This window comes from Monodelphis domestica, chromosome 6, assembly GCF_027887165.1.
Source record: "Monodelphis domestica isolate mMonDom1 chromosome 6, mMonDom1.pri, whole genome shotgun sequence".
NCBI lineage: Eukaryota > Metazoa > Chordata > Mammalia > Didelphimorphia > Didelphidae > Monodelphis > Monodelphis domestica.
This window is the reverse complement of record NC_077232.1, coordinates 31833848-31897202: the sequence shown is the minus strand read 5'-3', so window position 1 is coordinate 31897202 and position 63355 is coordinate 31833848. Positions and strand designations below refer to the sequence as shown.

The window sequence follows — 63355 nt, the reverse complement described above, 5'->3', positions numbered from 1 at the left end:
CCAGGATTGTCATTCCCTTGAGCATCTCCCACTCAAATCTGAAACTACCAGCCTGGGATTCCCTTCAGGGAAGATTCCCACAGGAAAAGGGAACAAGTACAAGTTGGGGTCTCCAACCTATAAGCTAGTCCTGAAACTTGGGGTTCATCAGAGCTCACTAGGTCACAAGTTTGGGATTCCTAAATTCCGTGTTGACAGAAGCAATGAACCCTTTTTATTTCTGTTTCAGGTTAATTTTTTTTCAAATTAGTTTACATCTTATAGTAATAAGTGTGTACTACTTTATAGACATACTTATTTTCAGAATCAGGCATTCTGTCTCCTGTCCTAGTGATTTTGCCCAAGCTATGCTCTCTGCCTGGAATTCAACTCCCTGACTTAAAATTCCCAGCTTCTTTCAAGATTGATTTCATTATTCCTGACTCTCCCTCTCTTCTCAATCCATCAGGAATTTGCTTATCCTAACAATAATAGTAGCTAAGTGTTTATATAGCACTTTAAAGTTTTCAGAGTGCTTTACATATTTTATTTCCTTTGTTCCTCAAAATAGCCCTGTAAGTAAGGTTGGTTCCATGATTATCTCCATTTTACAGATCTAAAAGACAAGTTAACTTTCCCAGGGCTCCACAGTTAAATGTCTAAAATGATCTGTTAAGCTCCAAATTTAAGGTAAGCTGGGGGCAGCTGGGTGGCTCAGTGTATTGACAGCCAGGCCTAGAGACTGGAGGTCCTAGGTTCAAATCTGGCTTCAGCCACTTCCTAGCTGTGTGATCCTGGGCAAGTCACTTGACCCCCATTGCCTAGCCCTTACCATCATTGACTCCAAGACGGAAGGTAAGTGTTTACAAAAAACAAAAAACTAAGGTAAACCTGCATAGTGATCTGAGCATGATCAATTTATTAGTCTGTTGGTAATCAGTAAACTGACTCAGTAGCCTCTTTCCATAACCAAAAACCTAGAGCAAAGGTGGACAGGGTCTTTTATACCTAGGTCTGTCTTCTGATCGGTCTTGTTTGGGGATTTGGGACTGCTTTTACCATTGACTCACTATGTGCCTTTGGTTACGTTACTAAAATCAACAAGTGTTTTTTAAATATATGTTTGTTTATTTAAATATTTCCTGATAACATTTTACACTTTTTTATATTCATCTTAAAAAATGCTGAGTTCCAAATTCCCTCTTTCCCTCCTGCCCCTCTCTTACTCCCTTGAGAAGGTCAGCATTACAATACCATGTATAAATGTTGTTAACTTGGAAATAACACAGAACTAGTCAGAAAAACCCAGGACTTTAATCAGGAAAGGGATAGGTCCAAATATTTCAGCCAAAACCCAGCACCAAAAAACTTTACAGGGTCTACACACCCTGGGACTCTGGGACAGTATCCCTGGTAGTGACACCATGCTAGATGAGAGCTCCGAGGAGCAAAAGAATTTGGGGAACTTCTATAGCTTTGGGGGAAGCAAGGGACAGGGAAATATGATTGCCTGACCTTACCATGACTACAAAGAAATGGGAGTGTTCAAACTATATTGACAGGCTTGGGAAAGGAACCATATTCAGAGGCTAGGGCACCTGCCTTACAATGGATACTGAAAGGAAAAATCCAGATAAGGACTGGGCCACTTGGGAAAGGACTCATACTATAGGAGAAACTTATAGGACAGAAGGATATTTAGCATTTGATTTAGGTCTGCTAATGCCACCTAACTAGGGCCATTAAATATCTTAAGGTCTATTATTCAGTCTGAAATTGCTAAATCTGAAATTTCCCACAAGGCTATAAGGATTAAAATTAATGGTTTGACTAAAATGTATGAAAATTATAAATAATTATGGTGGTCCTGATTCAAAGTATTATTGCTCAAAGTTGAAATGGTTTTAATATCTTTTATTTACAAAAGGAGTAAAAGAGAAACACAAAAGGGTAGAGAAGACTATCTATGAAACCTATCTAACTAAATATTGCTCTGGTGCTCAACTCAGCCAGGACTTGTTGACCTTCAACCAGAATTAAACTCTTTCCAGAAAACAGGAAGAGAAAGCCAGCTATCCACTCACCCAAGTGAGCTAAAGGTGACTCCCTTCGGAGGCTGACTTTCTTCCTTAAACCAACTTTCTTCTTGAAGTTGACTCTCTAGTCCCAGAAATTCAGGGCCTTTTATAGTTGCTTTTTGTCCCTTCCCCTTTTCACGAGGGCCAATCATAGCTTCCAAATTGCCTAGCACCGCCCAGGGGGCAGTATTTGTGACAAGGATTTCTCACTTTCTGAAGAGGTGAATATACATCCTGGATGATTGAATTTCTGACGGTGTGAATTCTCTAAGTGGTCTGTGAGCTCCTCCACCTAGTTCAAACTTGTGTTGATTCAATCAAAAGGAGAATTAATTCTATTTTCACAATCTAGTGAGGTACTCAGTAGGGGTACTTAAGTTATAGTTAAGTTAACTCCAACTAGACAAAGAGAACAAAGGTTCCCTTTTCATAGGGTAAACTTGGGGTCTCCAGCTTTCAAGCTGATTAAACTTGGTGGGGAGGGGGTCTTTAGATCTCATTGCTTCTGTTAACTGGGAAAAAACCAACAACTATTAAATAGGAAAAAAAATACTCTTTAATCAAGGAAAGGGATTCGGTGCTAAATTAAACCTCCACAAAGAGACCTGAAACTTGAGGCTCTGCTCACTGACTCCTGGGAGAGCCAACTGAGCTAGAATGACAATTCTGAGGAACAAAAGAATTTGGGGACCTATATACCATTTGGGGGATCCAGGGGCAGGGGAAAATGATTGACATTAGTATAGCTACAAGGAAATGGGAGTGTTCAAACTATACTGACTGGGATACAGTCAAGCTCGGTAAAGGAATCATAGCCAGAGGCTAGGGTATAAGGGAAGGGGCTACTAACAATGGATACTAAAAGGATGGTCCTGGCCCAGGTGTGGGTCTTCCTGGGAGAGGGTCTCTGATACAATGGGGAAGACTACCCAAGACAAAACCTAACATTTGATTAGGTCTGCTAGTTCCACCCAAGAAGGGCCATTAAGCACCTTAAAGTCTATTATTCACTCTGAACTGGCTAAGTCTGAGATCTCCCTCTAGGTGAATTCTCTGAGGAACCCGGACAAACTTGGGGTCTCCAGATTTCAAATTGACACTACTGAAAAATAGCACTCATTTTTGTAATGCTGGAAGAGCTTGTTCTACCTGTTATCTGTGTGGTCCAAGTATTCTAAATTTTACAGATGAAAGATTTGAATTTCCTTGTTATTTCCTCAAATGCTTTCACCCTTGTGAACTTCACTTTCCTCATCCATAAAAGGAGGGATGCTGGGACCAGGTGACCTGGCAGGCCCTCCAGCTCAAGGTCTATGGCCCTATGGGGTTCACAGAAATTAACCAGGTCACCAAGATAGGAAGGGGCCAGACAAATTTCTGAAGATGGAATTTCTTGGGGGCAGCTCAGTGTATAGAGCCAGGCCTGGCAAAGAGAAGCCCCAGGTCTAGATACCCCCTACCCCTCCACTCCTCCTCTTGTCCTCCCCCACCTTCAGTCCTCCCTTCCTCTTCTTCGTTTTCCACTCTAGCTCTTTTTCTCTTCTCCCTTTTCCTAGATTTCTTCTCTTCCTCTCCTTCCTGTAATCCCTTCTCTTCCCTTTCAGTCTTCCTTCTTCCTTCCAATTCCTCCATCCCTCCCTTCCTCTTTCCTCTCTCTCTCCCTCTTCCCCTGGTTCTCTCCCCATCTCTGCCACCTTCTCCCTCTCTCCCCACCTTCTGCTTTTCCTCTACCATCTTCCACTTTCCCCCTCCCCTTTCACCTATTCCCTCTCCCATTGTCGTCTACTCGGTCTCTTTCCCACCCACTCCCCTCCCCTTGTCCTATTTTTCTCTCGATTGCTCCTCCCTCTCAGGCGGTCCTTCTAGACCTAAAGAACCGGTTGCAGCCCGGACGCTTGCAGTGGAGCACCAGCACCGGAAGCAGCCGGCGGGGTCGGCCGGAAGTCTTCGCAGACCCGGCCGGTGGGTGTAGGCTGGACTCGCCGGGGCGGAGGGTCGAGCTGCCGTGATGGGGGTGAGAGCGAGCCCCGGGCCTGAGCATCTCCCCCACTCCATTAGCGGAGCCGCAGGCGGTTGGTTCCCGCGGGGCTCTTCCGTCCTGCGGCTCCCTGGAGTAGAGGGAGGAGGGACGGCCCCGCAGACTCAGTGTTCTCATCCGGGAAATGGGAAATCTCCTGGCTAGACCGTAAGCTCCCAAGGGAGACCGGGGACTTTTCTGCCAGTAGGCGCTAAATCATTGCTTGTGGACGTGACCCCGATGTCCCTTCTAGATACGAATCTGTGCCTCGACTCACCGAGCCTCTATTTCACCTACCGTGAAATGGGTACATTAATAAATAGTGCCCACCCTGAGGCCAGGTACTGGGCCCAAGTGAGAAGAATGGAAAGAAGCTCTGCAATCCATGGCAGTGTAGGGGAGGGGTCTCGACTTGTGACTTCATCCAGGATGATGGACTGCACAAATGCACTGGGGGTGTGTGGGAGAGCTGGAAGGGACTTTGGTGTCAGGCACGTGTCCTGCAGGAACCGAGTTCTCGAGGTGGCAAGGGGCTGGAACCCAAGACCAGTACGCCTTCCCCTGTACTATGTTACTTACAGTCTTGGGGCCCCAAGGCATTTTGGGACTTGTCCTGGGTAACACCGTGGATATAGGAATTAGCGATTGAACCCAGAGCTTTTGGATTCCTAGGCTGCCCCCCTTCCTGCCCTATGCCACATTGCCTGCCTCTTCATTCTTTTGGCCTTTTTTTTTTAAACAGTGTCAGTCCCAAAGCAGAAGAGTTGTAAAAGCTTGGCAATTGGGGTTAAGTGACCTGCCCAAGGTCCCACAGCTAGGAAGTGTTGTAAACCAGATTTGAACCCAGGTTCAAATTTTTTCCATTAAGACCGCCTAGCTGCCCCCACATTGCCTTCATATTATTAGTAATGTGAACGTTAATGATGCTGATGATAATAGACGAATAAAACACAGTGCTATTATGGGGCCCAGAGTATTAGTGTCTCTTGATCTCTGGGAACTTAATGACATTTTATAGATACCAAGATTTCTTTTCACACTTTTCATACCTTTTTCCTTCTAATTTTTCTTTGCAGTTTGTCTGCTTTGTATATTCCAGAGGAAAATGTGTATTGCCAAAAGCCTCCAGCCAGTTTACATGATCTCATCTGCTTTCTAGAGTGTTAGTAAGTTACTCTTATGATATGGATTTACACCTCATATAAAGCTGGGAGTTTGTAAAATTTGAATTCAAATCTGCCTCTCCTTAACAGGTGTTTTGGTATGTTGGGTATTGAATCTTCCTAAAAAGCAAAGGCCTAGATCCAAACCTCTGACCCATACTAGCAGTGGTGCCTTGGACAAGTCACTTAACCATATCCATTTTCTTGGACAGTTTGTTGGGACTCTTAAGTTGCAGAGCAGATGTTAGTCTCCTTTTGGTAGTTCCCTCCACCGGTGGGAACTCTGGACCACCCCATCAAATATGTCCAAATAATTATTGATTTGCCATTAGAAAATTACATGATCTGTTTCTTTTCCTGTACGCACAAACAAAAAAGGAGCTCATATTTGAAGCTTGGGGGCTGCTGAGGATTAGGTCTGTTACCATAATTATAGCGGGCACCAAGTTTAGAGTTTGTCTCTTACTGGCATATAGGACTGCATGGGAGTTATGACTGGTGAGGATGAAGGCAGCTGTGTTTGGAATTGGAACAACCAGTATCATTTCAAGATAAAATGGCCACAAGTATATAGTGAAATTCAAGCAATATATTCCCAGAAGCATATAACATTGTAACTTTATTCGGGGACATCTGCCTAAACAGCCCTTTGTCTTCCTCTTTATCTTTGTTCATTCGGAGGCAGCATCATTCCTGCGCTGATGCTCTGTGACCTTGGGCAGGCTCATAGCCTCCCTATTTGCTCTAAAATGAAAGGATTGGACTAAGTGGCCTCTGAGGTCTCCAGCTGCTATCATCTTCTGGGAACATATTTTATTCCTGGCCCAACACCATTATCATACTGAAATCCCTTGGAGGCTTTGTCCAGGTCTTATATTTTCCATGAAGGTCTCCCCCTGTAAAAAAAAAAAAACGATCTCAGATTTATCCAAGCTCTTACCTCAGAATTCTCCTTGTTTGTCACCAGCTGCTTTGGGTCATTGTTATTTTTATATGTCTTCTTCCTGCCTTCTTCATCAGTATGCATGAAAGCCCACTCTTTGCTGGATCCTAGGAGATCAGATGCTGATGAATTGAGTTGTTCTTACTAAAAGATTCTGTTCCTTTTGCTTCAGGGAGAAAACACCCAGAAGAGCAGAAAGCCCTTTGGGGAGCATGGATGACAAGAGACGAAGAGTCAGAGTGCAGGGTGGCTGGGCTGGTCCTGCCAAGAGTCAGGCTCCTGGGCAGCCAGGCAAGGCTATGGGGCTGGGCCTTAGCACATCCTAGAATGCCTCCTGAGTAATTGGGTGATGGAAGACTTGGGGGGAGGTCACCAGCCTTCCCTTCTCCTTACTGCCCTGAAACCTCTCAGGACACATACCCTTAAGTCCTTTGTCTACCCCAACCACCCAAAGGCATTGTATGGAGAGGCCCAACACCAGTGAGGAAGATTTCAGGCTTGCTTAGTGAGTGCAGGGCAGCCAGCTTGCCCCTGTGCTCAGCTGTTTGGTGTTATCCTTAATCTGAAACGGTTCTTTCCTTTACTTCAGCATTCAGGGCCAAAAGCCATCCCCACCAAGGCCTTGGACAGACCTGGATGAAAAAGGAGTTGCCTCTGCCAGAAAAACAATTTGTATATGAAGAACCAAAAGAAGAGGTGAGTATCCCTTCAGGCTCTGCTGAAGAATCAGAGAGATTTAAAATGCATTTACTACTAAGGAAAAGGGCTAGCTAGCAGTTAACCCTAATAGCTAAAGGGTACCAGATAGTCCTGTCCTAGACTCCGGGGATTCAGAGGCAAACGGGAAACTGTCCATGCCTCCAAGGAGCTTCCATTTGGGGGGGGGGTGTGAGAAAACATGTGGGGTCAGACTTCATTAATATATAGAAATTGGGTACGAAGTGATTTCTAGCAGGGGCTGGGGAGGTGAGAAGCGGAGCCAACAGCAAGGAAGGTCAGGAAGGATTTTCTGTAGAAGTTGGTGTTTGTGCTAAGTTTTTTTTTTTTTCTTATCCTCACCTTCCATCTTGGAATCAATACCGGGTATTGGTTCTAAGGCAGAAGAATGGTAAGGGCTAGGCAATGGGGGTCAAGTGACTTGCCCAGTTTCATATAGTTGGGAAGTGTCTGCGGCCAGATTTGAACCCAGGACCTCCCATCTCTAGGTCTGGCTCTCAATCCACTGAGATACCCAGCCACCCCCTGAGACCACATTTGAACCCAGGTCTTCCCCACTCCCGTCCTGGTACTCTATTCATTGAGACTGTAGCTGCCCCATTTTTGTTAAGTTTTAAATAAGACTCTGGATTCTGAGAGGAGGTAGTACATTGAAGAGCTGGGGGATATGTATCCAGAGGCACAGAGGCAGGAAATGGGGTGCTTTGTGTGAGGGACAATAAGGAAAGGAGAGTGATGAAATTGTAAGGATTCAAAGAGGAAGTAACGTGAGATATGAGAAGGCTGGAAAGGGAGTTAGCTTGTGTAATAAGAAGCCACTGGACTTTACTGAGTTGGAGAGAGATTTGTTCAAACCTGAGCTTTAGGAAAATCTCTTTTGCCCCTGTGTGGAGTTTGGATTGGAGTGGCATGGAGAGAGACTTGAGGCAGGGAGGCCAAGTAGGAGGCTATTGAAATAATCCAGGCCAGGGATAGCTGGGTGGCTAAATCATAGAGAGCCAGACCTGGAGGTGGGAGGTCCTGGATTCAAATTTAGTCTCAGATACGTCTTAGTTGGGTGACCCTGGACAAGTCACTTAACCTGTGTTGTCTAACCCTTACTGCTCTTCTGCCTTCAAACCAATACTTGATATTGATTCTAAGATAGAAGGTAAGAGTTTAAAAGAAAAGAAATTGTCCAGGCCAGAGGTGACAGGATTGTGACCTTAATTAAGGTGCTGACTGTGGTTGGAGAGAAGTGGGTTAGGTGGAAGTGAGCAGTTCAGCAGGTGATATGCTATGTAAATGTGTAAGAATGAGGTAGTAAAAACTAGCCCTGGGCACTTCAGGGCATTTGATAAGAAACCTGCAACAGGCACACCTGGCTCCTATCATACCCATTAGATAACTAAGCCTGGAAAAGAAAGACGTACAAGTCAGATAGGCCCTGGCTTTGCTCGCGAGAGCGCACTGATGTGTGGAGGTTCCAGTGCATCTCGCCATCCATCCTTAGGTTATTAACATTCTGGCAGTGGCCCTGGTCAGCTTTTGATGGATTTCATGAATTCCTTCCATTTTGCTCAAATTTCATTTTTCGGATGCGTTTCTTCCCCTTGGCCTCCTTCCTCGTTGCCAGGGCTGACTCTTACTTTTTCCCATCTATCTCCTGTGAAAGTTTTTTTAGAAATGGCAGAAACTGGGGCAGGTTTAAAGGCAGATAGGAAGGAAATAGTAGATAGAAGTTCTTGAAGATTAGGAGAGGCGAGGAATGATGTTGAAGTTGGGAGCTGTTGGGCTCACAGCTACAGGAGAGGGATCACCTCAGCAGAATTTGGAGTCCAGGAGGAGAGGGAGATCTGGGAGAGGAAGAGAGGTGAAGAGGGATTGCTTCCGTTTTCTCCAGAAAGTAAGGAAAGAAGTCTTCAGCTGAGATGATGGGAAGACGCTTAGGGAGAGAGAAGCAGCCTCAGCCTTCACTTTGCCAAGGAACCTTAAGCTAGAGATGTGACCAGGCCATTTCCCTGGTTACAAATCTCCCATGGCTCCCCATTTCCTGTAGGATGAGTCCGCAGACTTCCTCCCTTGTACTGCTCTCTTACATGTACTCTGCCATGCTGCTCTGGGGGGCCCTTTCTTCTTCTACCTTGGTGCTTTTGCAGAGAGGAGGCAATACCTAAGCTGGGCCTGGAAGAATAGGTAGAACTAAAATACTACAGCAGGGAAGGAGTCTTGAGAGTCTGATCAGGTGTGTTGGCATTGGGCTTGGGCAGCTGCAGGAAAGGGGTCAGAGGACATAGCTGGCTTCAGATCCTGCCTCTGCTGCTTATTGCTCTTCTGGCTGGGCCAGTCACCTAACGGCTGGGCTTTTGCTTTATCTTTTAAAATGGTTGACCTTGAGGGTTTGGACTCATGACCACCATATGACCATTTCAGAGGGCCTTTCTTTTTTGCCATTTGGTGATCTGTGCTCCCTGCCAGTAATGGAAAGAGGCCCTTGACATCTCCAGCTAGAGACATCTTTTTTCCAACAAGGCCGTGCTCATTTGCCACCCTCTTCCTGAAACCCCTCTGCTCTCCCTCAGCTAGAAGTTGCCCCCTTTTCCCCAATCTCTCCTAATCTAACACACTGTTATTTGGCTCCTGCTTTATTTCCCTCCTGAATTAGAATCTCCTTCAGGATAGGCAGGCTCTTTTTCTTCTTTGTTTCCTAGCATCTGGCCCAGAGCTTTGCACATAATGGGCTTATTAATAAGTGTTTGTTGACTTTATTGTTCAGTGTTTTACCCACTGAGCAGAGTTTAAGTTCAGAGCAGCAATTGGCAGTTCCCCATTGTAGTAAAAAAATGAAATCCCCAAGTAATGGAAAAGCTTCAATTTGGAATAGTTGTTGGTGTCAACCTCCTCCCCAGAGCCATTTATTAGAGCTGTTTGCTAACTGGCAAGTTGTATTGATTGAAGGTGTTACTGCCTTTTCCTCAGCCTCCCCCATCCTCCCTTTTCACAAATATACCTGCCAAGAAAGCTTTCTGCATATGTCAAGTAGGGTAAGAAGAATAGGCCCAAGGGGACTCTGCAAAAATGAGAATTCAAATCAAAAGGCCTCATTTTAATTTTTGCTCATTTTTTGGATTAGTTTTTTTTTTTACCCAATTAACAAGCATTTACTTTCTCCCTCCTCCTTACTCCCAGGGTTTACAAAAGCAAAACAAGCCTTTGTAAATCAAGCAGAATAAATTCCCATAATCCTGTCAAAAAATGCACCTCCCCACATTTGGTTCTTCTTTACCTTGGTCAAGCGTTGGGTCACATTCTTTGTCATTGGTTCTCTGGAATCGTGGTTTTGTCCATCAGAATTCTAAAGCTTCTCAATGTTTTCCTTTTTCGAAGTGTTCTTAGGGTATAAATTGGTTTTCTGATTTTGTTCCCATCACTCTACATTAGTTCATGGCCAGTTTGCTCTGAAATTCTCCTTTTATCATTTCTTGTGACTCCGTAATAGTCCATTCTGTTCCTCTACCATCATTTGTTTGTGCATTCCCTGATTGGTGGGTACCTCCTTAGTTTCCAGGTTATTAATGCTGCCATGAATATTTTTATACATACAAATCCTTTGCCTCTGCCTTTGATCTCTTTGGGGTATAGGCCTAGTAATGCTATTGTTAGGTCAAAAAGGTATGCACAAGGGCAGCCAGGTGGCTCAGTGGATAGAGAGACCTAGAGTCAAGAGGGCCTGGCTTCAAATGTGGTCTCAAGACACTTCCTAGCTGTATGACCCTGGGCAAGTCATTTGACTCTCATTGCTTATCCATTACTGCTCTTCTACTTTGGAACCAATGCATAATATTCTTAGACATAAGGTAAAGGTTTAAAAATTAAAAGTATATACAGTTAAGTGACTTTTGGGGCATGATTCCAAGTTGCTTTCCAGAATAGCTATAACAATTTACAATTCCTCCAACAGTGTCTATTTTCCTTCTTCTCTGTCATTTGTCATTTTTCTCTTCTGTCATCTTTTGTCAAACCTCATAGTTGCTTTATTTGCATTTCTTTAATTATTGGTATTTTGGTACATTTTTTCACATGACTATCATCAGTAGCTTAGATTTCTACCCTGTGGAACTGTTTGTTCATGTCTTTTGGCCATTTATCAGTTGGGGAATGGACCTCATATTCTTGTGATTTTGAATCTCTTCCTTATATGTTGTAGAAATGAGACCCAATTCAGAGAAACTTATTGCCAAATTTTTTTTCCCATGTATCTATTTTCTTTCTAATCTTAACATGCATTGGATTTATTTAGGCAAAATTTTTTTTTAATTTTGTGATCCTTTCTATCCCTCTCCATAGATCTGAAAGGTACATTCTTTCTTGCTCTTCTAACTTATGATGTGATTTTTTTATATCCAGATCATTTGGAACTTATCTTGATTTGTGGAGTGAGGTGCTGCTATAAATTTTCTTTCTGCTAGACTGCTCTATTTTTTCCAGCAGTTTTTGTCAAATACTCAGTTTATCAAACATGAAATTGTAGGATTTTTTTGCTTCTGTAGGTGGAGGATTTTATCTCTCCTTTCATTCAACCTCTTAAATCTTTTCACCAGGAACACATTTTTTGGTGATGATTATTTTGTAGTATAGTTTAGGAGTTGGTCCTCCCAAGAAGGCTTGGTTTTAAACTAAGAACATTTCAGGAGGAATGAATATAGTAAACAGAATAAATAGTGAGTCAACTGGTGTCACTGCTGAGCACTGGACCTGGAGTCAGGAAAACTTGAAATCCAGTCTTAGACATACTAGCAAGTCACTTAGATTCTGGCTGCCTCAGTTTCCTCAACTGTAAAATGAAGATTGTAACAACACCTACTTCACAGAATTCTGAGGATCCAATGAGATAATACTTTTAAAGAGTACTTAGCCCAGTACCTGACATACAATAAGAAGAGTGATTATAGCTAACATTTGTATAGCACATGCTGTATGCCAGGCATTGTGCTAATTTTTTTACAAATATTATCTCATTGGATTGGCACAGTAATCTTGCGAGGTGGGTGCTGTTATTATCCCCATTTTACAGTTGAGAAAATTGAGGCAGACAGGTTAGGTGACTTTGCCTAGCATCATATAGTTAATAAGAGCCTGAGGCTGGATTTAAATTCAGGGCTTCTTGACCACAGACCAGATGCTCTACTAGGCTCAAAATAAATGCTAACTCCTTTTTCCCTTTTACCATGCAGAATAGGAACACTGCTGTGAATTCAGGATACTAGAATGGTTTTCTAGTTCTTCAATCTGCCATGCTTGTTTTTTGCAGGTTGTACGTCGGATCCCAGAGCCACAAATGATCGAGTGAGTACTGTGCTGCTTGATCTTGACCTTACTGTAATGAGCAGATAATGAGATCCTGTAAATACTGTCCCCATTTGGACATTTGTTTTCTCTTTACTGTTGATGAATCACAGAATCTTGGAGTAGGAAAGGCTCTTAGAGGTCTAGTGATGTAGCTTGAATCCCCCAAGCAGTTCAGGAAGCCTTGAGGAGTGTCACCTATCTACACAAACTATATGAGCACAACTACAAAACACTTTCCTTACAATTAAAACTAGATCTAAACAACTGGAAAAACATCAATTGCTCATGGGTAGGACGAGCTAACATAACAAAAATGACAATCCTACCCAAATTAATTTACTTATTTAGTGCCATACCCATTGAACTACCAAAAAACTTTTTTACTGAATTAGAAAAAAACTATAATAAATTTCATTTGGAAGAACAAAAGATCAAGGATATCCAGGGAAATAATGGGAAAAAATGCAAAGGAAGGTGGCCTTGCAGTACCAGATCTCAAACTATAAAGCAGCAGTCTTCAAAACAATATGGTACTGGCTAAGAGACAGAAAGGAGGATCAGTGGAATAGACTTGGGGTAAGTGACCTCAGCAAGGCAGTCTATGATAAACCCAAATATCCCAGCTTTTGGGACCAAAACCCACTATTTGATAAAAAACTGCTGGGAAAATTGGAAGACAGTATGTGAGAGATTAGGTTTGGATCAACACTTCACCCCCTATGCCAAGATAAACTCAGAATGGGTGAATGACCTGAATATAAAGAAGGAAACTATAAGTAAATTAGGTGAACACAGAATAGTATACACGTCAGACCTTTGGGAAGGGAAAGATTTTAAAACCAAGTAAGACTTAGAGTCACAAAATGTGAAATCAATAATTTTGATTATATCAAATTAAAAAGGTTTTGTTCAAACAAAACCAATGGAACCAAAATTAGAAGGGAAACAACAAATTGGGAAACAATTTTCATAATAAAAACCTCTGACAAAGGTCTAATTACTCAAATTTATAAGGAGTTAAATGAATTGTACAAAAAAATCAAGCTGTTCCCCAATTAATAAACAGACAAGGGACATGAACAGGCAGTTCTCAGCCAAAGAAATCAAAACTATTAATAAGCACATGAAAAAGTGCTCTAAATCTCTTATAATCAGAGAGGTGCAAATCAAAACAACTCTGAGGTATCACCTAGCAGATTGGCTAACATGACAGCAAAGGAAAGTAGTGAATGCTGGAGGAGATGTGGCAAAGTAGGGACATTAATTCATTGCTGGTGGAGTTGTGAACTGATCCAACCATTCTGGAGGGCAATTTGGAACTATGCCCAAAGGGCGACAAAAGACTATCTGCACTTTGATCCAGCCTTAGCACTGCTGGGTTTGTACCCCAAAGAGATAATAAGGAAAAAGACTTGTACAAGAATATTCATAGCTGCGCTCTTTATGGTGGCCAAAAATTGGAAAATGAGGGGATGCCCTTCATTTGGGGAATGGCTGAACAACTAATGGCTGGAATACTATTGTGCTCAAAGGAATAACAAACTGCAGGAATTCCATGTGAACTGGAACAACCTCCAGGTATTGATGCAGAGTGAGAGGAGCAGAACCAGGAAAACATATACAGAGACTGATACACTGTGGTACAATCTGATGTAATGGACTTCTCCATTAGTGGCAATGCAGTGATCCTGAACAATTTGGAGGGATCTACGAGAAAAACCATTATCCACATTCAGAGGAAAAACTGCAGGTGTAGAAATATAGAAGAAAAACAACTGTTTGATTACATGGGTCGAGGAGATATGATTGGGGATGTAGGCTCTAAATGATCATCTTAGTGCAAACATCAAGGACATGGAAATAGGTTTTGATCAAGGACACATGTAAAACCCAGTGGAATTTCGTGTCAGCTACAGGAAGGGGTAATGGGAGGGGAGGGAAAGAATATGATTCTTGTAACGAATGAAAAATTTTCTAAATTAATTAATTAAATAAAAAATTTCAGAATATAAATAAAAAGATTAGTTATCACAAGAAAAAAAATTGCAAGTAAGGGAGCAGCTAGGTAGCTCAGTAGATTGAGAACCAGGCCTAAAGACTTGGAGGATCCTGGGTTCATATTTAGCCTTGTGCACTTCTTAGCTGTGTGACCCTGGACAAGTCACTAGCTCTTACTGTTTTTCTGCCTTGCAACCAATACATAGTATCCATTCCAATACAGAAAGTAAGGGTATTAAAAAAAAAAAAGCTATGAGGAAACTGGGGGAGCTTTCTGTTCATTTATCAAAACTACCTTATTCTTCCATAGCAATCACCTCCTTAGTTCATTGGTATTCAAAACATGTGAAGTCCAGATCTGGGCAAGTCATTTAAATGTATTTTCCTGCGTCTCACAGAGTCTGAGCTTAGCAGTCTAAAGTCTTGTGTGCTCCTGATCAAGGCCCTTCCTCTTTCTGAGGCTTCTTTCCTCCTCTGTAAGATGGTGAGCATGGATTAGGTGACCTTTGAAGGTCTCTTTTGGCCCTCCTGTTCTGGATGTCTGCGAATAGGATCAGAAACACTTCTTTTCATTCTATATGCCAGTCTGGTTCTTGCTCTTGCCTTGATGCTATAGTGTCTGTTTTTTTGCCTTGATGACCCACCTGAAATCTTGAAAGATCTCTAATGATGCTTGACTGAGCAGGCCATCTCCATTCCTTGGGCCTCTCTCAGTAACTTCATCAGCTTTCATGGGTTTAAATATCATTTCATTTATTAAACACATAGAATGTATTTAATAAATACTGTGGGTTAACTCATTCCTCTCTTAGGATAGGTATATGCTGGCTCCAAATGCAAGTTCATGGTTTGGAAAGATTAAATCATTAAGACAAAATTTTTAAAAAATTTATTTAATTATTTTAGAATATTTTCCCATAGTTAACATGATTCATGTTCTTTCCCTCTCCCCTCCCAGAGCTGGTGAGCAATTCCACTGGGTTTTACGTGTGTCATTGATCAAGACCTATTTCGATATTATTGATACTTGCACCAGGGTGATCGTTTAGAGTCTACATCCCCAATCATATCCCCATTGAACCATGTGATCAATCTCATTTTTTTCTTCCCTGTTTCTAATCCCACAGTTGTTGCTAGTAGAGAAGTCCATTACATTCGATTATACCACAGTGTGTTTGTCTCTGTGTACAATGTTCTCCTGGTTCTGCTCCTCTCGCTCTGCATCACCTCCTGGAGGTTGTTCCAGTCTCCATGGAATTCCTCCACTTTATTATTCCTTTGAGCACAATAGTATTCCATCACCAACAGATACCACAATTTGTTCAGCCATTCCCCAATGGAAGGGCATCCCCTCATTTTCCCGTTTTTTTACTGCCACAATGAACGTAGCTGTGAATATTTTTGCTCAAGTATTTTTCTTCATTATCTCTTTGGAGTACAAACACTGCAGTGGTAAAGCTGGATCAAAAGGCCATTAAGACAAATTAAAAAGCAAAGAAACACTCAGCAAAGATTTTGGTTGACAAGTGTACTTCTCTTAGTCCTAGGCTACAGGTTGGTAACCCAGCCTACATAGGAATAAATATGAAGAGTTTTAGTCTCTTCTTAATACCATTTACATAGTTTATTTATTAGTGGACCTTAGTGTCCACTTGTGCTTGTGCTTGCCTGGTTCTGTGTACTTTATATCAGTTCATCTAAGTTTTCCCAGATTTTGCTAAAACTTCCTTCATTTCTTAAGAGCACAATATTCCTTCATGTGTCTGTACCATAACTGAGACTGAGACCACTAGGGGAGGGAGAAAAGTCCATATACTGAGTGAACTTGAGGCCTTTCTGAATGCTCCTGCCATATATATCAAAGTTAGCCATGAAATATGTACTGTATCGTAGGGAAGAGTAATGTTCATTGGTCAGGGCGGCTAGGTGGCACAGTGTATATTGAGAGCCAGGCATATAGAGAGTCAAGAAACTTATCTTTCTAAGTTCAAATCTGACCTAAGATATTTCCTAGCTGTATGATCCTGGGCCAGTCACTTATCCCTGTTAGCCTCAATTTCCTCATCTGTAAAATGAGCTGGGGAAGAAAATGACAAACCTTTCTAGTATCTCTGCCAAGAAAACTCCAAATGGGGTCATGAAGAGTCAGATACAACTGAAAAACATCTGAAAATATAGGATTTAAATTAATATCTGATACTCTTAAGTATTATAATATAGAAAGTTTATCAATAATCACTAGAAGTAAAGGAATAAAAGGGTAATTAACAAATAGAACCACGTGACTAGACTCTCTTGCCTGTTTAAAAAGACTGCTGACCGCCACTGCTATTACAGGAAGGAGAGAGAGAGAGAGGTGGAAATACAAAGAATTTGTATCCTGCCTACATCAGCTCATTACAACAGGAGCCTGGGGTGCTGGGAATTGTAGTTTTTAGGGAAACAGATTCTAATTACACAAATAGCAACCACAATGCGTTTATTGGCCAGCTCACGTTCATGTTTGTCATGTCCTTGTGAATGGACTGCCAGGGACTTCACTACCACCTTTACCTTTTTCTCTTTACCCTTCAAGCTTTCATACTCATGGGAAGTTCACAGAGAGATGATCCATTTTATATATTTAGAAAATTCACATTTATGAAGCTTTTAAGGTTTACAGAGCCAAAATGGGGCAATTAGTATTTACATGTTATCTTCCATTTTACAAATAAATAAATGAGTTCACAAAAGTTAGTTGAGTTGCCAGTAGTCTCTGGACTGGACCTGGGTCTCCTGACTATTAAGTCTATCTCTTTCCTCTACCCAACATGGCTTTTAGTTGAGTGTATTCTAGCAGTCTCAGCTCTTGATTAGTCCTAATCAGTTTCCTACTAACTTATATGTATATCATTAAAAATTTTTAATTGTTATCTTTGGTTTTTAACATTACCTTCATTTCCAAATATATGTTCCCCCTCCCCAGCAAGTCTTCTTATACCAAAGAATGAAAGAAAAAGTGTTTTGGTTTTTTTTGTTTGTTTATTTGTTTTTTAACCCTTACCCTCTGTCTTGGAATCAATAGAATCAATACTATATATTGGTTCTAAGGCAGAAGAGCGGTAAGGGCTAGGCAATGGGGATTAAGAGGCTTGCCCAGGATCACAGAGCTAGGAAGTGTCTGAGGCCAGATTTAAACCAAGGACCTCCTATCTCTGGACTTGGCTCCTAATACCCTGATCCACCCAGCTCCCCCGTTTTTTGCTTTTTTTAATGGCTCTGTGTGTGTGTGTGTGTGAGAGAGAGAGAGAACAAACATTTGGCCACTTTCTCAGCAATTTCCCTATCACTTAATTAACACACAGAGAATGTGCTGCTGTGCCTACCTTCCCTTAACCCTGTAAAGATTAAAATTTAGGGGAAGCTGAGGCAGGTAGAAATTAGTTTCTCTCTACAAGGATTATTATGAGGTTTATTGAAGATTAAGGATTAAAGAAAATACAGGATGAGAAAGCATGTGTCTAGGCCCAGGGGCCTAGACAACCTCACCTGCATTATGAAAAGAGCCGCGTCTGCTTGCAAGTGGAAACAGGAAAGATCCCCAAAAGCCTTTCCAATCAGGTTAAATACCCCTTCTTGATCTCGGCCCAGGTGAGAATTCAGTGAGATTAGAGGGCATTCTGGGGAAGTGGAGCAAGGGTTTCTGGGGATTGAAGTCCTGGATTCAAGTCCATTTTTACAACCCCTCCAGCATTGACCATTTTCATTTTTTGATTCCTAGTCTGATTTTTTTTAAAACCCTTACTTTCTATTCTAGCAACAACAGTAAGACAGAGAGACTAGGCAAACTGTGACTTGCCCATGGACTCCCAGCTGGGAAGTGTCAGAGGTCAGATTTCTAGTGTATGAATCTTGATGTGACCCCAGATAATGTAGTCACAGTAGCAATTGCTTCTGTTTCTCTAGAGCTTTAAGGAAGCATTTCCCCCTGACAGCTCTAGGAAATGTGGGCCTGGAAATTATAATGCTTGTCAATCTAGAAATCTAGTAAGTATCAGAGCCATCATTTGTACCCAGGTATCCAGATCCCATTCTCTCTCAAAGTCTATGACTTTGCTAACTTCTAGGTTCTTGTCCATCACTGATTTGTTCTGTGAAACAGAGCAATTGTCTAACCCCTTGTCTTGGTTATAAAAGAGTTTATGTCTCCCTCACTGCTTTGTTATGTGGTTAGATTTGGCAAGGTCTTTGAGATCTCAAAAAAAACCAAAACTTCAGCCCTAGAGAAGTGCCAAGTTTGATTTTTCCTGTAAGGCATGTTGACCTCAAGGTTTTAGTTTTCCATTTCTGTGTCTCATTTCAAAGATCCTATGTCTAGCTTACTTCCCCCTGCCTTTCTGTCTAGCCATAGTGATTTTGAAAGCAAACAGCCCTTTTGCTTCATAAGATAGTCAACTTTTTGGCTTTTGAATTGCCAGTCCTAGGAAAGATTAAAGGCAAATGATTAGATTTGCCTTTTAATTCTTCTAGAAACTAAAAGAAAAGGCATCATTATCTTCTACATCAGACCCTTCAAAATTATACTGGTTTCTTGGCTAAAGATGCCATTTTGAAGTTGTGAGGATAAGGGACATACTTCACAGTCTCTACAGAAGCCAGCTTGGAGCCAGAGAGCCATTTTAGAGGTACCAGTAGACCAAAAAATCTGTAACTTTATATGTGGTAGGAGAAAGAGCTACTGAGGTGATTTGGTGCCCAGTGTGAATGCACAGGCTGGCTAGTGAGTTGATATCAACCTGGATGAAGGATATGAGGAGAATATGGGTAGATAATTGAGGATTGATCCCCTGTTGTTTTCCCTAATAACTTTATATCCATAACTTTCCTATTTAAAAGACTGTAGATATTGTCCATTGTTGACATCTAGCCTTCAGTAAGAAGAGGGAGCACTTGGTAGGACAATTGGTCCTACCTTTCAACTCTTCTTTGGTTATCTGGAACCTTTTTTTTTTAACCCTTTCCTTCCATAATAGAATCAGAATACTGTGTATTGGTTCTAAGGCAGAAGAGCAGTAAGGGCTAGGCAATGGGTTAAGTGACTGCCCAGGGTCACACAGCTGGGAAGTGTCTGAGGTCAGATTTTAAATGAGGACCTCCCCTCTTTAGGCCTGCTCTCAATCCACTGAGCCACCCAGCTGCCCCTCTCCGGGAACTTTTGAGCAAATATTTGTATATAAAACCACCTCTTACACTAAGAATTTTTTGTTTTCTTTCCTTAGCAAAGAAGGTGTCTATGAAATCAGCTTATCACCCACAGGCATCTCTCGGTAAGTAAGTGAATTCTTTCAGTAAAGGAACCAGTTCTCTTTAAGACACTGCCATTTCAAAGTACTCAGATGAGTACTTTACTCCAAAGGCATGCTCATATTCGAAACTTTTGATTTTGGATTCCTAAATCATATTTGGCAGCTTGGGTTAGAAGATGGTAAGACTGTTTCCTCACCTGTAAAACAAGGTGTTGAACAGAATGATCCCTAAGATTCCTTATTGCTGTATAATTCTGGTGGACTTTGCATTTGTTTAGACTTTCAAAACTTTAAAAAGTACTTTTACATTTCTTATTTTATCTACATAACATTCCTGTGGAGCTTGAATAGCAAGAATTTTTTTCCAAAAATTCCTCGATTGAAAAATCTTATTTTCATGGATGTTTTTGTTTTTTACATTATATTTGCTTTTTTAAACACTTACCGTCTATCTTAGAGCTGACACAAGTATCGATTCTAAGCCAGGAGATCAGTAAAGGCTAGGTGATCAGGGTTAAGTTACTTGCCCAGGGTCATACAGCTAGGAAGTGTCTGGGACCAGATTTGAATCAGATCCTCCCAACTCTAGGCCTAGCACTGTGCTCCTTAGCTGCTATATTTCTGACTATATCTTTTCTCCTTTATCCCTTGAAACAAAGATTTAAAAGGAAAGTTTCTCCTAACTTTAACAGATGAAGAAGGGCTATTCTGTGACTTTTCCACATTTCTACAGCAAGCTGTTGGGAGAATCAGTGCCAGGATAGATGTTTCTGGACTATAACTAGCTTTTTCCACCATCAGGCTATTTCACTATTATCCAAGAAAATGAAACTACCTTCTTTTAGCTTTTATGTTCATAGAAAATGTGAGGTGTGAAGAAAAAAGAAACTTAAAAAACCAAGCAAACCAAACCTTAGTCTATTGGAATGAATGTTTTCTTTGAAAGTTGTCACTAGACTTATTTCATAAGAGCTTGGATTTAGAACTGGTGGGGCATTAGAGGCCATCTTGTTTGATGTCCTCATTTTACAGATGAGTAACTGAAGCGGAGAGACTTAGTCACTCCATGCCCAGGTCATGCAGCCCGTGTCAGAGGGGGAATTTGAATCGATATCATCCTGCTTCCTCAAGTCCATTGTGCTCTTCATGGTACCATTCAGTTATGCTTCCATTTGTTAGACTCGTTTATGCAGTTCCTCTGGGATTTGCCTTCAGAACCCATTTGTAAGGTACCAGAGAGGAACAATCTTACTGTTTTGTGGAAGGGCCTCATTTTGACACAGACTTCCATGACACAATTTTCAACAGACTTGGCTTCAAATTACCCATATTTTCCCCAAATCCAGTCTCTCACCCCCACCCCTTTCAGGAAAGAAGACTTGCCACAAATGAGGACATTCAAAGGCTATTCTTCTGAAGACAGTTCCCAGTGTTGGAATGGGAAAGAAACCCCCCACTGTGACCATTTTGAAGGATCCAATCCTCATTTGGTTGGATAAATTCTAGTATGTTTGTCTTTGTAAGTAATCGCTCTTATTACAAATGAGCTTTGAAAGCTCTGCCTGGCAAGCATGGACCCTGGCAAGTTTCACTGAGCTTCGAGCGCGGGGCTGGCGACAGACTTTGGCTGCTATCCGAGGGCTGGCCTGGCTGAATGCAGAATTGCCCTCTGCGTGATGAAAGTCCAGGACCTCGACCTGTAGGTGATGAGATGTGGGCCATAGTGACCTGTTGTCTATAATACGCACCTCCAGAGCATCTCCTGGAATTGGCAAAGGGCTCTCAAGGGAAATTGTTCTTGATTCAGGAGACAGTAAATCTCAACACTATTACTTTTCTTAACACGAGTAATTTTTCTATGAAAACATCATGGATCCCAGTGTTGTTAGACTGCCCCAGACTTATCTTTCTCTGTGACAGAGATTGCCCATTGAATGTACGTTAACAATGTAGTAGGTCTTATGGGAATTGTATAGTTCCTAAAGTAGACATAGCTTTTGCATTTCAACAGTTTATCCTTGGGGCAGCCAGGTCGCTCAGTGGATAGAGAGCCAGGCCTGGAGTTGGGAGGACCTGGGCTCAAATTTGACCTCAGATACTTTATAGCTGTGTGACCCTGGGCAAGTCACTTAGCCCTATTGCCTCACCCATGCCACCCTTCTGCTTTGGAACCAATATTCATATTGATTCTAAACAGAAAGTAAGGGTTGTCATTTTTTAAAGTTTATTCTCAAGTGACAAAATTGAAGACATATTAACTTACATTTATGCAGCACTTTAAGTATTTCAGAGTACTTTCCTCATAGTTGTCCAGTGAGGCAGGGTTGCAAGGCTTCTTCTCCCATTTTATAGATTAAAAACAGGCACATAAAGGTGGAGCATCATGCCTAAAGTCACATATTAGAGGGTCTGTCCCCTGCATCTTCCCGTCTCCAGAACAAGGGCTCTCCCAGGATAGGAAGAACCCTGGAGGGATGTTTGTTGGGGAGCTCTTGGGAGCAGGAAGATTCCTACAAGAGCAGAGAGTGGGAGTGATCCTTTGGGGAGTTTCATTTACATCCCGAAGACCTGAACTGTAGCTTGTTGGCTTTAGGATGTGGGAGTCTTGAGAGGCCATATAGTAACGCCCCTCATGACTAGATGCTGCCTCTCCCTTTGCACGTATGTGTGAGTGTGTCTGTCTCATGAGTCGGAGAGAGAGACAGAGAGAGAGGGAGAGAGAGAGACAGAGAGAGGGAGGGAGGGAGGAAAGGGGGGAGAGAGAGAGAAAGAGAGAGACAGAGAGAGAGAGAGAGAGAGAGAGAGAGAGAGGGAGGGAGGGATAGACAGAGACAGAGAGAGGGAGGGAGAGAGGAAAGGGGGGGGGAGAGAGAGAGAATGAATGAATGGAGGAATGGAGGAGTAGCAGATAGGGAGATGTGGGAAGGGGTACATAGAAGGAGGGATAGATGGGGACTGATGGAGGGTGGGGATGACACGGCATAGGTTTGATCCTAAGATACATAGACATGTAGCTGTCAGCTTGGTGGGAATGACTGTTTATTACCTTAGATCCTGTGCTTTCAGATAAGCCAGGGTCAGAGGTGACATCCAAGTAGTTAATATTCTTTTTCTCAAACATAACACAGAGTCATTACATCACAAATTGGCATGCTCTGTGTGCCAGTCCCATGGCTGAGATGCGTAAGCATCCTTTGATCATGCTTCTCTCTATGCTGTTCAAGTTTCTTATCTCTGCATTAATTTTTCTTTCTCTTCTTGCCTGGCTTTGTGAAACATTCTTCCTTCCCTCACAAGGGACCTTATTGTTTTCGTTTCTTACTATCAGTTCATTTGATTGTATGGCATCTTACAAGCTTTTAGAACACTTTCTCCGTTTTCTACTCAAGCAGAATAGTTGTTTGGAAAATTATTTTAAAGCAGTCTTGAATGTTTTTGGAGAGAACTTACTGGGCAGTCTGTGGACTGCATTTTCTGCTCTGTTAGATCCCCTAAATAGAGCAGGCTTGCATGTTATTGCTGGGCTTAGACCTCTTTAGTAGTTTTAAAAATCCCAAGTAGTGTACTCATTTAAGATTTCTAGCTGATGCAATCTCTTTGCATGCTTTTATGGCCTGGTCCCTTATAGTTTCCAGGGCAGAGTACTGTCTAGTCACACACAGTGTCACTTGGTTACTCACCACTTTGTTGTGTTTTGGTTTTCCCAAGTGCCTCTTGATGAATATGAGCTTGAGATGCCTCAACAACTTTCCCATTTGCTTTAACATCTGAAGTTAAGTATTAAGTTCTCTTTACCTGGGTTCTCTTTCATCTGTTATGGTCCTCTTCCCTTCATCAGGATACGTTTGTTTCCCAATTTCATTGAATCAGAAGAAGCAGACTGGATATTTGAACAGCTGTGCCAAGATATTCCTTGGAAGCAGAGGACTGGTATCCGTGAGGGTGAGTTCAGGGACACGCGTTACCTTTCTTAGTGTGAATATTTGTCATGAACTTAAAGAATGAGGACATTTGTTATTTGGGGGAGTTCTGTCCAATTTTTACATGTGGCTACTTGTCTACAGATTATATAGCCTTGTTCCGAGTTCACATAAACGATAAGCTCAGGTTCTTAACCCTAAGCACTCAGTTTTTCAGTCTCCTCTCCTCCATCAGCTACTCCTCCAGTCCCTCTCCACTTCAGTTATGTGCAAAGACAGTCATACCCTGGATCTTGCCGTCACCCACAAATACACCGTCTCTCTGTTCAAAATTCCAAAATCTCCTTATCTGACCGTGAGCTATGGGGCTTTCACTATTCCGTCTGCCTTCCCTTCAGTAACCTTACTCTTCATCCACACTGACCTCCAGCCCTTTGACCCTTTGGGTTTCTTCTAGCCATCTCCCCTGTTCTAAGTACTCTGTCTTGACCCCTTGGTGAACCAGCTCAACTTTACCCTGTTTCCTCTTGAATCTCTAGCCTCTTCCTCATATTGCCAGTGATACCTAGCCAAGTCTCAGCCTTCACTCACCATTTGACATCTTCACACCTACATGTGATGCTGAACAAATCTGGAAAAAAATCACACAATTAAACTGATTGAGTCTGCTACAAATTTATGTTACATAACTGCAACTGGGCCCCCTCTGCCATTGGGCAATCCTGTAAAAATTAATCACCAGAAGTAACAAAATAAAACCACGTGCCCATGGCTAATACCTTCTTAAACAGCTTGCTCCACCAATGTCCCGACCCAGGAAGGAAAAAGAGCTAGCCACAGAAGACCACCCTATTTATCCCCTGTCTATGTCAGCATGTAACAACAGGAAGCCGGTGGACTCCTAGGAAATGTAGTTCAAAGGCACAAGATTTCCAATTACACAATCCTACAACACAATCCTGAGCCTTATCAGCTCACTCTCCCATTCTCCATATTGGCTCTTTCAAACCTTTTCATCACTCCTCAAACTTCCCATGGCTCCCTCTCCCTTCACTCTCAGCTGAGAACCTTACCTCATATTTTTACAGAAAAAAAATAAGGCCATTTGCTGAGCGCTTCTTCTTTTCCCTTCCTCCTCATAAGATAACAGGTGACTTCAGCCATTCTTTCCTCCTTCACCCTGTCTCAGTGAGTGGTGGCCTCACTCCCTACTGGGGGTTTTACCTGCACTCAAAATCCCATTCCATCCTGTTTTCTCCAGCAGATTGGTCCCTTTGTGCTCCCCTGTCTTTTGCTTATTTTTAATATCGCCCTCTCTATGGCCTCAGAGTATGCTCACGTCTCTCCTACTCTGAAAATGCCCTCGCTTGATCTTCCATCCCTGCTATCTCCCATTTCTTTTGTGCCTTTGTGGCTAAATTCCTCAAAAAGGCTATGTACCGGAGCTGTCCCCATTTCCCCTCCTCATGTTCTCTTCTTAACCCTTAAAGTCTGGCTTCCAACCTTTGTTCTCCCCCAGGTTACTAATGTTCTCTGTGATGCTGAATCCAGTGGCCTTTTCTCCCATCTCCTTGTCCTTGTCTTCTCTGCAGCCTGGATCACTGGTGGGCATTCTGTCCTCCTTGATAATCTTTCTAGGTTTGGGGACCCTGCTCTCTGGTCCTCTTCCTACCTAGCCAACTGCTCCTTTTTTGTCTCCTTTGCTGGATCCTCCTCCAGATCAAGCCCTCTGATTATAGGTGTCTCCCAGGCTTCTGTCTTGGGCCCTCTCTCTGTCTATCCTTAGCTCCCCTGGATTTAATGACCATCTCTGTGGGGATGGTTCTCTAATCTGCCTTTTTTGCCCCAGTCTCTTGGATAATGTCCAATTGCAGATCTCCAACTGCTTTTCAGGCATCTCAAGCTCAGTGCTTGGTAGATGTCTTCTGCTCAGGGTGTGCAAAACTGAACTCGTTATCTGTTCCCCTAAACCTTCTCTCCCAGAGTCTTCTATTCCCTTAGATGGCAACACCATCCTTAGGCTTGTGACCCACGAGTCATCCTCACCCCCACACTGCCTTTCCCCCAATGTCCACCCTATTGCTTATCATCCTCATTGCAGCACCTCTTGAATTCGCCCTTCTCTTCTGAAGCTCTTCATCATCTCCTGCCCTCCTTGTCTTCTTACACCTTTCATATCCAGTGAGCCTGGAATGCTCTCCCTCTGCTGCTCTGAATCCCCACCTCCCTGGCTTCCTTTAAGGCTCCTAAAAAATCCCACCTTCTCCAGGAAGCCCTCCTTAACCCTCTTTACTTGGTGCTTTCCCCCTGCCTCCTATATCCTGCATTTAGCTTATTTTGTCTGTATTTGTTTGCATGGTGTTTTCCCATCAGATTGTGAGCTCCTTGAGGGCAGGATCTGCTTTTTGCCTCTTTTTAAAAAAAACAAAACCCTTTATTTTCTGATTCCCAGTTGAGATGAGTTATCTATGCTAAGGCAGAGGAGACGTAAGGGGTGACTTGCCCATCCCACCAAGTCTGAGGCCAGAGCTGAACCCAGGACCTCCTGTTTCCTGGCCTGGCTCTCTCACTGCCCCTCCTTTTGTGTCCCTCATGCTTAACACAATGCTTGGCACACAGCAAGTGTTTAATAAGTGTTTACTGGATTTATTGAATTCTGTTCTGGTAGGGAATCTCCCTCCACCTACATATAGCACTTTCTACCCTTAGAGAGCTGCCTGGGCCATCCCTATTTGTCAGAGGCAGACTTTGAACCCGATCCTCTCACACAACCTCCCTTTTCAAGGCTCCAGAGTCCATCTTATTTGAGGCCATCCACAGACCCAGGCAGTTATACTGAGTGGCCGACACGCCCTGGGAAGAGCCCAGCCTGGGAGTCGGGAGGCCTCAAGCCCCTCACTTCTCCCTCACTCCTTTGGCGGGTGTCTGAGATTCCTCCAGTCTGGGCGAGGAGCTCCCGGAGAACCTGCTCTCCCAGTCCGCCTTTGGATCTCTTGCCAGCTCTGAAATCTGTAAAAGCTCTTCCGCAGGTGACTTGGTTTTCCCTTTCCCCCTCCCTCTTCCCCCTCTTGTTGGCGCTCCAGCACCCGCACTCGCACCTCCCACAGCCTGCCGCCAAGGCCTTTGTCAGTGCCTTCTGAGGGCCTGAAAAACACAGGTTTGCCTTTTCTCCTGGCAGGGACCCGTTCCCTGGTGCTTCGGCCTTTTGCTTTCTCTTTCCTGCACTTCTAATTTCATGCTGCAGAGAATTATACGCAGAACCTGTGCCAGATTTAACACCCAGAGACAGCCGGGGTGTGAAGCCATCCGAAGCGTCTGCTGTGCCCTGTGTCGGCACTGGGGGGCGCCTAGGCCACAGTCTTTCCTTGGCCTCCTGGCGGCTCCACTAAGCACCCCTCCCTGAGATCAGTGACATAAAGAAGGGGAGGCCTCTGGGACGTGGCGGAGGTGGGGTGGGGTGATGGGCACAGAGCCTGGAGTCACGTGGCCAAAGGCGGCGGGCTCTTCACTGCTTTTTGGCTTCATAACGTGGCTCTGGGCGCGTGGTAGAGGCAGCAGGATCCTTTCCCTGCCTTTGCAGCAGGCTGGACCGTTCTCGCTTTTCCCATCCTTAGCTCAGCGAGCTCTACCAGGAACTCTTGGCTCCTCTCAGACACATGACTTTCCCCTTCACTCCTCAGGTGTGTTCGATCTCTGAGCCTTTCTGTGTAGTTTCCCCGGACGCCCCGTCCTCCCAAGGCCCACCTCAGGGCTCACCTCCAGGGCTGCTGTGCGTTGTCTTGCAGCCCTCCGGCCCGGCTCCGTGAGGTGCGTCCTGGAGGCAGGAGGCCTCTTCTAAAGTGCACGTTTCTCTCGCCTTTCCTGTCGCAGCCACGGCATTGCTGGATGCTCAGCAGACTCCCCCATGCTCTGCTGGCCCCGGAGGAACGGGGCCTCGGAGCAAAGCCTCTGGCAGCAGAGAGTGCCCACGGAGGAAATAACTGGTCGGAGCCCACACCTGCGCTTATGCAGGCCGATTCTGTAAGGGACATCATGGCGGGGAGAGAGCCAGTGTAGGGATGAAACTAAAGCTTTGTCTTTCTCTTCTCTAGATACAAGTTATCTGCAGCCAAGACTGACCGCGTGGTATGGAGAACTCCCTTACACTTATTCCAGAATTACAATGGAGCCCAATCCTCAAGTATGTTCAGATCTTATAATGATATATTGTGATGCACTAAATATTAAGAATCTATGGTACAGCTGGGTAGCTCAGTGGATTGAGAGCCAGAGACCTAGAGACGGGAGGTCCTGGGTTCAAATGTGGCCTCAGACACGTCCCAGCTGTGTGACTCTGGGCAAGTCACTTCACCCCCCTTGCCTAGCCCTTACCACTCTTTCTGTCTTGGAACTAATACACAGTGATGATTCCAAGATGAAAGGTAAGGGTTTAAAAAAAAAAGAATCTATGGTACAGCCCTGAAAAAGAATAATCCCTACTGGATAGGGTCCATGGAGGCCCAAGTCCTTCAGCCCTCAGTGACCATGATTCTTTTTTTCAACCCTTACCTTTTATCTTAGAATGGGTACTGAGTAGATATTCCAGGGTAGAAAAGCAGGAGGGACTAGCCAGTAGGATTAAGTGACTAGCCCAGGATCATACATCTAAGAAGTGTCTGAATTCAGATTTGAACCCAGGACCTCTGGTCTCTAGGCCTGACTCTCCATCCACTGAGGTACCTAGTGGCCCTTAGTGTGACTATCATTCTTTATTCTTTTTGTGACTTAATGAAATAATTAAGAACAGGTTCAAACTAGAACCAGTGCTAAACATTTCAAGAAAATGAAGTTATTTTTATTATCCATCTTCCTTTCTACACATACATCAGCCTGTTCATACTAAAATATTAACCTTCAGTTTGCTCTATGAAATTGGAGCATCCTTTTCCCTCTCCTAGACTATTTTGGCATTTCTGAAGAATCTGGAGCTTTTTGTGTTGATTTTTATGCTCCTATTAAGACTGGAACTTTGAGACTTCCAATTTGACATCTTCTTGGATGTTTCTCCCTCCCTTTAAAAAAAAAACAACAAAAAACTCCAAACCTTTTCCTTCTGTCTTAGTATCATTTCTAAGGCAGAAGAGTGGTACGGCAATCAAGGTTAAGTGACTTATTCAAGATCACTTAGCTTAGGAAGTGTCTGAGGCCAGATTTGAACCCCAGTCTTCCTGTCAGCCTGGCGTGCTCTCTATTGAGCCACCTAGATGCCTTCTGCTTTGTTTGGAATGTCCACTAAGGTAGACAGTTATATCCTAGTATATAAATTAAAATTTTCAGGAGGATAGAGTTGGTACACCAGAAAGGGCCTCCTATTGTGTTCCTAGGATCCATGACACTGGCAAGGGATGTTATGTGTTAAATAATAAACATGAAAAAGAAGGAGATGATGTAAATAAACAGGAGCGTGCGACATTTCATAGCGTGTAGTTAATCTGTGTCAGATACTGGTTAATGTGTCATGGAACGCTTACACCTGCAGACGGCGTGAGAGGCTAAAGACGTGGAACAGATTGTCTTGGTTTTTTACTCAAGAAGCTCCAGGAAAATCACTTATTCTTGGTGTGCCATTTTGTTTGCCGCTCAGATAAATAAAATAAAGAGACCCATGACCATCTGTGCCGCCTTTGGGGTCTCAGTCCAGTACCTCTCTTCCGTGGCCCAAGCAAATCTGCATTAACTGTCTCATTCCAGCGGTTGTTAAACCAGAATGTAGAGCACTGCAGAAAACCTGGAGAAAAGATGCAATGAGTGCAAGCTTGGAGATCCGTCCATCCTGAGGCTGGGGGGTGGGCATGGGGAGGCCGGGAGAGGAACTCTTAAGTGGTTGATCTTTCCAGATTAAGTTAGAGATCCATGGAACCTACCAGAAAGTGATGGTCTAAAGGAGAACTCCACCGAGCATTTCCTTCTTCCTAGCCCCTGTTGGCAGTTTGAAATTCCCTCAAAAAGATTAGAAAGCTTTTGTTTCAGATTGGGTAGTTTATTGGGACTGTAGTTTAGCCTCGAAAGTAGATCTGTGTATCTTCTCAGTGTTGGTATGTGAGTTAAGCCAGCTGGCAAGGTGAGGCTGTCAGCACCCTAGTTTCTAAAATGTTCTTTAAGGTAGACAACCCCCTAGCCAGGGTGGCTTCTTTATTTTGTACCTTTAAATGGCATGTTGCTGTGGTTTTCCTGAAAGGGAAGGTGAGCTGCTGGGCACTTCTCATGACCTTTGCAGTTCGAGGGTCCCCTTATTTCTTTAGCATTTACTGTATTCCCAAGACTTCAGGGTGGAACGCCATCCTTGAGTGTGTCTGATGTAGCCACTCACTTTCCCTTAAAGTCCCTCAGAGACTTCCTAGCTGTGTGACCCAGGGCAAGTCACTCAGCCTCAGCTGCCTAACCCGTACCACTCACTCTAAGATGGAAAGGAAGGGCTTCGGGTGTCGTGCAGTAGTGATAAAGGGGGGCTTTGGCCTTTGACCCATTGTTTCCCTTTCCCCGTCTTTCCATGGACTCCCAAGATAGACTGGAGACCTTTGCACCCCAGAAACATCACTTTGCTACCGTCATATCCTGTGAACTGCAAAATCTAGGCATGCCAGGAAGCTGTTGCGTTGAGTTCCTCAGCCCGTGGGCACGAAGACCACTCTCTCTCGTCACTCGTTTCAGTCCCTTGTCCTCGAGCACTTGTGTCTGTGTAAGGACATGCTGTGCTTTCTGCCTGTTTTCCTTGTGTCCTGGCAGATCTTTGCTCTGCTGATGTCACTAAGTGTAAAGCTGCGGAATCATCCGGGGATGTAGATACTTATGTTGTTTTTGGAGAAAAGGCCTTGGCCTGAGGTCAGATCTTGGCTGTGTTACTATGAACCATCGTAGTAGTTAGTAGTTGTGAGCTCCCAACCCCCCACCCCTACCCCCCACTCTGGCTCTCCCCACTTCTCCCTGCTGTCCCCCAGCCGCCTCCTGACTCACAGGAGGGGGAAAGCCAGAATCTCCAAAGGCCTCCCTTATGTTCTTTCCAGCCAGGAGCCCCGAGTGACCCTGAACACTGACGATCTTTGGCTCGGCATCCTTTCTTCCACCTTCATACACACGGTCGGTCGTGGGTTTTTAAAGTGTCTTTGAAGGACTCTGTAGAGCCCTGGTTTTGGACCTGTCGGGGGAAAGATGCAGAAACTGTAATAACAAAGAAACAATGAAAGGCGTCCCGCTGAAAGGTGCAGAGCGCTTCTGAGGCTGGGGTCAGCGCCGCTTCCTGCCTAGCAGTGAGAAAGCAGGAACTTCCGAAGAGCCAAGCAGCCACCTTTGTTGACCCAGAACCCTGCAGGGCACAGGGGACTCTGAGTTTTCTCAAGCTCTCTGAACATGTTAGAAGAGAGTCCTGGTTCCCATTAAGCGTAGGACAATTGGCTTTTCCCTTTCAGGGTCACTGTTTCCAAAGGAAGCCCTCCAGGAAGCGGCCTGAAAATCTCTGAAGAGCCCGTCCCCTCCAGATCAATCCGGGATCCAGGACATGGGACGGAACTTTCCCTGATCTCTCCGTGGAAATGTCTCTTCCTCTTCTGCCCTCTGCCCTTTGCTGTCCCCTCCCTGAGGCATTTATTGTCTCCCTGGCCTTTATGGACTCCTTGTGGACAGGCAGCAAATCTTCCTTCTCATCAGCTCCCCCGCAGCGCCGGGCCTTAGCTGGGTACCCCGCGTGGAGGAGGTGCTCAGGACATTTAGATGGACTGAATTTTTATTGATCATTTGTTTTTACGTTATTTTTCAACTCCCCAAATAAACACAAACAAAAACAATCCCATCTTTCATAATAAATACAGGACAGACTAAGAGAAGGAGAGCGACGTAGCCGGCTGGTTTTCCTTGCCAGCAAACTTGTTGGTGCCTGTTAGCTCCCTGGAGAGACCCAGACCTGTTCTGAGCCCTCCTGTTCGCCTTGTTTTCCAGACACCCCCGTTCTGTTCAGGGAGTCCAGAAGTGGGTCACGACTGTTCAAGTTGAAAAGGAAAGGGATTGGCCAAGTAGCTTTGGGCTTTCTGTGGCTGTGGTGTAGCCTGAGCCGAGTTGTCGGCCTAAGGAGTTTCCTTCCAGGAGATGCCTAATCTTTGTAGTGGTTTGTCTCCGGGAAGATAGGAAAGGGTTCAGTGGGGTGAACCCGTGCCGGGGTGTGACTCTGCCATCTGGGGAATGGGTGCCCGACGGGCATCGTGGGGTTTCTCATTGCCGCCCGCCAGGTGATGCCCCGTGTCTTGGCCGACCTCCCCTCCCCCGTTCTGTCGACGCCTTTGTCACGCTGCCCTCTCTGCCCACTCTGCAGTGGCATCCTGTGCTGGGCACGCTGAAGAAGCGCATTGAAGAGAACAGCGGCCACACCTTCAACTCGTTACTCTGCAACCTTTATCGGAATGAGAAGGATAGCGTCGACTGGCACAGCGACGACGAGCCGGCCCTGGGGAGATGCCCCGTCATCGCCTCCCTCAGCCTGGGGGCCACACGCACCTTTGAGATGAGGAAGAAGCCCCCGCCGGTGAGTTCTGTCCCCGGGGGCGTCCCCAGGGTGCCGTGGCAGGTGGCACAGTCACCTCGGGGCATGCATGCTCTGAGGGGTTGGGGGGGTGCTGTAGAGGGGTTTCTTGGGGGCCTCTGGCAGGGGGGATCCCCAAAGCAGTCATGGAAAACAGGAGCGTCCTAGGTGATGGGGCAGACAGAGGGAGTGCCCTGAGGATCAGTGATGGGCGTGATTCCTGCCCCAGCGCTGGGAGTGCCACGTCCATGCTGGGAGCCAGGCACGCTGGGGGCTCAGGGCAGCTGATGGGGCCCTGGCCCAGGGGGTTGTGTGGTCGGGCCAGGGGTCTGCTCCTCATCACAAACGTCGCTCTAAGCCCCGGGGACCCTCCCCTTCGTTCAGTGAGTGTTAGAATGGCAGCGCCCCCTGCCCCAGCAGCCTGGCTCCGTCTTGATGGAGGAGTGAAGAGCAACAAGGGCTGGGTGGTGGGAGTTCAGTGACTGGCCCAGGGTCACTCCTCCAGAAAGTGTCTGAGACCAGAATTGAACCCAGGACCTCCTGTCTCCCCCCAGCTGCCCCTTTGAGTCGTGTCAGGAGCAGGGCTACGGGGCTCCTAGTGATGGCCATATGAGGGTCTGTTCTGGAGGCGCCACAGCTGTGTTTTGCATACACACGGCTCCAGGAGCGCGCAGCTTCACTTTGATCGGCCATTTGGGGTCATTTTGATTGAAGTTTATTTGTCTTAATCACCATTTCCACCAGAGTTTTCTGAAGTTACAGGGTCCGGATTGTCTCTCCCTTCCTCCCTCCCTGCTGCCGGAGCCGGCAGGCACTTCCACTGGGTTATCCGTGTCTCGGCACCCAAAGCCCATTTCCACGTTCCACATCCAGGCTCATTTCGATGGGCGCTTCTCATGCCAGGCTGCATCCCAGGCTTGCCCGGGGAGGGGCCTCAGCCTGCTCTGGCCGTGTCCCGGCCCCGAGTGGCTGTGATACAGAAATGTGAGGCCCCCGGCTCGATGCCTTGGCCTGTCAGCCTCCTGTAGGAGCTAACCGGGACGAGAATGGGCGCATTCTTGCTCTGCTCTTGGAGCTCTGAAAGTCTGACTTGTCTTGAGGCGGCTACAGTGGTTAGAGCTCTGGGCTCGGAGCCAAGAAGACCTGAATTAAAATCCAGCCTCAGACGCTTACTAGCCAAGTGTCCCTGGGCAAGTCACTTAACCACTGTTTGCCTTAGCTTCCTCGACAGTAAAATGGGCATAACGGGCTTGTGAGGATCAGATGAAATCCAAAGTGCTGTGTACGTGTCACATACACCTATATATTTTTCTGTGGTGGTTGTTAGCGGTCATTTGTGCAGCCTTTCGTGAGTCACTAGGTGCTTTCTTCACCGCTCCACCCGCAGGGCAGCAGCCCCTTCTGGAAAGAGGGGTGATGGGCCTCTGAAGCACTGGGTGAACCTTGGCAGCTTCTGGGAAGCTCAGAGCCCCAAGGTCCGAGGAAGGGAAGCGATTGGCCCTATGACTTCATAATCACTGGCAAAGCTCCGTCTCCTGCTTCCAAGGCCAGCACTGGTCTGTGGACCAACGATTAAGAGGCTGAATGAAGGCCCCTTTGCTTTTTGTTTAACCCTTCCCTTCTGTCTGAGAATCACTACTGTGTATCCAAGGCAGAAGATCAGGAAGGGCTGGCAATGGGGCTTCAGTGATGTGTGCAGGGTCACACACTGAGGCTGGATTTGAACCCAGGACCTCTCATCTCCAGGCCTGCCTCTCCACCCACTGAGCCTCCTGGCTTCTCTGAAGGCCTCCTTTTTAACACCAAATTTTGTCAAATCCTCCGAAGCTGCACTTTGTTGAGGCTAATTCACAGTCAGAATGGCAATGCCTGTCCTCACAGGGAAATCAAGTCCCCTGCAGTTCTGTGGTCCATAGGTTGGGAGCCACTGATCCCACTAAGCTGCCTCTCCAGGCCTGGCGTGGATACACCGACTCTAATGACATCTGAACAAAGCCCATGAATTCTGGCGTCAGTTTAAAAGGCAAAAGGGCAGGCACGAAAGCTGATGCTGATCTCTGAGCCGGTCCTTAACACATCGATGACTAGAGCTCTAAATAAATACCCTTCCCCAGCCTTGGAACAGCGGCCTTCCATGGAAGTAGCTTTGGATTGCACGCACCGTGAAAATCCTGGCCGGGCTGCTCTGGTTCCTGCTGATATCAGCATCTCAACAAGCTTTCCTGCAACGCCAGAGCTGGAAACGCAGGCCCGATCGTGGCGCCGGCAACCTTGGAGGCGTCCCCACAGGAGACTGCTTCCTCTTGCTTCTCCCCCAGGGTAGAAGGCAGACGAGTGTCTGCACCCAAGTGGGGTGTCGGGTTTCCTCCGGAAAAACTGGACCTTAGAATGTCCCTCCTGCAGCCTCTTCTGGGCTGCGGACCCGACTTCTCCTGGGCCTATTCTGTGGTTCATCTCAAAGAGCTGCTCGGAATAATGGTTGGGGCAGCTAATAGCATCTTCTCTGTCCGCCTGATCCTCAGGCCCTGCGTGAGCAGCAGCTTCCTGCCTGCAGGGCATGGGAAAAATGAGCCTCTTGTCTTCCAGGGGCCTGCCAGGCCGCTCAAGGGCACTTTTGGCTTGGCTCCATTTCAGAATTCTGTGTTCTTGGCTTTCAAAACAATGGAGTTGGGGGCAGCTACATGGCTCAGTGCATTGAGAGCCAGAGATGATAGGTCCTGAGTTCAAATGTGGCCTCAGACCCTTCTGAGCTGGGTGACTCTGGGCAAGTCACTTAACCCCCATTGCCTCACCTTGACCGTTCTTCTGTCTTGGAAGCGGTACTGAATCAAGGTTTAAAAAACCAAATAAATAAAAAGCGGAGCTCACGGCTTTCTCCACTGAGTGAGCCTGTAACACCATGGCCGACTTCTGGAATTAGTCTTCTTCTGCCCATGGCTGGTTCTTGTCCTACTGGCTTGTCATAGCCCTGAGATGGTCTTTTTAGCAGATGTCAGGGCTTCACCTCATGATTCCCCCAGTAAATGGAGGCACTGTCAATGCATGGGGCCCACAGTCTCCCCCACCGATTCTCTGAACATGTCCCGCCTCGTCACAGGCAGCCTCTGGCCTCCAGTGCCCTTCCTTTCCTTGTGGGCCTCACTGGATGTGTTTGACTTTTTTAGGGAAGACTCAGTGATCCTCCGATCATATTCTGCAAACATATCCCAAATGTGTCTACACAAAGAAGGTAGGAATGGGAGGGGATTCATCTTGTCTAAGAAGCTTCTGGGCCTGGGCTGTCGCGGAGGAGGGGATTGACTGCTCCAGCGGCAGCTGCACCCAGATCCTCTGCCCCTGATTCTTGCTCCAGGGGCTTTTCCACTCAACCACTGCCTCTTGGCAGGCCTAGAAACCAGCCTCATTTTCATTTCAGCACTCTGAGGCCAGCAGAGGTTTCAGGCTCCTGTTCCCCAACACTGGTATATCTCCAGATGGCTGTGCTGCAGCATGGAGGCCCTGCTGTAAAGATGAGTTGGGTGCTTTCCCCAGCCAGCTTTAATTCTACATTGCAGTGCAAACTGGAGGGGGACGACAAAAGCCCTTTGGCAGGCTGCTATTTCTCCGTCGGTTACCAAGGAAACAGTGATGGCTGGAAGAGGAGGGGGTGTGTTATTAGATAATAGCAGGAAGTTTTGTGATGCACTAGAGATTTGGATGCCAAAAGGCTTGTTTTTTTCTAGCAAATAACCTCCAGGTAGTCTCTGTCCTTCAGCTGAATCATCAAAATAAGCTGCTTTTTTTCCATCCACCTCAGAGTGACTTGAGCTAATAACAATATTTGCAGGCTCTCCTTTCCCTGGCCCCTTTGGAAGGAGCAAAGGGATATCCTGTTTTCAATCTCACCAGAGGGTACTCTTGTTCCACCATTTCTCAAGGCAGAGGCACTTAGGGCTCTCAGTGAGTGTGGGGGCTTTGCTCTGTTCTGTAACACTATCCATAGGAAAAGATGGGTCTTAGGTGTGTAGACATGAAGGACAGGGAGAAAATCAATTTTTTAATGACTCTAGAAGGTGTGAGAAAATTGGGATTCGTTTTAGGCCACCATTGGAGGGAGGGATAGAGAGAGAGGTAGTGCTGGATATAGATAAATAATTATAGTTAAAGAAATAGAGATGGAGAGTGATAAATATAAATAGAGTGATAAATGGGTAGAAATAGGTAGAGATGGATAGAGATAGATAAATACATATATGTGGGGGAGGAGAGAGATGATGATGGCTACTGTTGGCTAAGGGACATAGGGCCGCCATCCCGGACCCATCCTCCATTAGAATAACAACCAAAAAGGCAACCTCTGCTCTCAAGGAGCTTATGTTCCAATGGGAGACCCCTGAGACTGTAACCTCAGTCTCTGAGCCAGCAACAGCAATTTTTCTTTGAGCATCACCCCATCTCCCTCCTACACACTATGGATCTTCGTGCTCTTGCAGCTGATTTGTAAATTCCTGCCTCATTGGTTTTGTTACTTGTAGTTGAGAAAGAACATTGAACATAGTGGTCTTGTGTTTCAGAAAGCAGAAATGTAGCCCCACTTCTGATGGCCCCTGTTGTTGGTGAGTGGTTGACAGCTCTTTTGGGCAGATGTGGCCCCTTCTGCACGCCATGCCTAAAGCATAGGATGCCAGAGGAGCCTTTGAGGCCATTTAAGCCTCCTTTTCATTTGAGTGAGTTTCTCAAGGCCCAGAGAGGCCAAGTGATTCACCTGAAGTCTCATAGCCAGTCACAGAGCAAGGACTTGACCCTTGGTCTCCTGACCCCAAGTCTGGGACTCTTTCAACTGTCCCTTCAGTTCAGCAGATGTATTTTTAAAAATGCTTTTTGTTTTTAAACCAGTGGTTTCCTGATATTCCTCATTCCTTCCATCTCTACCGCCACCACCACTTCCACTATTGAGTACTCTCTCATAAAACAGAAAAAGCTCGGTAAAAACTCCCTTGACCACAGCTGACAGCATGTGCCATGTTCTGCGGCCTGAGTCCCTTTCCTCTCCATGGAGGAGTATGTTTTATCATTTGTTCTCTGGGACTGCGATTGGTCAATATAATTAGAGTTTGACCAGCTTTCAGTACAGTTTTATTTATGATGTGGTTTGCCTCATGTAGAATATCCTCCTTTGTCAGGAACATTTACTAAATGCCAACAGAGTGCTATATTGGAGGGAGATGGAGAAGTAAAATCAGATCTCTGCCTCCTAGAGGATCCATTCTAAAAGAGCCCAAACAGGCCAAATAACTGGAGTATAAGTTCTGCAAATGAATAAAAGAAAAAGCATTCACTTCTATGCTTACTAAGTGGAAGGTACTATGCTAAGACCTAAAGATACACATAAGTAGGGCACAGTCCTTGTTCTCAAGGAGTTTGCTTCTGTTCCCCATGCATATATTGAACACTTATATGTCAAAAATTATGCTAGATGCTGTGGATGCAAAGGAAAAACAGAACAGTTAGACTTACATTCTTCTTTTTTTTTTAAACCCTTACCATCCATCTTGGAGTCAATACTGGGTATTGGCTCCACGGCAGAAGAGTGGTAAGGGCTAGGCAATGAGGGTCAAGTGACTTGCCCAGGGTGACACAGCTAGGAAGTGTCTGAGGCCAGATTTGAACCTAGGACCTCCCATCTCTAGGACTGGTTCTCAATCCACTGAGCTACCCAGCTTCCCCTTAGACTTACATTCTAACAGAGGAAGACAACACATTTGGGCGAGAGTTGGATGGAAGGCCTGGGAGTATTTTAGACAGGGGAGTCAGAGGAAATGTTGATCAAGGTTATAGGAGATTGACATGTCCTTTCCAGAAATAAAGTATTGATTGAGTTACAATTTTCAGATAGAGTTGGAAGTGATTGGGAGGGAGGGTTGTGTACCTCCAGCATGTCATAGAGATGACTGGGAAGTCAGAAATCTGGTAAATTTAGGTGGAATCTGGGTAGAAACTTGAGATCTGGTTGGAAATCAAATGGGATGACACCTATATCAACTTTATGGGTACACAAGAAGTATTTTCCAAATGACACACAGATTCTTAAAAGGCACATGAAAAGACCAAAGCCCAACAAATATGCTTTGGAAATTGTCTGGCTTTCATAAACAATGGATACCATCCATGTTGACCAGTGAAATTGTAAAGCAAACTGTGATCATATATATTCCCTCAACATTAGTGGAAAAAAGGAAAAGTCTTCCTAAGGACTGAAGGAGGTTCAGATCCATTTGAAGAAATGGGTAGCATTGAATGGAAGTGATCAGGAACAAGGGACTAGATTTTGGACTTCCTTATGTCCAGAATTATTTCTTGGTTTGGGAAGTTTTTCAGTCCTTAAAGTCTTTATTGCTGTGAAAATGGAGCTTTTGTTAATTCTTTGCTTTTCATTTATTCTGTATTTGTGATCATCATTGATTTCCAGTAGCCTTAAGGTCACTCTAGAATTCAGATCGTGACTTCCACTGTGATTGGCTTGTTTTCACTACTTTCTGAGTCTTTGAGTGGAAATTGACTGTAATCATCCCTTTCATCTGAATCTTCCAGAGTCATTGGTCTTTCCTCAGCTGGGCCTCAATATCATCATTGTCAGATTTTCTTCTTCCATTCACATAGCCTTAAATGGATTAAAAAATTCTAAGGATTTGCTACTCTTCTTCTTTTGGTAGCATTTTCAGGAGTGATGAGGAATCCCTTCACCTGAGTAGGAACCATAGATAGTTGGTTGTCTAGAAGGCATTCATCTAGAAATGTTTACTAATTTAAAAGGAAAGGGAGCATTTTGTTAACATTCCGGCAGTGTAGTTACTCCTAACATCAGATTTCAGAAATGAGCTGTAACTGTTATCTTGCACATATTGAGTGAGCAGGCTTTTCTGCTGTTCATTCAAACCTCCCATCTTTCTTGAACACCAAATTGTCCCTGCTATCTCATCTTTTTAAAAAAATATTTTATTTTTTTCCCCTCAATTACATGTAAAAACAATTTTCAGCCTTCAGGTTTTAAAAAAAGTTTTGAGTCAAATTCTCTCCCCCCCTCCTTCCCCAAGCTGGTAAGCAATCTGATACAGATTTTATATGTCTTATTATCTCATTTGAAACCCAATTACTTCATCATTGCATTCAGCCAAGGCAGAAGAATAGAGATCATGCAGTCATCAAATGTTACATTTGGAAGGGGCCTTGAAGATCATCCCTATCACCCCTCAGGTCAGGTTCTCCAAGGCCTGCCCTCTGTCCTCTGTGCCACCCAGACTTGAAGCTCAGTTTGGGTCTGAATCAGAACCCTGCTTCTTCTAATAATTCACTCTTTATTTCTGAAGCCCTTACTGTGTACAGAATACTATTCTGAGATCTGGGAGAGAAAGGAAGCTTCATTGAGACTTGGTCTCTGTCCCTAAGAGCCCCATACTCTTAAGAACACTCCATCATGCGGTTGTAGGCAAGTCATTTCCCTTCTCTAGACTTAGTCTCCTTCTTTGTAAAATGAGGTAGCACTAGATCCCTCAGGTCTTTGCCAGCATCAGTCATGTCTTCGTAGTTCTGCAGTGGGAATCCCCATTGCAGTGGGAGATGCAGCACAGACAGTGCCAAGTGCATTTTCCCATGAGGTAAGTGTCAGTCACCTCGTTCTTTTGAGGTTCCATGCTTCTGACTCTGTGTTCCTGGGATATTTTGTTTTTCCCCTGGGATACTTTAAAAAGTCACTTGGGGTCTCTTGTGTGAGAGCATTGATTGTCGTTGTTGCCAATTTAAGTAGAGAAGCCTCAGTACTACTAAAGCAATGCTTCCTGCTCCCCACCCCCTACGTTCTTTCTTTTGCAGGTCTTGTCTCAGATACAGCAGCTTCTGTTTTTAAAAGAATGTGTTTTCGATCGATACCACAAATTCAGTCATTTGCAGCCCGAGTTGAGTCAGCAGAATGACTGTAAAATAATTTTGTAGACCACCATGTTTATTCTCTCTCCATAATTTCTAGCACAAATCAGAAGATTTTTTTTTCAATGTCAGCACTGCAAACAAAAGGTCCAGCTGTGACTTTCCTGCTGCTTACATCAACAGCAGTAAGAACAGCTCTGCAATCCAAATGTAGCTGAAGGTTTGTTGGTCCACGAGGCCTATGAGAGCCCAGCTGGGGACAGTGAAACTGCCCAGGAGCAAAGCAGTAGCAAAGAAAACTAAAAAGAGAGGAAATCTAAAGAGGGAGCAGTATTTACATATCTGTTTGGAAGGAGAGCAATGGCGTGGCACACTTGCTATCCTCTCTATAATTTCTCTGACACGTATGTACTCCATCTATACCTCATAACTGACCCACAACCGGGAAGGCCACGTGTTCACATCTCAGGCACTAACCTGAGCAAACTTTTGTTTGATTCTTATTTTTCTACTTCCTCTCATTGATGAGCTTCTGGAACAAGAGTTTTACACCCACAGTGTGTTCTTCACTACCTATTCATTCCTTAATCTCCTGCAGTTGAGCTTCTATCCCCATGACTACAAAAACTACAGACAATTCTAGCTTTATGTAAGTGAACCATCCTGCAGACCACTACATAAAGAGATTTTTACGTAATGTGAATTTGTGATGCAGAAAGCGCACTGTGTGCCTGTGGAGGGAAGGGAATATAGCACTTGGTTAAAGGACTTGTGGGGGCTATAGACAGAGAATTGAGATAAGAAGGAGGAACATGTCATGTGAGGACTTGGCCAGAATCAAGAGGAAGAACACTTGGGGACCAGACACAGACAGAAGAGGATTTTATTGGGGGATGGGGAGGGGAGGTGGGGTAGGGAGGCTGAAGAATGGAGGGAGGGGGAGAGAGAGAGAGAGAGAGAGAACTGTACAATAAAGTCTTATTTTTGACTTGTAGATTTCTTTATGTAAGGTTGAATTTGCATAATATGAATTTATGTTAAGCAAGACCTGTCATATATTTTAGAGATAATCAAAGACCACCCAATGAACAAAAATCTAGAACTCTTTTCTCAGCACGTAAAATTCTATGTGTTCCCATCATCCCCCTTGACTTCTGGTTTGTTAACTTCATCTAATTCCATAGCCTCTGGCTTACCTCTTTTTTTATTCACAGACATGATCACATCTTACATTTTCTCATTATCCATAACTGCTACCATATTGTGTCAAATTATGAAATTCCTCTCTGCTAACTTTTTTTTTCCTTCACCTTGCTACTCCTAAACTTCGTTCTCCTATAACTTCTAGTCCTCCAGCCCCTCTCTTTTCTCCCAGGCCATCACTCTTGGGAAAGATGACTAAGCTTTCCTTTCTTCAAAGTGTTGACCCTATGATCAACCATCCCGCTGTATACTTTTCTCCAACTTTGATTCCCATGCCTATTTATTGTATTAATATGCATCCCTTAAGTAATCCATGCCTTGGATTACCCTGATCCTGTGCCTCCTCTGTGCTTTCCTGCATGATGCTGCTAGAGAAAATCTCACAATGTGTTGACTTGGTCCATTGCAGTTGTTATATAATTTAATTTGGCCCTCCCTGCTTCATAGCTATTCTTTTTTTAATTCCTCAATTGACTTTCTGTCATTTCCCATGGACTTAACCAAACTTTTTTTCTCCTCATCACTGTTAGCACATGACCTTGCCTCCTCCATTGAGAAAACAAAGACTCTCCACTATGACTTCCCTCTTCCCATCTGCACACCGTAAAAACCCTCTTTCTCATACATTTTTCCCATCTTTGCTTTAGTCTCTGAGAAGACTTGAAATCTCCTAACTATAGGTCAAGCAGCTTGATTTTCATTATTGGCCATTCTAGAAAGATCTTTTAAGGAGATGGCTAGTGAGCATCTAGAAAAATAAATAGTAATCACATCAATCCAGAATAACTTTTTCAAGATAGACCAGTAATGGTGAACATATGGCACACATGCCACAAAAGGGCACACAGAGCCCTCTGTGTGGGCTTGCCTGCAGTCGCCCACCAGAGTTTGCTACTAGAAAGCCAGAGGGAGTCATGGTGGATCTGGTCCCCTCCCCTTCTCCATGTGCTTCAGAATATTCCTCACATGACCCTCCCCTCTGTCCATCAGCCCAATGGGAGTATTTCCTCCCTTCCCTGTCTTGGGTAAGGGGTTGGGGGTGGGGCTGGAGGGGCAGGGCACAACACTTGATCTCTAAAAGGTTTGCCATCACTGTACTAGACTAATCTCATTTCATTTTTAGACAGCATTTCTAACCAGTAGAGGTAGCATGGTTTACCTAGATTTTAGCAAAGCACTCAGCAGAGTCTCTTGTACTAGCTAATGGATTTAAAATTGGTTGAATATCTAAATCCAAGGGATAGTGATTTGATATTCACTTGGAAGGAGGTCTCTAGTGGAGTTCCCCAGGGATCTGTACTTGACCTGTGGAATTTAACCTTTTTTGTCAATTAGAGGATTAATGTCATCCTGACTGGGAGGCATAACCAACATACTGAATGAAAGGATCCAAAAAGATCTGACAAGCTAGAACATTGAGCCAAATCTTAAGAAGATAGAACTGAAATAGATAGCCTTATAGGAATGTTTTTGTGCAAGAATGATTAGATAACAGCTTTTCTGCTATTTGGCTCCTTCGTACTGGAAATCCCTTAAGCAAAAACTGACCAATAATTATTGTATTAATCTCCAACCCAAAAACCTCCAGCAAAGTTTAAGACCAGATTCCAATGGCAGCTAGGAGAATGGCTCAATTCCATTTGCCGAGTCGGGAAGTGGGGAGTAGGGTGTGCAGAGCACAGAGACAGAGAAGATTCCCATAATTGTCAGAGATGGCAGGGCCTTAGAAAACGTATAGTTCAAACTCTCTCAAAGTGATACTATTTTTTTGCAGTTGACTAATACTATAAGTTAGTATAAGAAATATTTTTTTTCTTACCAACCTTATCTCCCCAAATGGTGCTTACCATGACAGTGCCTTATACTTAATAGCTACCTAATGAATATTAATTTAATTTAACTAGAAAGTGCACTCCTTGCAAATAAAGATTATGATTTATATTGCTTGGAACCCCCTATTTTATTGCTCGCAAATGACACATATTATTGAACTTAGGCTAGAAAACTTTGATTAAATGAGATACAGCACTGAAATTAGTCTTGGCCATCTTTTCCACAATGCATGCAGTAGAACAACTGAGATGCCCCAGACTGCTAAGCATTTGTCACCCTCATAAATCACCTTTAGATAAGTGGCATCATTCCATCCCTAAGAGATACCTATTAAAAATCAACCAAAAATACATAGAAAGGAGGTCAGAAAAAAACAAACTTATTTTTGTTCCATTTCCTGACCTCATTAGTCTTGATACTTGATATTTTTTTCTTATTAGAGGCCTTGAGCTTATTGTTCATAACCCTGGACAGATGTTCTGGTAGAGATTATAGGTTTCTGAGCCCATACCCTCATAGGATTTTTATAAAATAAAACATGAAAAGACATGCTAATAATCTTAAAGATTATTTTGTTAGTCTTTCTTAGAAGACAGTAATATACTTATAAAATATACAGACAGTAATAGAGCTCCCACAATATGATTTACCTTTCAAGGGAAGATGAAAAAGATCCTGCCTTTTGCAGGGACACTCCCAAATTTAGAGTGTCTCAAAAACCTTAGAGCAGTTTAAAACTATTTAAGCTTCGGGAACTTTTGAGAGGCCCTGTAAACACACTTCAAAACTCAACAAAACATGGTGTGCTTTTTTTAGGAAGGCCTCTAGAACAAACCAGTCTGGTTTTCTCACCATAATATGGAATTCAGAGCTATTAAACTTCATGAAACCTTTCCCTTTCCCTATTATTACAGGGAGAAGTAGAATTAAGCCTCCAAATGAAACATAATTGCTCCCTGATGAGGAGGAATAGAGGAGGATCAACTTTTTATATTTTTGGATTCCTGGCAAAATTTTAGATCATCAAAAGGGATACTGAGCAGCTAGAAAAGTGAATGGGGATGCTCACAAGTCAGTTTAGCTTTAAGACACACATGTCCCAGTCTATGCTGAGCTGGTAAAATGGGAGATGGGGCAAATGCTATAGCTACAGCTTACCCAGATTTTAGCAAAGCACTAGGCCCAGTCTGTTATGCTATTCTTGTGGACAAGGTGGAAGGTGGTGGGGATGAATGGTAGGTAGTACAGTTAGGTGGATTTGACTCTGCTTGAATGGGTACATCCAAAGAGATTAATTATTAATGATTCACTGTTCTCTTTAGAATGAGGCCTAGTTCCCCAAAAGATGCATACTGCCTTAACATTTTTTTTTGCTAAATTATGTCAGTCGAGACTTCACAATGCAAATTTGCAGATGATACAATGCTAGGTGAGAGAGCTTCTGGGATAGAATCAGGATTAAAAACAATATCGGACAATATGTGGATAGAACATCAGACTTGGGGTTTTTTATTCTGACCTCAGACACTTCCTAGCTGTGTGACCCTGGGCAAATCACTTTAGTTGCCTAACCCTTACTACTCGTGTCTTAGAACTGATTGATAGAAAGATAGAAAGTAAGTGCTTAAAATATATACATATGTCAGAAGGCTGGAATGCTTGTTGAGTTGTTTTTAGTTGTGTTTGACTGATTCCTTTTGAGGTTTTCTTGACAAAGATACTGGAGTGGTTTACCATTTCCTTCTCCGGCTCATTTTACAGGTGAGGAAACAGAGGCAAATAGAGTTAAGTGATTTGCTCAGGCCAAACAGCTAGTAAGTATCTGAGAGCAGATTTGAACTCAGGACTGCCTCCAGGCCTGGCACTCTATCCTTTGTTCCACCAAGATGCCCTGGGGCAGGGTTGAGTCCTAATAAGATGAAGTTTGATAGATAGGAATAAATGTAAAATCTTATACATAGGCAAAAAAAAAATATGCTTCACAAATACAGATTTAAAGAGGTGTTTCTGGCCTGCAGTTCATCTGAAAAGATCTGTGGGTCTTAGTGGACAGCAAGGTCCATGTGTTAAGGGATATAAGAAATTAAATTTAGGCTTTGGATTAAATATGAGAATTCTAAAGTAATATTGTGGTTGCTGATTTAAAATAATATAGCTCAAGTCAAAATGACTTTTAGTAGCTTTTGTTTACAAAGAGGTGGAAAGAGTAAAGGTAGAGAAATGTAAGAAGAGTGTAGAGAAAATGTAGTAGCCTATCACACTAAATGTTGCTCTGGTGTTCGGCTCAGCCCCAACAGGGTTCTGTAACCCTCAGCCAAAGGACCTAGTGGTGCCTTATGAAAGGGTTCTACCGACCCAGCCTCCTCCAGGAAAGGAAGGCCAGCTACTCATTCCAAAGGAGAAGATCCAGGAGCAGTCCAAGAGCCAAAGCCAAGGTCCAAAGCCGAAGGTTAAGTCCAAAGCTACCTCCAAAAGCCAAGTCACCAGGAGAAGCCTCTTGGACAGGAAGTTCAGGACTTTTTATAGTCCATTTTCCACATCACTTCCTGTTCCTTCCATCACTTTATGGGAACCAATTTCAGTCTTTCAGTTTGCTAAGCATTGCCCAGGGGGTGGTCCGTGGCCTCTTGAGTTATCACCCACTCTAGTAAGTGGTTTGTGAGCTCTCTTACTTAGTGTTAAGTTGGGGTGTTTTAAGTTTTGGGTTGATTAATTTTAAAATTGCTGATTGATAGACAAAGAGAGTTTGATTCACTCTTCACAACCACTTGAAACTGAAAAATCTAAGATGATCTAAGACAGCCTGTAGCAGAAACAATGTGTTTAGTTCAGCCATTTTTTAGGAAAGATAATGATGAGCTGGAGAGAAGAATCTACAAGAGAGTAACCAAGATGCACATCAAAGTCATCCTATATAGGGGCAGCTAGGTGGCTCAGTGGAGAGAGCACCAGGCGTCGAGTTAGGAGGACCTCAGACACATCCTGAGCAAATCCTTACTCCCCATTGTCTCACCCTTTCTGCTCTCCTGTCTTAGAAGTGATACTAAGACAAGGTCAGAGTTTGGTAGCATTCCATGAGAGGATGGGTTAAAGGAACTAGGGATTTTTGACCTGGAGGAGAGAAAACTTAGGAAATGACATGAGAGCTGGTTTCAAACATTGCTTAGAGCCTCAGAAGGCAGAAGGTAGGAGCTGCAAAGATGCATGTGTATGTAGGCTTGGTTTAAGGAACAACTTCCAAAAAAATTCAAGCTTTCCAGCAGGACAGTGGGTCTCCATGGGAGTTAACTCCTCCTCGGGGCATTCAAGCAGACTGTGTGGCTTCTTGCCAGGAGGGTTGTTGAGGGGCTCCCAGTGTAGCTAATCATGGGACTAGATGATTCTTGAGTTCCTGGCAGCTCTGAGATTCTTTCGTTCTTTTTTCTTTGGCTTTCTCTGGAGTTGGGAACATTTCAAGATTTCCCAGCACAGTGCTGGAAGAACAGAAAACCATCATGTGGAAGTTTCATTTTGAACCCTGAAGCCCACTTGAGGCTAGGGCCCCACATGGAAAATTTCATTCTCAGCCATGTTTTTTTTTCCCTGGCCATATTTAAGAAATGTGAAAAATTTAAGAAAGTTCTGGATAAATGAAAGGACTGTGTTTTTTCCCCCCACTTTACCATGCTTAATGACTGAATGCAGGTCTGTAAACAGTCAAAACCAAGGAACCAGGGTATACACTGTTGCTTATCTGTTTATCATCATGAATCTTGGTACACTCTGACTTGCTTTTTATTGCTTTTTACTTTTGCTTTCATCAGTGGATAGAGCCTGTCCACCATCTTGTCTGAGGCAGGCCTCATTACACTTTGGCTAGAGAATGAAGCATTTGTGAGTTCTCTAGTTGTGATTACTGTGTGACCTTGTTTACATTTAAGAAAGTCATTCTTTTTAAAAACTTTTTACCTTCCATCTTAGAATTAGTACTGTGTATTGGTTCCAAGGCATAAGAACAGAAGGGCGAGGCACTCTTTAACTAGGAAATTATAAGAAACATATTTATAGAGAGAAAAATCTATAAAAAGAATGCTGAACTAGAATTAAGTGCTAGCATTACCTTTTGTCACTCATTTGCTGTATAACCCCGGATGTGGCATTTCCCTTCTCTGGGCCTCAGTTTCCTTCATTTTTGAAATGAAGAAACAGAACTAGATAACCTTCTAGCTCTAACATTCTATGATTCTAAGTAGAAGTAAGCTATATAAAAATTCTGTGTATCTCAACAGCTATTCCAGGTCTTCCTACTTCTATTGTGAGTCTAGACCTTTGCTAATCCAAATAGCTCTCCCAAGAAAACACTCATCTTTGTCTGTTATATTTGCTACACTGAACCAGAAATGTTTAGAACTAATAGGATCCATTTATCCCACCAGACTTAGAAACAATGGTGAGCCTAAAAAAAAACATTAGAGAGAATGAGGTCGGGTACAATTCATGGGTCTGGCCAGGAAGAGAATTCTTTTTTTTTTTTTAAAGCTGAAGTATACAATTCTTTACTTTATTTCCTTCATGAGTTTTTTTTCTTTTCTTTTTAATTTTATAGTATTTTATTTGATCATTTCCAAGCATTATTCATTAAAGACAAAGATCATTTTCTTTTCCTCCCTCCCACCCCCCGTAGCCGACGCATGATTCCACTGGGTATCACATGTGTTCTTGATTCGAACCCGTTGCCATGTTGTTAATATTTGCATTAGAGTGTTCGTTTAGAGTCTCTCCTCTGTCATGTCCCCTCAACCACTGTAGTCAGGCAGTTGTTTTTCCTCGGTGTTTTTACTCCCTCAGTTTGTCCTCTGCTTATGGATAGTGTTTTTTCTCCTAGATCCCTGCAAGTTGTTCAGGGACATTGCACCGTCACTAATGGAGACGTCCATTACGTTCGATTATACCACACAGGAAGAGAATTCTTAACCAAACAAAGAATAAAAAAGTTTTATTAGAGAAATATGTTCAGATACATGAAAGTAAAAAGCTTTTGTATTAATAAAAACAGTTATATAACTGTTATATAGAACATATATATATATAGAACAGAAAACATTGGGGGAAAAAATCTTTGCATGAAGTATCTCTGAACAACGTCTATTATCCTAAATGTCAGTGTCTTAGAATTCGAGGGCTGTTTAGACTAAGCTTTAACTGAAAGGAACCTTCATTATAACATATATGACAAGTGGTCATTCAGTCACAGATTGATGAAGGCTTCCAAGGAGAGGCAGCCTGTTCCACTTTCAAATGGCTTTCATCTTTAGGAAGTTTTTCATGACATTAAACATAAAATGGCCTCTTTTCAGCTTCTGTCTATTGCTCTTGGTTTTGCTCCTGGGGTCAAATAAATAACGTCTCATCCCTTCTCCACATGACAATCCACTAAAGTCTTAAACATAGCTATCCGTATCTCACTCAAGTTTTCTGTAGAATAAATATATCCTTAGTTCTTCATGCATTTAGTACTCCAAGCCCTTCACCATCCTAGCTCTTCTCCCCCAGATCTGTCTGTGCCTTATCAATGTCCTTCTTAAACTGCGGGGCCCCAAACTGCACAGAATGCCCCAGATGCGGTCTGACGAGCAGAGGACTCTGGGACATCAGTTCCTTGTTCTGGACTATTCCTCATAACTATTCTTGACACAGCCAGCCCAAGATTACTTTAGGTTCTTTTGACTGCCTCAGCACACTGCTGAGTTTTATTCAGCTTACAGCCCCCCAAAACCCCTAGATCTTTTCAGAGTTGCTGTTGTCTACCCGTGTCTTCCCCTTCTTGGGATTTTTGCTGCCAAGGTTGCCCTAACCTGTTGAATTTCATCTTATTAGATCAGCCCCAAACTCTAGCCTATCAGTCCTCGTGGATCATGACTATTATCCTTTGCATTCTCTCTCCCAACTTTGGGTCATCGGCAAATCTGAGCTTTTGCATTAATAAAATCAGTTGGAGGTATCTACTTTGCTTTTCTATGAGTCACAGGTAAAAATGTGAAACAGCCCAGGGCCAAGCACAGATCCCTGGCGTGCTCCGCCAGAAACATCCTGCTATGGTGACTATGGGCCATGACCAACTACTTTAGTCCAGTTGTTCAACCAGGTCCAAATCCATCTACTTTTTATATCTAGCCTGCATCTTGCCACCCTATCCACAAGAATGATCTAAAGTACTGTACAAGAGTTTTACGGAAATGGAAGTAAACTCTATTCACAATCTTTCCCTCCACTGGCTTAGTTATCTCGTCAGAAAAGGAAATGAGGTGAGGCTGACAACCTGTTCTTGATGAAGCCAGACTGGCTCTTTGGAATCTCTGCTCCCTGTTCTAGATGCTCATCAACCATCTCTTGAATGGCCCTTTCTAGAAATTTTCAGGGATATTCCAGCTAGGTGGCACAGTGGATAGAGTGCATAGATTATAGTCAAGAAGAGTGATCTTCAAGGGGCTGCTGGTTGGGTCTGGATGGAGAGCGAGGCCTAGAGACGGGAGATCCTAGGTTCAAATCTGACCTCAGACACTTCCTGGCTGTGTGACCCTGGGCAAGTCACTTAATTGCGTAGCCCTTACCATTCTTCTGCCTTGGAACCAGTATCAATTATTAATTCTAAGAGAGAAGGTAAGAGTTTAAAAAAAGACCGATCTTCCTTCCTGGGTTCAAATCCAGCCTCAGACATTTACTAGCTATGTGACTCTGGGCAAGTCACTTAACCCTGTTTGTCTCAGTTCCTCATCTGTAAAATGAGCTGGAAAAGGTGTCAACCTTAAAAATCAGATAAAAGCATATAAAATCAGGCTCACTGATTTATGGTTTGTAGACTCTTCTTTTCCCTGCTTTGGAAACAAGAACATCATTTGTTATTCTCCAACTTAATATTCCTCCCAGTTTTCCATATTCTTTCAGCTATTAATGACAATAGCTCATTTGTTATATCTGCCAGTTCTTTTAGGATGCAAGACTTGAGCTCATGTAGGCTGGGTAACTTTAATTCTTCTAGGGTATCTAGGTGTATTCTTACTGTACTGTGGCCATCAGCTCTTTGCCTTAGTGTAAGGGACAAGCAAGGAGCAGGGACTTGTGATTTCCTGAAAATAGTCAACTCCCAATGAGGAAACTGCCCCTATCAAGGCAAGTTGGTGTCTTCTTTGCAACCTGAAGTCTTAGAGTTGCCTAAAGGTCCCTGGAGTTCTCTCTTCCACATCAATCTGCCTCTCACATAAGCAATTAACATAAATGAGGAAGACCAAGAACCATTTCCAATAATTAAGCTGTCAAGGGATGTGAATTAATAGTTCTTAAGTGAAGGATTATAAGCATATGAAAGATTATCCCAAGACATAAATAACAGGAATATAAATCAAAACCACTTACAGGTTTCACATCATACCCAACAAACTGACAAAGATACCAAAAAATGGAAGTAGTTTGTAAGAGCTGAAGAGGAACAGATGTACTAATATGTGGTTAGTTGAGCTTTGGAAGCAGTTTTGGAAAGCATTTTAAAATGATGGTTAAAAAAATTAAGGTACTAAAATGTCCATCAGAGATGCTGTTCCTGGGCATATATGCCCCAAGGAGGTCAAGTCATCAAGAATTTTATTACTATGTACCAGGTAGCTGAAGTCCAGAGAATAAATCATGGCTGGTCTGGGCCCTTCCACAAAATGGAGGTTCCAAAAAGAATTCATTCATGGGAAAAGGGGGCCACAGTGACAGAAAGAGAGCACAGATGGAGCATTAATGGCAGTGTCCGGGAGGGAAGCATGGCTGATCTGAACCCTTTCTCAAAATGGAGGTTCCTAGAGGAACTTGCCAATGGAAGAGGGGGCTGAAGGGTGGAGGAATAGGGCAGGTACAGCCTGGTGACATCTCTTGGAGAATGGTTAAGTAAATTGGGGTAGTTGAAAGAAAGGGGACATTCCTTTATATCATAAGAAATGGCGACTGAAGAATTCAGAGAAGCAGAGCCGAAAGAAAAAACTGAATATGTCCTCTGAGTAAAGGACCACTGGGGGGCCCAGGTGGGAGAGGGTGCTTGTGGGGTGTGCGTTGGGCAGGGATGCTGAGATTGGGCTCGCTAGGTAGGGGAAAGAGGCTTTTGGTAATGTGGCTCGTGTAAAAACAAAAGATTGTGGCAAAACTTTAGAAACAGCCTTATGAAAATCCATCAGCAGAAGTGGAACCAATTGAGGGCCACTTTGTTAGTGCTGATTTTTCCTTTTAATGTATGAAATTCTCCTTTTCAAAATCTCCCTTTTTAAATCTTTTTATTTTTTTAATCTCTTCTTGTTTATCCACAAGCATTTGTAGGCCTCCTCCTTCTTTGTTCCATCATATGTCCCCAAAAAACTAATAACAAAAAAAAAAATAGGAAAAATTCATCCTTCACCTGAAAATTTGTCAGTTGTTTTGGAAAAAAAAAAACCAAACCAAACATTTTTTTCCCTCTATTATTTTCCATGCTCTGGTTCCAGTTCCTGAGTTTGATTTACAGATTACCTGCTTTTTGCACATACTCTTCCCATTCCCGTTTATTCAGTCTACTTGTTTACCACTTTGGGCTTCCAGCTGTCGTGAACCTTGCTCTGACAACTCTCTTGCCTAAACCCAGCAGCTCTGGATTCCCCTAATCTTACAGATGACGCACTCAGTGTCTGCTATCTTCCCCCCATAAAACATAAATCTTCTTGTGTGTCTGACATTTTTTCTTTGCATGGAATAGTCTCTTACTGGGGAATAATTAGAACTAGGGCCAGACTGCCACAGGGCAGGATAACCTCCCCACTGCCTTCTGGATGGCAAGTAGGTCACATGGGGATGTTTGGGGGCTAGTTAATCCCCGTCAGAGGTGAGAGGCATGCATCATGAAGGGTAGCCAGCCAATCAGTCATCTGTTTCACTTCCGCCTGTGTGATTTGTGGCTGTGCCTGCTAGAGCTGCTCTTGAGAGAGAGCTAGAGGCCTGAAACTTGTGTTGTTTATCCAAATGCATTATTGTTTGGGTTTTGATTTTTCTGAGGGAAAGAATTCTAAACAGTGAATCCTTAAGAGTCAAACCCATTATTAGTATAAATAAGCCACATACTGAAAAGCAAGTAAAAATCTTTGTAATGGAAGGGAAAAAGATTTAGAAGCAAACATACAGAATAGCTCCTTACACTCCTAAAAGAGGAGAGTGATCCCGGAAGCCTACGGGTGGGACAAATAAGTTGTTTAATTCATCACTTCTTTAGTTTCTGCTTCTGTGAAAGAGAAATTACATCACCTGCCTCTCACCATGCAGTGTCGTGAAGGCTCTTAAAAATGACCTAGGCACCCCTTCTTTGGGGTCCTTGGAAGAATCGTACAGCATTAACAGCACAATGTTTTCATTCCGAACTTCCAGGAGTTAGTGGGAGATTTCCTAGAGTTAGAACAGCTGGTGTCACCTGGCCCATCATACTTTTGCCTGTAGGGCCACATCTAGCTTTTGAGGAGAGTCTTGCTATTGCACAATCAGAAAGCAGAAGGCTTTGGACCTTGGACCAGGAAGAGTTCTCACTGGCCCCATGACTGAAGGAGCTAGTTGTTGAATTTCTTTGTTGACTGCTAAAAGAAGAAATGTCACTTACTGGTATACTGCAGAACCGTTCATTTTTTGAATTGTGCTTTAATGCCACATGTTAAGAAATAATGACTCAGTTCTATAGAGCTTTTAGATTTGCAAAGCACATGTTTCCCAACAGCCTTGTAAGTAGGTCTTACAAGGATGAGCTCACCAAGGCTCAGAGCAGTTACTTACCCAGGATGACACAGCCAGGAACCATTAGAGCCAAAGCTTGACCTTCGAATTCTCTGAGTCCGTTAAAGAGTTCCTGTATCATTGGAATTTAGTTTCTTCTTCGACCAAAGTGGGCTCTACTCTACCTGCTATTTTTGGGCCCCTTATGTGATATCTGTCACAGGGGTGATGGGTGATGGCGTTCCATCTGTCAGAAATAACTTGGTTCTCTTAATGCTTTTCCTCAGGAAGAGAATGGGGACTATACATATATGGAAAAAGTAAAGATACCTTTGGATCACGGCACCTTGTTGATGATGGAGGGGGCCACACAAGCTGATTGGCAGGTAAGAACAAAGAGGCGGTGTGAAGAGTATCTATAGTTCATCATGATTGAGACATTAAATTAACAGTACATCAAACTTGTTAAATGTTTGTTGATTGATCACTGCCAGTAATTTTTGATATTATATGCAAGGCTTCAGTCAAAAGATATTTCATTCCAAGTTCTCACTTTCTTTAAAAAATTTTTGATCAAACTCTTACTTTCTGTCTTATAATCAATATTATATATGGGTTCCAAGGCAGAAAAGCAGTAAGGGTGTAGGCAGTTAGTGTTAAGTGACTTGCTCAGGGTCACACAGCTAGGAAATGTCTGAGGCTAGATTTGAACCCAAGATCTCCTGTCTCTATCCACTGAGCTCTCTAGCTGCCCTCTAAGCTCTCTTTAACATGGTAAAGTGCTAGGAAATGACAGATCAGTTACCACCTAGGGGATATGTGTCTAACATTGCCCTTTGGTTTATGTTAAAAGACTTGCTGTTAATGATTCTTTTGTGTTGGACTAGGGAGAATGGCAAGAAGCTGAGATGAAGAGTCATGCTTTGGGGGATGGGAGAGTGGGGGTGGGCCGCTGGGTGGTTCAGTGGATTGATAGCCAGGCCTGGCCTAGAGATGGGAAATCCTGGGTTCAAATCTAGCCTGAGACACTGCCTAGCTGTGTGACCCTGGGCAAGTCACTTAATCCCCATTGCTTAGCCCTTACCGCTCTTCTGCCTTAGAACCACAATACTTAGTATTGATTCTAAAAAGGCTTAAAAAAAGTTAATGTTTGGGGAAGGTAAAAGAAACTATTTCTGTGCAAAAATGTTCTCACTTTGAGGAAGAGGAATATTGAAAGGTGGGGAGAGAATTTTTAGACAAGTGTTCATCATCAATATTAGTTCAAACTCTTTTCATTTTCATTTAGACAGGTTAGAATAGAAATGTGCCCCATTTCCTTAAAATGACCTTTAATGCAAATGTCTTTCCCATCTGTGGTTCGTTCTAACGCCTAGCTGTTAGTAACAAGTCCATTTCTCTGTAGCACCGGGTGCCCAAGGAGTACCATTCTAAAGAAGCGAGAGTGAACCTGACCTTTAGGACCGTTTTCCCTGAGCCCAGCGGGGTGGCTTCACGAGTGACCTAAGAGCCTTCTGGGAGCAGCTGCCCTTGGGACGATTGCACCCGCCGACAGTCAGCGTTCCAAGGTAGATAGATGTTGGTGCGGATTCAGCTCTCTGGGATCCACCGCGGATGAGAGGCCTGTCAAATGGTATCATGTCTGGAATAGGTTTGTTGTGAGAATATTGTACCCCCAACAGATCACAGAATTGTGGATTTCCTTTCTGCAAATTAAAAGCTAATGTGGTTGTTCCTCACAGATGATTTCTTACTTTGTTTTTTTTTAAACCCCTACCTTCTGTCTTAGAATCGATTCTTAAAGCAGAAAGGTAAGGGCTAGGCAGTGGGAGCTAAGTGACTTGCCCAGGGTCACACAGCTAAGGAGGGTCTGGGGTCAGATCTGAACCCAGGACTTCCATCTCCAGGGTTCTATCCACTGTGCTTCCTGGGTGCCTCTTCTCTTCATCTGTATATAAGGACTGAATGGAGGAAATGGCACATACTTTCCCTATGAGTGGAGGAAAGTGGAGATGCCCCGCTGCGTCCCCATCCAGATTGCTCTTTGGTCCCACAGCTGCTGAAATCCAGACGGAGGTGTTCGATGGAGAAGCGCCTGCCTTGGCTTCTTGACTTCTGTGCTACCGTCATGGAAGGCTGACGTTCAGAGCACGCTTTGTGCTCTAGCCGGGCCCCAGCCCCGAGCATCTCCGCAGCTTCTCCAGGTGGCCCAGTGCCCCTCGGGCAGTCAGCGTTACATGGCTAACCTCGCCAAGGGAAGAACCATGTAGTGATGTAAGGAGGAGTAACAGGCCGAAATTTAGGCAAAATAGCCCCGCAAACATCCGGGTAATGCCATCTGTTCCTTTTAGATGAGTATCCCCTGGAGAGCTGCTGGAGTCATTTAAAGCCAAGCCAGAGCGAGCCCCGGTGACAGAATAGGATGCTGGGAGCCGTCCTTGCTGGGGCCTGTGGGGAACAGACCAGATTATCTCAGGATTCTTTTCTCCCTCCGATTTCAGTAACTCGATGACTAAGGCTCTGGAGGCCATTACGCCACCGAGCTTCCCAAAACAAGACAGGATTGTTGCCTTGGGGAGACACATAGTGTGATGAACTCTTGGTCAGGAGAGGCATGCCCGGATAGTTCTGGTCCAAGATGGGAATCGTTGAAGAAAAAGGAAATCAATTTAAGTAAGTGGGAAGGAAACAAGAAGAAGGACTTCGCTGCTCTGGAAATAGCCTCATTGCTGAACTGTATCTTTTTTGAACCAACCCCATTCCACGCTCTTAAGTCTGTGATCCCGGAGCCTAGAGGGTGTTTCATTTTAAGAGTAGGATAGCGTTTGAGATTGCCCAGCCGTGCAGTCTTTCCTATCGTCAGGCTCTCTGAGACACCTCGACATTAGAGTTTGTTTAGGCTCAAAAAACACTTATTTATCATTTACTTTTACTGTTTTTGCACAGATATAAAGTCAGGCACCATACAACAAATAATGGTTGGCCAAAAGTATAGTAAATGCTATTAAAATTAGATTGTTGCCAAGGATTAACTTCCCCCCATTATCCTCTCTGAGCCTTGGTTCCCTCATCTGGGAATACTAATAATTGCATTACCTACACTCCAAGGTTTCAAAGTAAGGCCCATGTAAATGTGAATGCCATTAGAGCCCACTCATCCATATATAGAATGCAGATTAGTCTACCCAGAAGGCTTAGTGTCATGACCTCCATCCATTAAGAAGCAGAGTTGGAACAAGAGTGCAGAAGTGAAGTATAAACCCCAGTACGGCCCCTCTACCCAGCCATGGCTGAGTAAAAAAGTTTATATCGACCAGCTGAGTAGGACAGTATCCCTGCAATGAGGCTGTCCTGGGGCTTGTGACATTGGGAGAGATAGGAACCATGCCCCTTGGAGGAGGATTTCGATCCTGACCACGTCGAATGGCTCCCAGAATGGTCAGATAATGATTCGAGTTAGTTCCTGAATATTTGGGCTTTGCATCACAGGTTTTTTCAGTTATATTTGAGGCATTTAACACGGCACATAAGATAAAAGTTCCCCAGGTTTGGAAGAAGTGGTGCTAGCCATTATAGTTTCCGTTATTTTTGCCATTGATGGTTTTCTAGAGCACCTTTCCTCCAAGGAGTCATTTACAGAACCCATGAGTTACCCTGGTGTTGCCTGTGAGAGAGGGAGCTATGAATACTTGTCAAAGGTAAAAGCAAATAGGACGGCTAGGTGGCTCAGCGGATAGAGAGCCAGGTCTGGAGATAGGAGGTCCTGGGTTCAAAATTGGCCTCAGACACTTCCTAGCTGTGTGACTCTGGCCATATCACTTTTCTGGTTCTTGTGCCTTGGAATGGAAGCTTAGTATTAATTCTAAGACAGGAGGATAGGGTTTAAAAAAAAGAAAGAAAAGAAAAGGTAACAGCAAGCCTCTGCTATGTCTCTACCTGTGACAGAATAAGCAACACAAGCAGGGCAAGGCAGCTAGTGATGGGTTTGATCATTGCCATTTAAAATCTCCTCTTTCCCTCTGTGGGGGAACAGAACATACAGGTCCTTCAAGATCCATCCCAGTTGGGAATCATGACTTCCCGTATCTCAGCCTCTCATCTTCACACCTGCATCCTGTTCTTTCTGTGAGGTTGATGCCTCCTGAGCAACAGTGGCGGGCCCAAACTCTCGCCTGCAGGCTCAGGCTGAGTCAGCTGTGAGAGGTAACACTTGGAAAAAAGGATGGGGATACCTTAAGATGCCTTCAGAGAAGTCTCGTGGCCAGACGGAAGAGGCATTAGGCTTGCTCTATTCTTTCCTAGTCAAAAGGCACCTGGAATTTTGTGGCTAACTACGGACACCATGTTTTACTGAGGCATTTTGGGTTTTGATTTTCTAATAGGCTGCTCCTCCTCTACGTGGTACCCATCCTTACAAAAGAAACCAGAGCTAACCAGGGGCCAATGTAGCAGTCCTACATAACAGTGAATGACATTCTGCAGCCCTTTGTCCACTTCTCTGCAGAAAAGGAGGAATTCTTTTCCAACATCAGTCATCCGAAACAGTCATTGCCTCTGATCTGAATTTTGTTTTCACTTGCATTATTGCAGTCGTTCTGATTTTGTTTGCCTCATTCTTCCTTGGTTCATGGTTTGCCATATTTCTTTTTTTTTTTAAACCCTTACCTTCTGTCTTGGAGTCAATACTGTGTATTGGCTCCAAGGCAGAAGAGTGGTAAGGGCTAGGCAATGGGGGTCAAGTGACTTGCCCAGGGTCACACAGCTAGGAAGTGGCTGAGGCCGGATTTGAACCTAGGACCTCCCTGCCATATTTCTTGAAAACCCTCATACCCATCAGTCCTTATAGTCAAATTGCATTTCTTTACAGAGTTGCACTTTCTTTAGTCATTCCATATTTGATGGGTACCCACTTGGTTTATCATTTTTTTTTGCTTTCACAGAAAAATGCTATTAGTAATGTAAAGCTCTTCCTATGTACGAGGCAATGTGCTGTGTCCTGGGGATATGAAGAAAGCCAAGAAGAACAGTCCCTGCCTTCAGGGAAGTCACAGTGTAATGAAGGAGACAGCACACAGACAGTTATATGTGGGATAAGTTGGAGATAGTTAATAGAGAAAGCATTCTCTTCAAGGGGGATCTAGGAATGCTCCTTGTAATTAGAATTTGAAGGAAGCCAGAAAACCCAAGAGACACAGATGCTAAGGCAACAGAATTCCAATTACAGGGGACATCAATGACAATGCTTGGAGTTAGCCATGGAGTGAGCACCTTGTGGACATCAGTGTCACTGGATGGAAGACTGTTCTTGGGGAGAGGAGGGAGTAAAGTGTAGCAATGGGTGTTATAGTAGATAAGAGTGCTGCACTTGGAGTCAGAAGAAGTCAGATGATGCCTCAGACACTTGGGCAACTACGATTCAATCCATTCCTTTTAGATCTTGGAAATGAGAAGAGCAGCAGAACTTGCAAAGATTTTCCCCTCAGTTACCTGTTTTCTTTCTCATTTTAGCTGCATTGAAACATTTTAATTTTATGTAATCAGAATTATTCATTCTATCTTTAGTGATCCTCCTTTATCCCTTGTTTCTTTATGAATGTTTCCCCTTGACATAGATCCTGAAGGCCATTTCTTCTTCCTTTTAAGTTCTACTTTTTCTCAGCCATCTTTTTTTGGTGAATCAACTCTGAGCAGTGTTTCTCAGCTTTTCATTGCTTTTCACTTGCCAGGACAAATGAGGACCACCTCCTGGCCATCCATTCCTCACCATCTTAGCCAACTTTTTATATCTCATTCCTCCAAAACATGATTCCCAAGTCCTGTGTTCCCAAGTCCCTCTGTATACCCCAGAGAGTCATCATTCAGTGAAATCAGAATTGATTAACTGCCCTGCATCTAATTATAATAATTTAATAAAATTTCATCATCTGCACAGCCCTGTGCTAGTTGCTAGGGATACAGAGATAAACGAAATAGTCCTTGAACCTACGAGAGCTTTCATTTTAGCAATGGGCATGATTGGGAAATTGTAACAGTGCTCATATAACTTGCTTCCAGTCCCAGGTAATGCCACTGTCACTGAGATTGAAGGGGTGTGGGGTTTAGCTCTCCCCAACTATTCCTTGCTGGCTCAAATTTTCCCATGTTGTGTTGCATCTTGCTTTTTGCAATATCCCTACCGTTGGCCATAAACTGTCCCTTGTGTCCCAGGTCCTGCCATCTTGGTTCACTGAGGGAAAGAATGGCCTCTTGGACCAACTGTGGTGACCCAGGAAAAATGGAGCAGCTTGGGAGGCAGCAGATGGGGGGAGAATTCAGAGAAAGTTATGACAAATAACGAGCGGCCCTTCAGGGAAGAATGCCTTCCTGACTTCTCAGCAGCTTTCACTTTGGCTGTACCACCCCTGCTTTGCCTTTTCTGGTCATAAACACTTTGAGAGTAGAACTGGAAGCTTTGATTGCCTTCTTTCTCTTTTATAAAGCCTAATGTTTCCATAGTGATGGGTTTTATTTGTTTAAATCTTCACTTATTCATGATTTTGACACCCTCCTCCCAGGACTGACCCACTGCCTGTAATTACTGTGTTTTTAAAAAATTCAAATTCTGTAGCTTTTGGAGGAGTCTCCCATCTGTGCCTGCTGCAGTCCTGCTGCTGCCACTGAAGCTGGCCTCTGCCTACGATCTGAGCTTTCCTAGGGAAGTTGCTCGGATGCTTCATCAATTATACCTGCTTTTACTTCTGAACCATGTTTTAAAAACCCATTTGAAATGGCCACAAATGGGCCTGGGCCTGGGCTGCTTTGTTTTGGTTTTAGAGTTGAGTTAGGGGAAAACAGGAAAAGAGGGAAGGTCAGCCAGAGAGGGCACGGGAGAATCATGATGGAAATAGGGCCGTGTGTTTGTAACAGATACCGCCGAATTGTGCCACCCTTTAAAAAATGGAGCCTCCATTGAATGGGCCTCCAACACTTCCTGTTTATGGGACTCTCCGTTTCCTCATATGGAGGATAGTGTGCTAATACTACCCCTAGCATGCACTACCCAGGTGAGAATCAAGTACTTGGAAATCCTTACAGTGATAGCTCTACAACAGAAAGAGCCCTCAGGCTACCTAATACATCCTTCTCCTTTTACAGATGAAGCAACCAAGGCCCAGAGAGACTGAGCGACTTACCCAATGGCATACAACTAATCATGATCAGAGAGAGGATTTGAACTCAGGTCCTTGAACCCCAAATCCAAAGCATTATGTTATGTACATAGTTATGTTTATATACATATGTACACAGAGACCTCTTTACTGTTTCACTATTTAAGTTTTATTCCTTTGGTGATTAAAAAGCATTTTTCTCTCCTTCATTCCCTCTTTCCCTCTCTCTGTCCCCACCACCCCTACTTCCCCATGGAAGGAGGCAAAAACCCTAATCTCAAATCTGCATAAAGTGAAATAAATAACTTCCTTGGCCACATCCAAAAATATCTTGACTCATTCTGCATTTGGAGTTCATGACACCTTGGTCAGGAAGTGAGTAACATGCTTCACAGTCAGATCTCTGGAATTCTGGTTAGATCTGTCTGCTGGTCAGGAAGCTTTGTTGGCTCCCCAGTGCCTGGAGGGGCATGTCAAGGTGCCCCTCCATCCCCGTCTCCCATGGAAGTTTACTCTCCAAGTGTGTCTTGGGGGAAATGCAGAACAGTAGGGGATCGAGGTGGGAAGGGGACCAATGGGGTCCCCAACCCCATGGGCCTAAAACTAAGCTCAGACTAGTTCTGACTTTCCTTAAAGTTATCAGTCCACTCTAGGAGCTAATCTCTCCTTTCTCCAGGGGAAGTTTTGTGCCATCCCTAATTCAGATTAGTTCTAACTCTTTGTGAGTCTAAGTGAGACTCATTACATCCTCCTTTCTTTCCGTGCGCCCCAAAGTGTAGCAACATATGTAATCAGGCACCTCCCTGTGCTCCACTGCCCCACTCCAAGATGGCAGCCTTGGGAGCAGTGTGGGGGAGCAAATGAGCAAATCCCTGCAGGGGAACAACAGGAAACAATTGTCTCTGTCTTTCCTAATGAGCCAGTGAGGGACCATGGAATGGGCCATTCATACCAAGGTGGTATGAAAGAGGGGAAAGCAGGGGGCAGAGTCTGGCTCTAAGTGCCCATCAATCAAGTTGAAATTACCCACTCACTACAGGAACAGAGTAGGCAAGAGGACTTTGATGGGCTGCTCTGGCAGCTGATTGCACAAAGACCTCCAGAGTGGCAAAGGAATTTCAGGACTGAATCTTTGGAAAAGACCAACTTTCCAAAGTTGAGAGTTCCCTCTCTAGCTTCCTCTCTTCCTTTCTTCCTTCTGACCTGGTGGTACCATTCCTCCAAGCAGAAATTTTCCAAGGTCTGGATTGCCTGTCAACAAATCCCTTCCTTGGTATCCACTGGTACCCCTCCATTTCTTCCTTTCCTCATATTGCACTCCACATAGAATGTAAGCTCTTTGAGGGCAGCCCATGTTCTTGCCTGTCTCTGTATCCTCAGAACTTAGCATCATACCTAGCACGTAGTAAGTGCTTGACTGACCTTGCATTAAGGCCGGCCTGGGCTGCTTTGTATCTTAACATATTCTTTATTTCCCCACTTTGGGGCCTTTGCTCATATCATCCCTGTGCCAGGGATGCCCTCTCCCTTCCCTCCCTCCAATCCTTCCCACCATAGTTGTTACCTGTCCTTTAAAGTTCCTTTCAAGTGCCCTTTACTATAGAAAGCCTTCCCTGAATCTTCTATCCCTCTGTCTTCCTGACCTGGAGGGTCAACCCGTCTGGGCATCCCAGCCTGCAGCCCATCTTTGTTATTGTATAATTGAAAATCTGTTACCCTAAAAAAGAACTACATATCCCAAGAGCCCACTGACTTCCTGTCATTACGTACTTCCTGTAGACAGAGGATAAAGGGCGTGGACTTTAGAGGCTCCTCCTCTCTCTCTCTCTCTCTCTCTCTCTCTCTCTCTCTCTCTCTCTCTCTCTCTCTCTCTCTCTCTCTCTCTCTCTCTCTCTCTCTCTCTCTCATGCAGCAAGTATGGTGGTAAGGTGGGGATGGCTGAAATGGCTAACGAGACATGGGCACGTGGTCTTTTATTTTGTATCTTCTTTATTCCTTGATTTCTAATGATCCTTAATAAACCTCATAAAAATATCATTTTTATCATTAGAGATATAAATTTAATTTTTACATTATCCTGACTCACAATGCTGAGTGAGGGATTTTGTCAATAAATCTGGGAGAGGTCATTCTAAAGAAGCCCAGTGAGCTCAAGCAGCGGCATCCTGAGCAGGGAAGCCACCGTGCCGGGGACCACAAACCATCTCTTCTCCCACCAAGAAGGAGGCAGCCCAGTATCCCCTGAAGGCCCAGGAAGGAAAGAGCTCATCTAAGTCTTTGGCTCCTCTGTCAGTGTCCAACATCAGAAACAGACATGGTTTGAAGAGTGGAAAAAGGCCATTAAGGAAGCTGTACCGCCTGCCTTTCCCACTGTCCCCTAGGATGTGAGCTCCTTGAGAGCAGAGACTGGCGTTGCTTTTCTATTTGTACAGAAAGCTTTGCTTGGTGCACTACTTCAGACAACACAGGAAGCACTTAATTTTTTTCCTTATTGCTTCCTACATTCATTTATATTGGAAAGAAGACCCAATGGAGAAGTTGGGATTGGAGGCTGGGCCACGAAGTATCTGTGGTGCTCCTGAGGCCATTTCAGGCTTTGAAAATGGGAACAAAGATGTAGTTGTGGGTAAGGTGGGTGGAGCCTGCCAGGAGACACAGGCTACCATCTCTTCTGGCTTTTTATGTCCTGATCTAGAAAGTAATGTATTGATTGGAATCTCGAACTGGGTTCAAATGTGACCTCCGACCCTTCCCAGCTGGGTGACCCTGGGCAAGTCACTTAACTCCCATGGCCAAGCCCTTACTGCTATTCTGCCTCAGAACTGATGCTTCGAATCAATTCTAAGACTTACAAAAGAAGAGGCTGCCTGCCATCGATTTTGGATGCATCTTCTATGTACCTCTGTTTGCATGTTGTCTTCCTGACTTGCTCAGGAACCAGGCTTCCTCTTTTCCCTTCTCTTTGTGCCTGGCACTTTGCACAGCGCCCGGCTTCTCAATAAATGCCCGATTGACTACCCTGCCCACATGGGTAGGGGCAAAGGCCTGGCTGCCTTGCCTACCAGCGCCCGTGATCGAAGGGATGAGGGAAATCTATTTGCTGATCTCCGGGTCTGGGGGCAGGTTCTCAGGCAGTTTTGCCAAGAGGACGGCCAGAGGGGCCCCCCCAAGAGCCCCAAGAGTCCATGCAGAAAAATAGCCTCCATCTCTGCCAAAATAGGATCCAAACAAAAACATTTCTGTTCACAAATAGCACTCCATGGATTGCTTTTTCTTAGGAAAAACACTCTCTGGAATGGTTTATAAATCCTACTTGAGCGTTGAGCGGTGGCTTCCTCAGAATAGGATGCCAGATACTTAGGGCTCGAGTTCAAGAGTCAGCCCAGCAATCTGATCTGAGATGCTTTTGGCCTGGGATAAGAGGGAAGGCTGGGAAGAAAGCAAGCCAAGAGATCTTTCCATTAAACATATGCTCTCTTTTTCTCTTTTCCCTTTTTTTAACCCCTTCCTTTCTATTTTTGTATCAATTCTATGAGAAGAGATAAAGGGTCA

At 44.0% G+C, this 63355-nt stretch overlaps 1 protein-coding gene across 10 annotated transcripts; it reads left to right on the top strand.

Moving 5' to 3' along the window:
* Positions 1-3678: 3678 nt before the first annotated feature.
* ALKBH3 (alkB homolog 3, alpha-ketoglutarate dependent dioxygenase) lies at positions 3679-54396 on the top strand. Of its 10 annotated transcripts, none has more exons than XM_056801920.1 (11): positions 3927-4019; positions 5151-5236; positions 6353-6471; positions 6770-6876; positions 12188-12222; positions 19482-19529; positions 23347-23450; positions 27520-27608; positions 31770-31979; positions 52943-53041; positions 54061-54396. In XM_056801920.1, exons 3-11 carry the CDS (start codon positions 6393-6395, stop codon positions 54160-54162), a joined length of 873 nt encoding a protein of 290 aa, XP_056657898.1. In that variant the 5' UTR covers positions 3927-4019; positions 5151-5236; positions 6353-6392; the 3' UTR covers positions 54163-54396. The 10 variants fall into 10 exon arrangements, with proteins under 10 accessions (XP_007497410.1, XP_056657898.1, XP_007497407.1 ...); XM_007497345.3 differs by having other exon boundaries at positions 3928-4019; positions 5151-5240; XM_007497346.3 differs by having other exon boundaries at positions 3928-4071.
* The last annotated feature ends 8959 nt before the right edge of the window (positions 54397-63355 follow it).

Coding starts and splice junctions, on each gene's coding strand:
- ALKBH3 (XM_007497343.3), top strand. CDS start 4,220: ATGGGAAATCTCCTGGCTAGACC. Junction 4,243..5,150: donor GGAAATCTCCTGGCTAGACC/GTAAGCTCCCAA, acceptor TTTTCTTTGCAG/TTTGTCTGCTTTGTATATTC. Junction 6,877..12,187: donor ATGAAGAACCAAAAGAAGAG/GTGAGTATCCCT, acceptor TGTTTTTTGCAG/GTTGTACGTCGGATCCCAGA.